At 38.1% G+C, this 72,089-nt stretch overlaps 3 protein-coding genes across 3 annotated transcripts in view; all 3 read left to right on the top strand.

Moving 5' to 3' along the window:
- Ufl1 (UFM1 specific ligase 1) overlaps positions 1-21,405 on the top strand; it is a 31,710-nt gene extending 10,305 nt beyond the window's left edge. Inside the window, exons 7-19 of the mRNA XM_036178404.1 lie at positions 1,811-1,869; positions 3,879-4,025; positions 5,109-5,284; positions 6,674-6,853; positions 8,905-9,025; positions 11,820-11,942; positions 15,156-15,273; positions 16,538-16,701; positions 16,782-16,912; positions 18,397-18,477; positions 18,760-18,845; positions 19,246-19,426; positions 20,105-21,405. Of these exons, the coding sequence (XP_036034297.1) occupies positions 1,811-1,869; positions 3,879-4,025; positions 5,109-5,284; positions 6,674-6,853; positions 8,905-9,025; positions 11,820-11,942; positions 15,156-15,273; positions 16,538-16,701; positions 16,782-16,912; positions 18,397-18,477; positions 18,760-18,845; positions 19,246-19,426; positions 20,105-20,323 (1,786 nt within the window). The 3' untranslated portion in view covers positions 20,324-21,405. The remainder of the gene's footprint in view (positions 1-1,810; positions 1,870-3,878; positions 4,026-5,108; positions 5,285-6,673; positions 6,854-8,904; positions 9,026-11,819; positions 11,943-15,155; positions 15,274-16,537; positions 16,702-16,781; positions 16,913-18,396; positions 18,478-18,759; positions 18,846-19,245; positions 19,427-20,104) is intronic.
- Positions 21,406-25,743: 4,338 nt separating this feature from the next.
- Fhl5 (four and a half LIM domains 5) lies at positions 25,744-66,314 on the top strand. The gene is made up of 6 exons (XM_036178960.1): positions 25,744-25,860; positions 50,652-50,822; positions 51,643-51,817; positions 53,506-53,675; positions 57,650-57,836; positions 63,971-66,314. Exons 2-6 carry the CDS (start codon positions 50,664-50,666, stop codon positions 64,132-64,134), a joined length of 855 nt encoding a protein of 284 aa, XP_036034853.1. The 5' UTR covers positions 25,744-25,860; positions 50,652-50,663; the 3' UTR covers positions 64,135-66,314.
- Positions 66,315-69,629: 3,315 nt separating this feature from the next.
- LOC118577447 (translation machinery-associated protein 7-like) lies at positions 69,630-69,863 on the top strand. The gene has a single exon (XM_036177617.1). The coding sequence runs from the start codon at positions 69,630-69,632 to the stop codon at positions 69,819-69,821; it is 192 nt and encodes a 63-aa protein (XP_036033510.1). The 3' UTR covers positions 69,822-69,863.
- Positions 69,864-72,089: the final 2,226 nt, after the last annotated feature.

Genomic DNA, 72,089 nt, shown 5'->3' with positions numbered 1-72,089 from the left:
GTGTTTCATTCATTTTTAAATAATGTTTCTTTTTTACCAAGCTTTTTCAAGGATTTAAATGAAAAAAGTTATGACATTCTAAATCATCAGTAAGGCATTAAAAAGCTGGAATTAGTTAAGGACTTTGAATATGCATAAAATTAAAATCTAGCTGGAGAACACAGATGATAGCTTCAAGTGAATAGACACAGAATCTTACTTTCAAAACTATAAGTAGTGAAGAGTAAATACAGGACTGGGCAGATGGCTCGGTGGGTAAGGTGTGTGCTCTGAGTGTTTTCATGTGTTCTCAGCATGTTCTTTAAAGCCAAGCATGGAGGCACATCTGGACCCAAGTACTTTAGAGTGGAGACAGGCAGATCCTGGGAGGTTGCTAACCAGCAACCCTAGCTAAATAGGAAGCTCCAAGTTGAGTGAAAAACCCTGTCTCAAAAAATAAAGGGGAGAGATAGTGAAAGATATCCAGAGTTGTCCCTCTGTCCTCCACAAGCTCACACATAGGATCACATACCTGAACACACATACATACATCACACACGAAAACAAAAAAGTATACTCAGGTATATGTTCAGCTACCTAAAAGCATTCCATGGTCTGGGGACATAAGTTAGTGATAGTGGGAGAGTGCCACCTATACATGCACAAAGCCCTGGAATGATTTTAGCACCCCTATCCCACTGCCACAGTCACTACAGTGCCCGTACAAAGACATGAATACTTGACATTCATTAAATTTGTTTATGATGCTTCAACTATTGTAATAGACACTGTAAATATCAACTGAACAGATAAACAAACTAGTATATGTCTGTATTAGAGCAGTGATGTTCATGACTGAACTACTTCATGCATGTTTCATTATTGATGAACATCCAGTAATATAATACTATGTAAAAGAAACAGGAACACAAGACCTCCTACTGATTCAACTATATGGAATGTCTAACAGGTCAAATTTATAGATTCAGGAAAGAGATGACTTTTATCTGCAGAGTGGCAGCAGTGATTGACTGCAAATACTACTGAGTGGTAAAATCATTGTGAAACTGGATTGTTGTGATGGTTACACAAGTTTGTAAATTTATTAAGATCATCGAGTGCACACTTGAAATTGAGTAGATGTTAATTATATATAAATCATACTCTATTAAAATAGTTTAGAAAATGTTACAGAAAATACAGATAAGTAAAAAGAGCATAGTAACATTGATTTCTCTCAAACACTTTTGTCTAGAAATATCGCAGATGCATTTAAGTACACATATTATCTCACTCGAATATTCTCAAGTAAATAGAGTGAAACCACAGTAAGGAAAATTATATTCATCCGCCCTCACATGTCTGTGAGTTCTGTATCATTCATGGATGCAGCCATGTACTGAAAATATTTGGGAAGAAAATTACATATGCACTAAACTGTTCAGATAACACATTGCATTAGAAAATAAGGACATCTACTAGTTGTAAGTTTCCAAGTTAGAGGGAGGTTCCACGGCATTTGCTAATGAGAGGCATGAGCATCCTTGGATTTTAGTATGCTGTACAGCGGAGATAAGAGCAAGTCCAGCATCACAGAAAGGAAAGTTACTGGAATCATAATAGAAATTGATCTGGGTTATGAACAGACTCATTCCTACTACCTGGGTAGCACAGTCCTGATCAGGTATCTAAGAGTTGATATAACTTTGCCATCATTTTTTTCCTTTCAATTAATTGGTGTTTTCTTTTAATAAACTCCAGATTGGATTTTTTAAAATCATATACAATTCTATAGTGAGTTTCAATTTTTTTCTTTTAATTCCCATTAAAGGCCTACAGCAGTGAATTCTTTGATTTCAAAATATGGATTTCAGGAGCAGCTCCTTTACTGTAAGTTTTATTTCAATTTGTATTGTTTGGGTTGTGGGTATAGCTCAGTAAGACAGTGTTTTTTGAGAATACACGAGTACCAGGCTTTCATCTCCAATGATGAGAAAGAGAAAGTTTCACACAGTTCTCTTCAAGGGCATACATTTAATGATCCAAGGACTTCCCTGTGGGTTCTACCTTCTGCAAGCTCCATCATCAGCTCAGTAGTACCTCTTTAGGACCAAGAAGACATTCAGCATCAAGAGTATAGCACTGCTTTATAGACTGTTAATGAAACAAAGTAATTTATTTTCTCCTTTATTTTTTGAAATTATAGTATAGCCATGTCGTTTCTCCTTTTCCTTTCTATGCTCTGAACTTCTCATATATCCCTTCTTGTTCTCTTCCAAATTCATGACTTCTTTTTTCATTGAGCGGTGGCAGCTGCGGTGGTAGTGGTGGTGGTGGTGGTGGTGGTTGTGGTGTGTGTGTGTGTCTTATTGGATAACTAAATGGGGTGCTGTCCCTGGGGAAGACTTTCTCCTGCACTCAGCATTTCTAAGTTGCCTATAGTTGTATGTGTTAAGGTTGAGACCTCTTGGCTTCTTTTCCCCTCCACATTACCTTGTCTATTGTTGTGGGCAGCCATGTTGGTGAGACTTTGACATTCCTAGGAGACACAATTGCTCTATAATCCTATAATCTTTCACAATGGTCCCTAAGCCTTAAGTGCAAGAGTTGTTTTATATATGGATCCATTGTGACTGGGCGCCATAGCTCTGCGTTTTGATTGGTTGTAGTTCCCTGTAATGATCTCAGTGTGTTACAGAAAGAGTTTTCCTTGGTAAAGAGTGAGGACTGCACTGTGGGAATAAGGACAGTTATTTAGAATGTAGTTAGGGATTATGCTGGTTTAGTAAAGTGGTGGTTATTGGTTCTCCTCCAAGACCCATGACTTCTCTAGCCTCAGTCATCATTACTATATGAGGCATGGTTTCCCTCTTGTTGAGCATGCCTAAAGTCCAGTTAGCTTCCAGATTGCCATAGACTTATGAGGATAGTGGTGGTGATAATGAAATATGTATTGAGTGCTTATGATATGCCAGCTGATGGTAGCACTTTACTTGAATACAGCAGCCTTAGGAATTAGGTATTGTTATTGTCCCCATTTCACAGATAAGAAAATACAGGCACTGAGGAAATGACTTTCCCAGTGTTTTATAGTTAGTAGATGGCAGAGGTAAGGTTTGCCCTTGACCACTGGAGCGCCAGCGTCTATCCTCTCAGCCAAGGCATTTTACTTCTGCATTAAGAATGGTTGATACACTGCTTCAGGTTAAACAGAAAGCTAGAAATAATGGAAAGTGATCACACTGCTGATTCTAATGTGTCCTGGTGCTTTGGTTCTTCTAAACATTAGAAATTTGAATGTAAAATGCTAGTGATTAAATATTATCTGTTCTTAAAGTATTTGGTCATCTGCTTTACATCAAATTATAAAAGAAATAATAGGGTGATGATTTTTTTTATGAAGTTTTTAAATTAATGTACAAAGTAATGGGATTGTTATAGCATTTTCATACATATGTGCCATGTTTTCTTCATAGTTGTCTTTTGCCTCCATTTGTATTACTCTCTCTTACTGGTCCCCTCCATCCTCCAAATGGTCCCCTCCCATTTGCTTTAATGTCACATGTGTTCCATGACCCCCTCTTTTCAAACTCTTCCCACTCTCTCATGATATTTACTCCTCTTCCATGGCCTCCATTTCTGATTTCATGGCCAGGATTTTGAGTTCTGTTTAAAGTCACTCAGTGTCTGGTTTGATTTACACTAGTTTCTAGATTTTCCCTGAATTACAGCCTGAGTAGAACAAATATCAGGGATTTTGTTTAAAGTGTAATTCATGCATGGTGTTTAAATTTTAATGTATCTTTAAGAAGCATGACGTTTAGGAAGACTGACTGGAAAGCTCTTGGCCTTTGGAACTGTGTGTTCTGATCTGTGTGTACTATGTGATATGCTTTAAGCTGTGCTTGAGGAACTCGTTGGCACTGGACGATTACGAGGCTCTGTGGTTGGCGGGCGACAGGATAAAGCAGTGTTTGTCCCTGACATCTATTCCAGGACACAGAGCACATGGGTGGATTCCTTTTTCAGGCAGAACGGCTACCTAGGTAACTATTTTTTTTTCTTTTCTTTGAAACTAAAGTTTCTTCCTAACACTGAAATATTCTTAGAAAGTATTATACTCCAGAGTCCACATGCATTTTCCTGGGGTTGATTAGATAGTCATGTTGCTCTTTGACTACAAAAGTTGTCACTTTCAATTCTGTGGGGCTTGGGAATTGAAATTAATTCCATTATTATTGAAATTTAAAAATTCCAAAAGATGGGTATTGATAGTTACTAACCTTCAGTTTGTATGCAAGTGTTATAAAAATTTAGGTTTTTAAACCCCTAAAGCAATTATCGTGTGTTTAATGTAGTATATATGTTGTTTCAAGTTATTTCGTCTTAGAAACGTTCATTGACTGTTGGCTTTGCAATGCTTACATTTTCAGTTTTCTACAACCCAGAAACATGAATATTATTCTCAAGTGTACTTCTGAGGTGCTGCTCTCATTTCTGTAGAGTAGCCTGACTGAGTCAAAGCAGTAGGCACTTCATTTCCTGAGTGCGGCCCTGATCAACCTGAGAGTGGGGCATAGTCCCTAAGATTGTCAAGAACGGTTTGAACACACCAGTACAGGACTTTGCTTAGGCTCACTTGATCTCTGACAATGCAGTAACATCTGTAAATCTGAGTCTGTTATGTGAAATGGTCTACTTTGGAGAATGGCTCTGTCCTGTTGTACAGTGACACATTTTTAAAAATACAATTCATTCCTTGAACTAAAATAAGGAAAATAGATTCCAGTTGTGAGTTTTAATTTGCACTGTTGCCCTTTACTTCACTGCCGTTTCTCCTTGTGTTGCTCTGTAGTCCCGCTTTCCTTCAACCCTTCAGCTGGGGAAGAGGTCACACAACTTGTGTGCAGGGAGAAGTTGAAGCAGGTTTCCTACAGGAACCTTTAGTAATAGACATCGAGGAAAAGAACCATTTAACAAGCAACACTGTGTTTATTGTATTCCTCAGAAAATACTAGAATACATTACATTCACAATCAAAGAATGGGTTTGTGTAGAACTTAACTTTTTATAAGACTTCTGGAAGGTGTGAGGGATTGACAGTTCTGTTCAACTTTGTGTATTTCTAGAATTTGATGCTTTATCCAGACTTGGAATCCCAGATGCTGTGAACTATATAAAGAAAAGATATAAGAATACACAACTCTTGTTTTTGAAGGCAGCTTGTGTTGGTCAAGGACTCGTGGACCAGGTGGAAGCATCAGTAGAGGAAGCCATCAGCTCGGGGACATGGGTTGATATTTCTGTATGTTTTACCTTTTTCTCTTAATTTTTGGTTAAACCAGTGATGGGTGATATTTTACCAAAATATGCTCATTTTAGAAATAGGGTGTGTAAAGCTAATATTGCCTTTAGAAGTAAATTCTAGTAGTCATTGTTACAACAGAAACAAAATTTTAAGTATTTTAAGCTTAGAGTAATGTTATAAGTGTACATGATCAAATCCAGAATTTTATAAATCTCAAAATCAAAGAAAATAATATAGCAGTCATTTCAGTCCTGAGAGTGAAATTGATGAGCTTTTGCACATCTGACTGAGTTTTCTTTCCTGTTGCTATGAAAAATACCCTGATAAAACCAACTTCAGAATGAACAGGCTTGTTTTAGCTCACAGCTCCTACTTGCCCATCTATTATGGGAAGTCAGGGGAGCAGGAATGTGAAGCAGCTAGTCATAGTACATCCACAGTCAAGGACAGAGAACAAACTCATGCATACATGCTTGCTTTTTATCCAATCCAGGGCCCAAACCCAGGGAATGGTGCCACTAACTTTTAGACTGAGTCTTCCCATTACCAATTAACACAATCAAGGGAGTCCTTCCAGGCGTGCCCATGGGCCAATCTGATCTAGAGTGTCCCTCACTGAGACTCTTCCCAGGTAATTCTAGATTTTGTCAGTTAGCAGTTGAAAGTAGCCATTATAATGTCATACCCAAGCTTATACAACTGCCTGACCTCAGACATCCTGGTACATTTGCTTATCCCATTATGGGTAATTCCTGGACGCCAGTCTGTTACTTCTAATCAGAACATAGATGTTTGTATAAGGTAGGAAGACTCCTGCTGTGGTTGCCAAATTTCTTAAGGCATCCTTATTCTTACAGCAGGTCTCAGGTAGTTTCTGTGTAGTAGGCACTGATCTATGTGCTAGAAATATGGTGGACAAACATGTATCTTCTCTTAAGATAGGCAGTTCCTAGGAAGAGATGTGTAAAATAGTAATTAAAAATAATAATTCAGATGATAGAGCTGAAAAGAAACTTTGTACAGGTAAATTTGTCAGGAATTACTGGTGAATTGTTTCTAGGTTTATAAGAGAGAAGCATAGAGAGGTCTGTAGGTTTGGGTAGTGCTTTGCCCAACTTGATACTCCTATAAGGCATGCAAGTGGCGAAATTGGGTTAAAAAAAAATGTTATATGACTCTAGAGCTCCAAGTGCCGATGAGCCTAGAAAAACAGTTTGGAAAGTTGGGATCATAACTGTTTCTGAAAGCCACTGGCTTAAATGAGGTTCCTTAAGGGAAATCACATTTATAAATATAGCTACACACGTATATATATGTTATACATATGAAACAGTTAGCCTGTGTTTTCCTGTATTTCTCTCATTTTCATTTTGCTTATAATTCTAGCCTCTGCTACCCAGTTCTTTGTCAGTTGAAGATGCTGCCATGCTGCTTCAGCAGGTGATGCGACCATTCAGCAAGCAAGCTTCACCTATAGTCTTTAGTGACACAGTTGTGGTCAGTGAAAAATTTATAAATGACTGTACAGAACTGTTCAGTGAACGGATGCACCAAAAAGCGGAAAAGGTATCCAGAGTTTCTTCCACTGCTAATCTTAACAGTGTTTTCTTTCCAGTTAGGATCATCTGATACCTTTTGGGAAATACTGTAAGCAGTCTGACCACAAAGGATTATCATCTTGCACAGCTCTTTTTTTACGTCCTCTAGGATTTATTATTAGTTTTCTTCATCTTCATTAGAACCTGTTAAAAGTTAGAGAACTAATTTTACAAATAAAATCTTACCAATAAAATTACATAGTTTTCAATTTAAGTCACCAAAGAATTTGATCCACTGTTAAAACTTAAAATGCTTAAAAGTGTCACCTGTAAGTCAGACTTACTTTGTGATCAGAGAGACATCAAAGAAAGAAAATCAGTGAACATAGTTTTAGTACAAAGCGTGAGTAGCACCACAAATAATCACTAAATCTGGCAAAACTTCATTGATTTACCTGGTTAGAAGTAACAGAATAACTCATTGAGAAAAGAAATTTTATTACTGTCAAAGTTAATTAGTTTTCAAGCATGATGGTACATTTCTGTAATTCCAGCACTCAGGAGCTAAAGGTAAGGAATACTAGTTTTAGTCTAGTTAGGCCCAAGATCATCCCTGAACTGTATAGTAAAAACCTATCTTAAACAATCAAAAACTGATGAATTTTTAAAAAATATTTGTTTATTTGTATTTATCCATGTATATCTGTGTATATGTATGTGTAACTGTATTTGGGTGCTCTCAGAGGTCAGCAAAGGCTACTGAATCCCCTAAGTTTAAGTTACAGGCAGCTATGAGCCACCATGATAGGCTGGAACCAAACCTGGATCCTCTGCAGGAGTAACTAGTGCTCGTCACCACTGAGCCTTCTCTCCAGCTCCTGAACATTTTCTCTTTGAAGTTTTTGGTATTTGACTGTTGTCTCAAAGTGTTTTTAAGTAGAGTTCTTGCCAGGCCTGTCTTCATAGCTGTCCAGTTCATGCTTGTAGTTAAAATCACCATCTCTGCACAAAGCCTATTCTCAGATAAAGCAAGCCCTGTGTCTTAATATGCTGTTGCTGAATTCATGCAGACCCATTAAGTGTGTAAATCATTTGTGTTTAACTATATTCTTTTAAACCTTAGTAGTGTGACTATGAGATAGTTTTCTGCAATTGTCCTGTTTAGCAGACAAGAATAAAAATATTGATGTGACATCAGTAAACTAGGTTTAAATGTGTACTGGGGAAAAGTAGACCTTCTTATTGCTTATCTTCAAATAAAAAAAATGATACTCTGGTAAGAATGTATGTCAATACAGGGCTGGAAGTGTGTGTGTGTGTGTGTGTGTGTGTGTGTGTGTGTGTGTGTGTGCTAGTTATCACTTATTAAAAATGTTCATCACCTTTCTTTGAACTCTGTTTAACTGGAAAAGTAAAGGATGGATTTGGAGAAAGTAATCTTATTACTGAACTCCTCATTATCCTAAACATTTTTTTCTAGGGAACCAAATAGAAAATGATACTATTTTTACTGTGAAAGTGTTCTTCTGTCACTAGAGATTAAAGAACTGTCTCATAAAAAAGAACTGATTTCTGAAGCTGGAAATAGTTCCAGTTTGTTGTTAATTATTAACATAAAATTTAAGTGGTAGAGCTCTTCGGTAACTAATTCATAGGAAAAATAGATTTATTTGAATTGGTTGCATGCAACTCATAGTCATTGGAGTTATAGCCGTTTCCATGGCTTTCTTGAAATTGCAAGTACACTGGTGGCGCAGTGCTCAAGAGTCTCAGAAAAAGAAAGGGACAAGAGGATTCTCTTCAGCCTGGTAGAGCCAGTGAAAGCTGGGGAAGAGTGTGTCTCCCTCTGCAGTGGATGCGCTGTGGTCACCTTGCTGCTTTCATTAGCCAGGGAAAGAAGAACAGCAGATGAGGCTGAGACACAAAGACAGACAGGCTCAGAGTAGCACTTAAGAGCTGTATCATCTTTAGCAATAAAACCAACAATGAGCATTAGGATGAGTTGATAAGCAACTTCTCTGCTGTTTGAAATGGTGTGTGTGTATATATTGCCTACCAAAAGAACATGTTTTATTGCAGGAAATGAAAAATAATCCTGTGCATTTAATCACTGAAGAAGATCTGAAGCAAGTTTCCATTTTAGAAAGTGTTAATACAAATAAAAAGGATAAAAAAGATGAGCGCAGGAAGAAGGCAACAGGTAATAAATCCGGAATAAGTGAGACTCATTCAAAGTGTTTGTAAGTACATGTTACTAGTACAAAAGGGTTTCACTAGCACATTTCCATACTTGCATGTCAGATAGCCCCCTCCTGAGAAAAACAAATGTGAAGTAAAGAGCAGCTGTCTCAGTTCCTGACTAAAGTACCACAGCCATGGTGTACTAACAGACTGCATGGTGCTGGAACAGGGACAGACACACAGATCTGTGAGTGAGTGGAGCAGGAGTCAGCCCAAGTAGCTTCAGCTGGGGTCCCGATAAAGGGCTAAAAGCATACACTGGAAAAATGATGCTTCTAGCAAGTGCTGCTGGGAAAGTTGAGTTTGTATTTTTTTGTACTTTGTGCAGGCCATTTGAAAGACTTTTTATTTAATGATTCATTTTTTATTTTAACTGCTAATCTGAATCAAATCCTGCTACTAATAAAATTTAAGTTGTTTTTTTAATTTTATGTGTATATGTTTTGCCTGCATGTATGTCTGTGCACCACATGTATACCTGGTGCCAGAGGAGGCCAGAAGAGGGCATCCGGGTGGAACTGGAGCTACAGCCAGTTGTGAAGCTCCCATGTGTGTGCTGGGAATGGAACATGAATTCTCTGTAAGAGAAGACAGTGCTGCTAACCACTGAGCCACTTTTCAGCCACTAGTGAATTCAATTTTAATCATGAAAATTGAAACAACACAGTGTATTCTGATTTTGTATGTATTCATGAAAAGATAACAAAGCCTTTTTCATGGCTACCCATCCCTCCTGTTTCCCCTTCTGTGTTTTCATATTTGCCGAGTTCATATTCACTGCAAGGCCTCTGCACTAACTATGCTCTTAACTCCATTGCTTCTTCTGAACTTCAAGCAGCTGGATTCGTCTTTGACTTAGAGTTCAACTCCAAATGTTACTTCTTTGTGCCTTTCTAAGCCCTCATTATAGTGACCATACTTGTGGCCTCCACAGCTGACTTTGTCACTGTAGTTTGTTAAATAGTTTCAAAACCACCCATGGTTGTATCCTAGTACCTAAAACATGATGTGGCATAATGTCAGGTTTCCTGAGTGAGCAAACCTCCGGTTAAAAAGTATATTTGACCTTTACACTCAGTTGCAGTTGTCTAGTTACTTTCGTCTAGTAACTTGCTGTTGACAAGCACATGTATTTTCCCTGCTTTGACTTGTAGCAACAAATCAGTGCTATGTCAGTGCTAAAAACATTGATAGTCAACTTCTTCCATTAATAAATGTAATGGTGTCTAACATGCATGCTTAAAACATAATTTTTGCTATGAAAATCCACTCCTATTTCACTAGCTAAAATTTCTCCTTTTGTAAAACCTTTCTCTGTGAGACTCTGGAGATCTTTCTGATATTCTCTCCATCTTTCCAGAAAAGCAACAGTAAGTTACTCCAGTGACTGGTAATACTCAGATACATGTATATTATCCCTTTATTTAAGTGATATTTAAAAATACACATGTTGATTGGTGACTTAAATCAGTATAGTTGATCTATTTCTCTCAAAGTACTGTGTTCTCAGTGACTGAAGTTGTGTGGCAGTAATGAATTATGGTGCACCAAATCATGTCCAACTCAAATGTCCTCCCATAGGAAACTCAATACCAAATATTAAAGATAAATTTCACCTTAGGCATGTGGTTTTATTTTTCTTATTGTAAAGTTGAGGAAAATAAAGTAATGAAATCTAAGGGAATTCTGCTTAGATGTTAGAAAAGTATGTTTAGTTTATAGAAATCACTTTATTTTACTCAATAAGTAGTCTTTATGTTGAAAACTATTTAACACATAACCCATAGTAAGATGAGTATTCTGTTTGTAGATGAGATCCTAAATATAGACATCTAATGGCAGATAACTATCTCAGTAATATGTCTTTATTCTCATGCACAGGACATAGGCTTTTCTTGTGATTTGTGTTTATTAAGTCTCCAGTAAGTAAATTAATTGATTGAAAATTACTAATTGATAATTGATTCATTAATAAGCTAATTTATAATGCCATTTTTTGTTACTGATTTAATACACACAGACATTTATCCAGTATCTGTTATTTTTCAACCACTACATCTTAAGAATTCTTAATCTAGGTGAATGGTGGGTAAGTCAGACTCCTCCAAACATGGATAATAATCCGTCCGTTAGCCAAGAAGGCAAAACCAATGGATATGTCATAAGAGGGTAAAGTGATGCTGTGATAACAGATAATAAATGAAAGGATGTTTCTTTGAGGGGACAGGAAAAGGTGAAGGGGGTGCTGGAAAGATGGCTTAGTGGTTGAGAGCACTGGCTGCTCCTCCAGAGTTGCAGCACCCACATGGCAGCCTTCAGCCACCTGTAATTCCAGCTCCAGAGGCTCTCACGCCCTCTCACACCTCCGTGAGCACTGCGTGCATTGTACACAAACATATGTAGACACAGTACTCATACTCATAAAGTAATTTTTTTAAAAAGAGGCAAAAGAAAGGATGAAGGGATGGATTTGACTAAAAAGATACCAGCAAGCTACATAAAAGAGTCAGGATTGAGTAATTACAGTTAAAATAATCTTGAATTTGCTTAAGTTCAAGAGGTTTCTACTTTTAGTGATAGAACTTATTATTGTTATCCTTATCATCTTAACATGGAAACTGACCATAAAAAGAATTTAATTTTTTCTTCAGTTTGCTTTTCATTTTTCTATCATAAAGTCTAATCGAGCAACATAGTATCATCGTTTTCTAAAACTTGTTAATGAAGTAATATGAACTAATATATTTCCACAGAGGGCACTGGAAGTGTGAGAGGAGGAGGAGGGGGCAATGCAAGAGAATACAAAATTAAAAAGGTCAAGAAGAAAGGAAGAAAAGATGATGATAGTGACGAGGAGTCGCAGTCATCTCACACTGGTGTGTACCTTAGTTCACTGTAGATTTGTGTGTACGTGGTGGTGGTCACATTTTTCTTAAGATGCATAGAATTGGGTATGTGTGTTTGTATAGAGAGTATTTGCTTTGCATTTCAGTGACTACAAACTTCACAGTTTAGTAATATAAAGAATAAACTTGTCTCTTAGTTTTCATGCTAGAAGTCACTAAACAGAAGGTGCCTTTTATGGTCTTTGACAGTTAAGTCTCTCATTTTAAGGTTTGTCAATACATAGTCGTTCTTCATGCAAAACAGCACAGCTTATAGTTAACTGTATTGCCGATCTTCTCCCAGTGATAAACCCATGTGACAGTTTACAAAAATGGACAGTTAAAAGATGAAAGAATTGAACAGTAGTAAGACTGGAAATAAAATTACTGTCAAACCATGCATGGGGGCACACAGTTATAATCCTAGCACTTAAGAGGTAGAGGCGGAGCCAGGCATGGTGGTGCGCACCTTTAATCCTAGCACTCAGAAGGCAGCGGCAGGGGATTTATGTGAGTTCGAGGCCAGCCTGGTGTACAAAGTGAGTTCCAGGACAGCCAGGACTCTCTGTTACACAGAGAAACCCTGTTTTGAAAAAACACCAAAAAAAAAAAAAACAAAACAAAAACAAAAACAAAACAAAACCCAAACAAACAAACAAAAAAAAAGAGGTAGAAGTAGAAGCAGAAGAACTAGGAGTTTCAAACCTCCTTGAGTTTTAGTCATTCTGGGCTACATGAGATGCTGCCGCTAAACTAAATCAAAACTGGAATCAAGCTTAATGCTGGGGTGGTGTCTAGAAATGCTGACTAAATGGAGGAACTTAGTATTGGCTCACTTATTGATATAACTGTAACAAAGAGGGTGAAAAATTTTAGATGTAGACTAGGCAAAAAAAGAAAAGAAAAACACAAGAGAACAAGTCTCTGTGACAACCAGGCCTAACAAAATGTTGATCCACATGAAACAAGAAGGAATAGAGTTCAGCACAACTCAGGAGCTAGGGCTGGTTTAGGTTTCTCAAGTCTGACCCCGTATAGTTTGTTTTAGACATAAAAAGTACAGTACAATTTGGAAAAAGTTTTACTGATATGACCCTATCCCCTGTGCATTTCATTGAAACATCTCAAAGTACATGTTACTTCTTCCATGAAGGTAGCTTCTAGAGATAAGTTACATGTGTTACCTTAAAGGCCTGTGAGATAGTAAAGAGATCATCTGAGCTATTAGCCACCTCCAGTCGTGCTTCTGGGAGCTTGGTGTGGGCTGGCTCTCCAGACAGGACAAGGACCATCTAAGCTATTAGCTACCTCTGTTCCCCACCTTCCAGGCAGAAAACAAGTTCTACATCTTTTCTTTTGAAAAGACAACCCTGCATGTTTAACGTTCCTGGTTTCTCTAGTGGTATCCGTGAGCACAAAGACCTTTGTGCACCCAAAACCTCTTCACCTTGAAAGAACTATTGGAAGTAGTTGAGGACATTGAAAGGTGAAGAGTAGATGTTGGAAGCTGATGCAGAGAAAATCACATGCTTGTTTGAAATTTGTCCACACATGGCTGGCTTGTTACTTACATCTGAGAGGGGACGAATTCACTGCCTCTTGCATCTTTGGTTGCTTAGACTTCATGTTTGCCAAGGGTGACTGTTGAAGAGACATCATAGTTTGTTTTTCTACTACAATTATATTTCTTCCCTTTTAGAGATAGGATCATGAAACATAATGCTGCCTCCTCTTTATCCCCAGCAACAACTAAAAAATAAATAAACCTCAAATGAAGATAATATGCTACTGTTTGCAGCCTCACAGTTGCCTAGGCTTTCTTTTACAATAATCTAAGAAAAATTGAACTACCTACGATTGTTAATGTGCAGAAAATAATGTTTATTAAAGGAAAGTGTCCAATAGAAGCCGTTTTTCTGTCTGCCCGTATTCTAAACAGCATTGATACGGTGACATGTGTGTTGTTCCTTTTCACTTTGTGCACTTGTTTATAAATTCCAAAGATAGAGTGGGAGCAAGAATACAGAGGAATTTTTAAAAAGTTATTCTCTAACACCTGTAATCGTAGAGAAATGAGGCATGTGACATTCTTTTGTGTGTAGATTATTGAGGCACTATGACAGTAGTAAAGCCATTCTACCTTAAAAGTAATTTCAATGCTTTGAAAAGGGGTTATGCTGTAATCTCTGAAATGGAGGGTGAAATTAGGTTCTCAACTAAAATACAGAATTAAGTCAGTATGAAAGATTACTGGAAGAAATGTAATTTAACAACCTACAAAAGGCTTATGGGAAGCAACAGGAAAAAACTGTTTACTGTGAATATCAGGGTTGCAAAGCAGATCTTAGAAGGGACTAGAACTTGGGTATCTACTTTGAAGCTATCTATGATTTCAACTGTTTAAATCCTCATTAAGACTGAAATTGATTTTTGAGTCATTTTATTTTATTGCTAAGGTTTCCCTTGTAGAATCAATAAACCGACTTAGCTGGAAATAATCACTTGTAGAAGGGTATAGCTTCATCACTTATAATGAAAATATTGTTCATGTTCTTTGCTACTAATACTCTTTCAAGTAAGTGGTTAGGCGTGACATTGCCACAGTTAACAACATTTCCTTTACACTGGCTGCATACCAATATTGTTAGTCATTAGTATAGAGTTGTCTTTGGAAAGCAAAAACAAATGATAAGGGTTTTTCTGGTTTCCTCCTTTGTATCTTTCCAAAAGGGTAAATTCTAACTAAGTCCTATTGCTTTCTGAAGCTCTCATGTCAATTGTAGGACTGACTAGACTTCAGTAAGCACTCAGGTTCGTGAAGAAGGAAATTCTGCTCACTATCTGTTGTTGAAAGAAGAGAAATGACTCTACTGACAGTCTACTGACAGTCTACTGACAGTCTACTGACAGTCTCCTTGACTATGTAATACTTGCATTCCCCAGTTACATGAGAAGGAAGAGTCCCCTCATCTTGTGACTGTCTTGTAGAAAACAGTCAGTTTTAAAGGAAGTTAAGAAAAATGATCACCTGAAAGAAATTCTACTATATGAACATTTAAATTTAACTTTATTAGATATTTATATTTGAAAGTTTGCAGTTTTGTTGACATAAAAATGCATTTCTGTCTGGTGAAGTGTGTTTTACCTGCCTGCCTTTTGCTGTTGAGTGTGTGTTTATTTTCCCATTGCTGACATATGTTACAGGAAAGAAGAAGCCAGATATCATGTTCATGTTCCAGGATGAAATTGAAGATTATTTAAAGAAACATGTGCAAGATGCCCCTGAGGAGTTTATTTCGGAACTTGCAGAATACTTAATAAAGCAAGTATCTCTTACCATTTTTGATAGAATGTGATTTTTACTAAGATCTCCAAAACCACATTTAACTTGCTTCCTTCATTCCTTCATTCCTTCCTTCCTTCCTTCCTTCCTTCATTCATTTATTTATTTTCTGAGAAAGAATTTCTCTATGTAACTGCCCTAGCTATCCTGGAATTCACTCAGTAGACCTTAAACTTACAGAGGCCCTGCCTTTGCCTCCCAAGTGCTGGGATTAAAGGTGTGTACCACCACCACCACAACCACCTTGGTAGACTTTTTTTTTTTCTCCCAAACCTTTGGATTTAATTTAACTATGGAATTCCAAATTTATTTTCCTTCAGAGGCAGCTCAGTTCAACATTCAGTAAATGCTTTGGACAAAGTGAATGGTAGAAGCTGAGACCCTTTGAAGTGTTCACTGAAGTTGCAGTCTTAGGTTTTGGCTGGGACTAATCACTGACTTGTCCCTTACATAGCATGAAAAATAGCATCTAAAAGGAGAAAGGGATCATTTCGATTTTGATTTGAGTCACTGGAGGGGGAAATTGACCTCACAAAGAGTAAGTTTAGAAACATCTACCTTGTGAATGAGCCAAGCTAATGTTACATGCAAAAATGAAGGAAATTTTACATAACTTAACCACTGTTAACCAGACCTGGTCATCCCTCAAGTTAGACCCAGCACATAAGTCTCATAGTGAAATCCAAGAGCTCAAGTAATCTAACTTTTTTATTTTGAGGTAGAGCTCTTATAGTGAGATTTTTTTTAATATAAGTAAATTTTATGCATAAATATATTATAGAGCCGTAGTCTATAAAAATAGAAAATAGATACTGCTACTTGTGCACCATTTTATAATTAATCTATTGTAGAGCATATAGGTGTTTTGTTTTTTTTTTTTTTTATCCATCTTCTTAAGTAGTACTTTGGGAATTGTGACCTTTTCTGTTGTGATTCCCAAGAATGAAGAACAAACTTACATTCTGCTGTTTTGCAAATTAATTTATAGAGTGTTTATTACTATCATTCTTGTCATCTTTCCTGCAATTACTCTGAGTACTTTAAAATTGTGAAAAATATTTAAAAGTCCATTTAAGTTATTATTCCTGGCCCTGTAAAACAAATTCTTTACTGAACCTTGCTTCAAATTAATTTTATTTATTAGAAAGATGGAGGTATTTTAAAGTATTATTTCACTATAAGCAAAATTTATTATCTACATAAATGGAGTACTTTTGAATTAACTATATTTATGTTGTCACAGACCTCTTAATAAAATGTATCTTGAGGTGGTACGTTCAGTGTTCATGTCTTCAACATCTGCTTCTGGAACTGGCAGAAAACGTACAATCAAGGACTTACAAGAAGAGGTTTCAAACCTATACAATAATATCAGATTATTTGAAAAGGGGATGAAGTATTTTGCAGGTATACTTAATAGTGCCTTTTTTATTGATTCTTTTAATCCTCAAGGAAATTAGTCTTCATAAAGTGTCCTTCTTTTCCAGATGACACACAGACTGCTCTTACCAAACACCTGCTGAAGACAGTGTGTACCGATATCACCAACCTCATATTCAACTTCCTAGCCTCAGATTTAATGATGGCGCTAGAGGACCCTGCAGCCATTACAAGTGAAGTATGTTAGTAATTTGCTTGCTGATTGATATAATTTGAGTCTAAGCACATTTTTTTCTCATTTGAAATAGTTTAAAAGGAAAATAAGAGTTTTTATATGGCAAAAAATACTAAAGAATTTAAGTATAGTACAGTGCTTATATATTTTATAAGGATTGATAATACGACCAAACTATTTATAGTAAAAAGGTTTAATTACTCTATGATTCTATGATAAATAAGACTTTCTCTAATTGTTTCTATCAATCTTTCCCTTTTTCTTGTTGATTTATAACTTCCTTAATAGTTTCTTAAGTTCATAATCATTTTCTTTCAATGACAATATACCACTTAAATATTGAAACAAGCTCAAATTCATTTGTTTAAAATTATGATCTTAAGCTACAGCCCGAGCCCATTATATCTGCTCTTGCCATGTGACATAGAGCCATGGCTCAGTTACCTACAGGTAAAAGAGTTTACTCTATTCCTGTGGTAATAATAACCATTCCGCCACCTCTTTCTCTTCCTTCTTTTCCTTCTGGGACCATCTTATGGTTGGAGATTTGGGCAAAATGAGTGAGAAGGTATTCCTGTAGCTATCTGCATTTATAACTGGCTTTTAAAGTGGTAAAACCACACCCATCTGATGCTGTGCCCTCTATTACTGTGGTTTGTCACCACAGAGGTGGCATGATTTTTCTTGGTGCTGTGACTCCCTTATATAATAAAGGCCACCCTCCAACCCAGACAGAAGTGCAGTTATTTACCTCTATTACTACAGGATTCCTCCTCTTCCACTTTGAGCAACAATCCCCCAACACTGAAATGTTGCATGTCTCCTGTCTCTTTACTTATGTCCACTCTAGAAAGTCCACTACTAACAGTCTTTTGCTGTGGCGTTAAGGATTGATAGGAGACAGAACAAGGAGGCTCTGAGGAACCTGTCTTCCCAGACACAGCACACCAGCCAGATCCTTCAGTCAAGCTTTTCAGCAGCCCCTCCCTGAAATGTGCTAGAAGGAATAATCCATCTAATCCACAATACCACGAAATTCACAGTATCTACATCTGTGAAAGATGAAGAAAACTTCCTTATACCACTTATCACAAAAGCATCTAGCCACAGAACAAGATCCACTGCCCTTCTTACAGGCATCCCTTTCTGTGTGAGAGCCGTGTGGCTCAGTGGCACTCTTTCAGGTGGCACTGGGAAGAAAAACCCCTGGCTGTCTGTTTACCCAAAGTCTCCTGCCACATGGCCAGTCACTCTGTGGTCATCTAATATTACTGGGGGCTGAAAAGATGAGGACTACACAGAAGTCTTTTGGCTAACGTTTGGCTAGCCCTAGGATTCTGTAATTTTCTAATCCCTGGTTTGAGACCTAACATTCAGAACACAAGATATATTACATAGTAGTGAATATATGGGGGTTTTATTTGTCTGTTTGATCTTATATTGAGCATATATCAAAAACACAATGCCAAAAGAATTTTCCCTTACAGATAAGAAGAAAAATCTTAAGTAAATTGACAGAAGAAACCAAAGCAGCCCTCACCAAACTGCACAACTCTCTGAATGAGAAAGTAAGTCAGTGCTGGCTAGTAGCTTTGTCAGAACTTTGTGGATACAGCGCTATGCAGACATTATTCCACTCAGAATCACTGTAAACTGAATCTAAAACTAGTACTCTGTATGCAGGTACCTTTCAGGGGAGGTGAAGGGGAGAGAAAGATGGGAACATAAAACATTTTTAGTCCTAAATCACAATTTCTGTTTGCCAAATACTCTGATAAAAATTTTTGTTTGGGGTGTAAAATCAGTATTAAATGTCTATAAAAGTAAAATGTATAATTAAATGTCTTCAGAGCATAGAAGACTTCCTTTCTTGTCTGGATTCTGCAACAGAAGCTTGTGACATTATGGTGAAAAAGGGAGACAAAAAAAGGGAAAGGTAACGTGGTTCTCTTGTTGCTACTCCTCTACGTGAGCTACTTTGCTGTCTGATTGGTCACCTCCCTAATCCCACGGATGACTCATCCCGGGACGTTGTATTAGGTTTGAGACCTTCTCTACCTGAAGCCTTATTTAAGTCATTATAGCTTGTTTGATCCCAGCAAGCGAAGAAAGTATCCTTTGAGCTTCCTTGTCACGTCGCTTTGTAACTTCTTAGCGTGTTTATCTACCTGTGCCGACTGAAGTTAAAGTACTGTGTGTACAGATTGTCCCTAGTCAAAGAACCCCTTAACGTGCTGTGGAACCGAGTCTTTAAACTAGAGAAGGGAATGCTAAAGAGAAAACATGTGAACGGTGAGCCCTTGTCAATTACGTCTGTCTGTGATTGTGCTTTGCAGACAAATACTCTTCCAGCACCGGCAGGCGCTTGCGGAACAGCTGAAGGTCACTGAAGACCCTGCTCTTGTTTTGCACCTCACATCAGTCCTGTTATTTCAGTTCTCAACCCACAGCATGCTCCACGCACCTGGAAGATGTGTCCCACAGATCATTGCTTTTCTTCAGAACAAAATCCCAGAGGTGTTACATTTTAATATATGGGAAATTTTTCAAGCTTTTAAATTCGGAGTATTTTGAGTGTGAATCATTGCCAGCCCTCAGCCAGGGAGAGAGGCGGGGGAGGGGCAGGGAGAGAAGGAGAATGAATGAATGAGAGAATCGGGACAGTGAGTTAGGGTTTTGTTGTTGTTGTTGTTGTTGTTGTTTTCTTCTTATAATTGAGCATAGTTCAAGAATCTTTTAGCATTCTCTAAGATCCATGGTGAAAAGTTATCTAATTTTAGAAGTTAAGTTTTCAGAAAAGATATAAGAATGTCAGAACTTCTGTTTCCCTAGTTTTCATTTAGCTTTTAAGGACCCCTCCAAATGTCTTGTCCAATTCATCTAAGGAAGCCAACCCTAGCTAAAGGCAATTTGGCTTCTTTGACTCTTACGATTTTTGTGTTTTTGATGATAGAACATTGCTAAATCAGCTTCCTATGATGTATTCTGCACAGGCTTTCCTTTTCCTGATCTGCACCCTATCTGCACTCTGAGAGCACAGACCTTGCTGGCCATACTCAGCTTTTCACTACCCACTAACATGGCCATTGTTTCATGAAGATAAAGCCTTTCAGTTTGTACTGCTCAAACAAATCTACTTTATCTAGTCACAGAAAATAAGATGTGCTTCATACTAGTTCTTTATTCTTTTCACAGGACCAGCATACTCTCCTGGTGAAATATCAAGGTTTGGTCGTAAAGCAGTTAGTCAATCAAACTAAGAAGAGTGGGCAGAAGGAAGATCTGTCATCTGAGGAATTAGACAAGGAACAACATGACGTCAACAACACTACTCGGAAAGAGCTCCAGGAACTGTCTTTATCAGTTAAGGACCTTGTTCTGAAGTCCAGGAAATCATCTGTGACAGAGGAGTAGTGCCCTTAATTTATTTTTATTTTCCCCAAAGTTGAAGATAAGTGATCCCCAAATTAGTCACTCAGCATACACGCTCTCCCCTGTTAATCCTCCCCAATAATTCAAATAAAAAAGTGGTGCTGCATTAGATGCAGATCGTATGGAAAGTTTACTAGTTGAGTTCTCCATGAAACCTTTTCTTTTTACGTAATCCTATGTGTAATTGTTAATGTAATAAAAGTTCTTCAAGGAGTTCTGATTCTAGAACATATTATATGCTTTAATCATATAATATAATAGAGAATGCTTTGCAAATAGGAAGTTTCAAATATATTTTGTATCACTAAGCTCCAGCTCTTGCCTTTGACAGATAGAAGGCCTCCTACATTAATGTTTGCAGAAGTCTGAGAGGTGGTTTGACAAGCGAGGACCCTGGAGAAGCATGAGTGTTTGCTCTCCTAAAGCAAGCCCCAGGAAACAGTGAGGGCAAGCCTGAGGGTCACTGCGAGACAGTACAAGGCACATTGTAAAGCAGGGAGGCTAAAAGAACCGGGGTGTTTCTTTGATTAGATTTAGATTTCTAAGTTTTGTTTGTTTGTTTGATTTACCCTGAGTTGTTTGTTGGGACCTGTATAACAGGTAGATAGGCTGTTCTTTCTAATGAACACAGAATCTGTAAGTGTGATTAAACCATGCAGAACTTTTATTCTAAAAACAGAATTTATAAAACATTTTATTTCTTATTTTTGCTATTATTACTTAAGACTTACTAAAATAGTTCCTTGGAACAATAATTCAAACCAAGTGAGTTCTAAGCAGTGTCCTATTACTTTTCAAAATTTTAATTATTCTGTGTAATAAAATGTTTAAAGAATGCTATTTTATATAATGCCGTAGGTGACATTGTTAATTTTTATATTTTAAAAATGTTTAAATACAAAATAAGTCTACCTCTTTTCCACAGTGACAGAGTATTAATACTGCATGGAAGTAATTAATTACTAACTAAGCATTTGTTAAAGTGTATGGTGGAACTTTATAGAAAACAGTAAGAGGCTGGAGAGGCAGCTCAGTGGGTAAGAGCAGTATCTGCTCTTCCAGAAGACCTGAGTTTGATTCCCAGCAACACATGGCTGCTTTGTAACTCCAATCCCAGGAAATCCAATGCCTGTGGCCTCTGAGCACCAAGCACCCACAGGGTGCATAGTCATACCTGCAGGCAAAACATCCTACACACAAGAAAATGATATAAATGATTTCACATCAATAACTTTCTATTGCATCTTTTCATAAAAGCAGAAGAAGAAAAGGAATAAATTCTCTGTGACTCCAAAATCATTTTATTTTTTATTCAGCTTCCAAATTAATAAATACCTAGAATTTCAAATTTTATTTAATAACATTATTTGTTTCAGAAAACACCAAAATAATCCATGTTTGCCTATAAAAATACAAGAGATGATCAGATAAACTTACTTTAATTTCACTTACAAAAGTAAAGTAGAAAAAAAGTGTAAAGCTTTGTTAATCTTACTTGCATTTATTTTACATTGTCCCAGACGTTCTTATTTTTCCTTAGTAAATAAAAAGTGTTTATTGTTTTATAAATAAAATTATATAGCTGACTTTGTAAAGAGTTCATTTCTGATATATTCTTAATGGACTGGGTTAAGAACATTATTTAAAATAAAGTTGTCTATTCTATTAAATTTTATATGCTATTCTGAAAGTACTTAGCAAATTCAATCTATATAGTGCTTCTCTTTTGATTTACTGATTGTTAAAGGAAGTGATATTTTTATTACTCAAAAATAATTCCTTGCTTCCTGGTGTTTTTCATTGTTTGAAAGTTTGCTGTTCATCTTTGTAAATCATTTCTCAGCCAGATTTCAGCAATTGTATTGCCATGTTCTCATGTCTGTTAACTCTTGCCACTATAATAGAGCTATGAGAAAACATGTCCCACTTGTAATGTTCGGTGTGTTCCATCTGTAGACAAGTATAGTCAACAGAAACCCCCTTCTGACCACCCAGAAGATAAGGTGACTAGGAACAGGTACCTTCAGAATCTTAGTGTGCTTTGAGCAAAAGCCACAGTGCTACAGAGCATGAATGAGAAGTGGCTGGACCTCTGTGTGGGACTGCCTTGGACATTTTGGAAAAATGCTTTCCTCAGATAATGAATGAGATCGAAGTGTAGCAGAGAGCTGGACAGACAAGGAACCGTCTGGCTTTTGTCGAAATGTCATCAACCCCAGGCCCAAATGTTTTCTTTTTGTTGTTTGTTGTTTTTCTATCAAAAACTACTTATGACAAATTGGATGAAAAAAGCATGGGGCAGAAGGTTTGTTCTGTTTTTTGTTTTTTTGTTGTTTTTACTAAAGTCCATGAAAGCTTTACTTCAGTGTTACATAAGCAATAAGATTAAAAACACACATAAAACTCCTCTGGGATATATATTTTCCACATACCTCTTGAATCACTATTATTAATGTGTTGTTATTTTAAATGAGTGACTTTTTAAATATTAAAAAAATTTAAATAATAATTTAAATAGCCTTAAAGGGTCATGCAGATTATTCTACTTGTTTATTTATTTCAATCATTATTCATAGCTACTATACGGATAATATTTTATTGATTTGGAAAGTCTCAGTATATTGAGTAAAAGCCTAGGGGGCTAGAAGAATGTGGATAATCATGCCTTCCTACTATGTGTCCTGTTTTACTACCCTAAAATCCTGCTCCCTCCCTGTCCAGTCATAATTCACAACTACACACTATTCAACAAACATAGGCCAAAAAAAAAAAATGACTTTTTGAGACTTTCTGAAATGTCCAGGTGAAGTAAGAAATTTGTATGCTATAGCAGTTTGCTTTGGTTTTTGGTTTTTAGTTGTTTTTTTTTTGTTGTTGTTGTTGTTTTTGTTTTTGTTTTTTTTTTGTTTTTGTGGGGAGTGGTTTTTTTGAGACAAGGTTTTTCTGTAATAGTCCTGGCTGTCTGGGAACTCACTTTGTAGACCTCAAACTCAGAGATCCACCTGCCTCTGCCTCCTGAGTGCTGCGATTAAAGGTGTGTGCCATCACTGCCCTGCCCGGCTACTCTAGTGGGTTTTATAAGAATGTCCCCCATAGGCTCCAATGTTTGAATACTTGGTTCCTATTAGGTAGAGCTTTCTGAGTAGGTTTGGGATGTGTGGACTTAATAGAGGAAATACACCAATGAGGTTTCAAGAGCTACATGCAATTTTGAGTTTCTTGTTTCCGACTTGGGTTCACAATGTGAGGTCTCAGCTCACAGCTTCCATCACCATGTCTGCCTGCCTGCTGTCACACCTACCTGCCATAATAGTGATGCACTCCTATCTTCCTGGAACTGTAAGACCTTCCCTCTATAAATTGCCTTGACCATGATGTTTTATTAAAACATCGCTCTGTAATAATATGAAGAAAGGACAAGAGGGAACCACACTGAGCAGAAGCAACTGTTTGTGGTTGATAAAGCAATGTATGTAGTTCTGTTGCATCTAGAATGAAGGGGTAATGAATGATGTGCCTGAGAGATGTTACTTACTAAAGTAGAGCTAGCAGAAGCTGCCAGAATAGAGGCTGGTGGAGGGTAAGTGAGGGAACCTACGATCTCAGATGACAGGTGGATGGCAGTGCCCTGCCCTGAGAGGATATAGGAAAGAGAGAAAAAGCTTCATTCAGGACTGAGTTGGCTACAAGTCACAGACGAAGATTCCAGTAGATCACAGGCTACCCTCCAGCAACCTAGTAGTGCCACGGCAGATGACGCCAAAGGTTTGCTGGGTGAAGTGTGTAATTGTGAAGTGGTGCATAAGGAACACCGTGGAGTGCAGAGAAACACTACCTAAGGGTAGAAGGAAGGAGGGAAGCAGAAGAGACTAACTTACTAAAAGGAAGGAAGCGGGTTTCAAGGACAGGCCTGGCCAGAGGAACTTCCAGTAAAATGTGACACGAGAGAGGGAGATTCTAGTCAGCAGACTTTATGATCCTCAAGTTTTTTTTTTTGGGGGGGGGGTTATTATTTATTTATATGTTCATTTATTTATTTATTTATTTATTATTTATTTATGTTGTCCTTTCTGGTGGAGAGTTCAAGCAAAAGACAAATTGCAATAAACTGAGGGGGTCAATGAAGTTGAATCCGTGAGTGTAAACCATCCTCTTGTAGAGTTTGTGTGTAAACAAAGAGGGCAGTGACCTCATAACTGGGTGGGGACATGGGTGCTGTGACATCACCGAGACTGCTCCCCTTCTTGTAGGTGGAAGAAAATTTCTAGGTAGCAAGTACTCAATTCTATCACTAAGGAAAGGAAGATATGCTTTTGCTGATCAGATGTTGCTGCTCATCATATGTTTCATCGCAATGCCCCATACATAAAACCCAAGTGAGTTTGACTTCAGGAAATATTAACATATGTGTTCATGGCTTAAAACAAGGACAGTGTAAGTCTGGTCAGGAGATAAATCAAGTTATGACAGAGCATTTCTTCTCTTCCCCTACCTTCTAACCTGAAGGGATGGTCTCACATGGAAATTCTAAGAACAAATACCATTTGTCATACAGGTCGGTGTGACCCACTGAGAATTCTCATAACTAAGCCTCTCTTCTGATACAGTTGACTTCTCTGGACATTTCATAGTTTGAAGATTTCAAAAGGCCAGATGAGTTTGCACTTAAATGAAGTCACATAGTGTGGATAATGGTAGACCAATTGGTGCCAGCCCCTGGGGACACAGGCCAAAGTCCAGCCATACTGCAATGACATAACATAATGACAAGTGACATAACAATTGGTGCCAGCCCCTGGGGACACCAGCAGAAGTCCATCCACACTGCAAGTGCAGAAAGCAGGTAACTGTCCTGAGTTGTTTCATTCAAGTCTGACACTCCAAGTTCTCAAATTTCCCAAGAACAACGTGGTAGAGGCAACCAGCAACATCTCGGCTGCTCTCCAAAGAACTCCAAAGGTGAGAGTTCTCATCTCCCAGACAACACAACAGAAAAGACCCGCCCTTCACATGTTTCCTACCCATAAGAAGGATTTGGGTAGCCACCAGAAAACAAACCAAAAATGGATTGATTAAGGAAATACAAAACATAATACTGTGGGAGAGTATTTTTTTTTTTACAGTTATGGCCTTAATTGAGCTTAGTCAGTGGAAATTCTCAAGTGTGTGTGTCTGCATAAATGTTCTATATTTTAAACTTTGGGGCTTAGCCAGATGCTTGAGCTACTAACACTGGTCAAATTTCCCTTTAAGGATATTCTGAAGGGAAGTTTTTCCTTGTGGTTTTAACTAGAAATTGACAAGGAGTGGTTTTTGGCTGAGGAGGAGCCTTGTGTGTGTTTGTCACAGAGTTGGAGGAGAGAGCCTATTTTTTCCTACAAAGTTGAAAGGCTGTAGGGAGGGTTAGTGCTGATGACCCATTCTGTTCCTTTTGGAATTGACATGCCTGTGATTGAGAGGTGAATCCACCAACTATCCCGGACTCTGTAAATCAAAGGAAAAATCAGCTTGAAGAAACAGTGAGTTTTCTCTAATGCTTCCTTTGTTTGTTTATATGGCATTTGTGGCTTAAAGTTTTTAACTGAGATTTTTACAAACTTTCCAGGAAATGCTTAAGATAAACTTCTGCTTGGAGGGTGGGTACGTACCACGAAGCCTTGCCTATTAGAGCTGATTCCTCCTGCTTGATATTCTTTTTCTCAAGTTTTACAGATTTCTTATTTTGATGACACTCATGGAGGCAGCGCGGTGGCAGATAACTGGAATTGCCTCCCGGGTTTTTAACTATCTTAATACAAGGACATTTTCCTTTTTCATAAAAGGAGAAGAGGAGGTATTCCAGGTTTTATTCTGCTTAATTTATTTGAGTGAATAATGTTATCATCGGGATATTTCATGACTGAATGAGTCATACAGAACACACCTTAAAGTCTTAGCCTTTAAGTAAAGGGGTTAATCAGAAGCCTCCTATATCCCAGAAAAATCTTACTACTGTCTAGAAGCAGGCATAGAACAATTTCTAATCTGTTTCCAGAGGTTGAAGTAAAATGCCTCTATGTCCCACTCCCATAAATATGATATATGAAATTGAGATGCCATTATTTAGGCAGAATGGACTCATCTGTCTCCCTTTTTTAGGCACACCCTCTTTGGTAACTGTCATCCATTAGAAACCAAATTCAGCATGCTAGCTGGTTTGGAGTATAGAAATGTGGAAACATAAAACATTAATAAAATGTGCAATTCTTGTACCTACAAGGAAAGAACATACTTGAGCTGCTTTGGCCATTATTTCAGGTTTATAATACTGCTATGTGTAAATCCTAGAAAAATTACATGTACATCACAGAAAATATTTCTAAGAATACATGTCAAAATAGATGCCTGAAGTCACAAGCCACATTGCTTAATGAGGAAGGTCAACGCATTGTATCTGTTTTCTACTTCTATAGATTTCCATGTTGACCTCAGCTGAGTGCCAGTTTTCCATCTAAAGCAATGTCATCTCACTGACAAGCTTTCTCTCCTCTTCAGCGTTGCTTGCCCACAGCAGTATTTCATGTAAACACTTTTTAATTTGGATTATGCAAGTATTTTCTACTTATACTTACATTATCTACTTATTATACTGAAAATAAGTGTTTTTATAGAAAATTTTAGGGAAGCTTTGGATTTTTTTGTTTGTTTTTTGATGGTTTTCAATATAGGAACCATGGTCTCTTTAGAAATGATATTCAAAATCTTCAGCTCATAAAAGTTTGACTTAGCTGTCAGTTAAAGCTTGTTATTTCATTACTCTTGTAAACAAGGTCTTCCTGTCTTGGGAAACCACTGGTACCATACAAGGGCCTTTGAAGAGAAGGATGAGTGGTGGATAAAGGATGCTTCCTTCAAAAATACCTCAAATCCTCTCAAAATGATCAGCTTGAAAGTGTACCTGCCTCTAAGTCAGACCACATGGCTCATGTGGCCAGCAGCCCTGTCTCAGAATAACAATAATAAACTGAATGTAGTGGTATGAGGGCACGCAGGGCACCAGCTGGAGTGTGACAGGGATAGCATTAGGATCCTTCCAGAATGGCCTAGTAACGTATGTTATTTCTGTCTGCTGCCTCTTTGGTGCTGGCTACACATCTCTCTTTGATTGTCTGACAACATTTTCAAACCACACAATCCAACTAGGTACTTCCTTCTGCTTCACATTGTACTTCCAACAGGTACACTCTCCTACGATCAAAGATAAGCATGGTCAAGGCTGTGACTCAGTCACAGTCCAGGATAATCTCTCCCCTTCTCTTACCCTCTGGCTTCTTTCACTTGGTTGACATTAGCCCTTTAACTGATTCCCTGCTGCTAGTTAAAGGAATAGATCCCCTCCTCTGCCCACCCCTTGTTGAGGCCTTCTGAGCCCAACCTCCATTCATGACAGCTTTGCATTCTGAGTAAGTTCTGGTGCTTCTAACAGTCTACAGACTTCACTGAAAGGCAAGGAGAACTCTTAGACTGGATGAGCCAGGTCTCAAATAACAGTGTAGCAGCATCTCTGGTTGTCATTAGCACTAGACAAAAAAAAAAAAAAAATTGGATACATTAACCATTTTTTCTGTAGTGTTAAACAGGCTTAATCTAGTTGATGAGTAAATAGGTGAAAATGAACAGATTATAGGCAGGCATACTTTCCTGGTTCTGTAAAAAGAAAGGTAATCATTTGATAATTTTGTCAGAGTGTTAGCACTCTTAAAAATATTAACAGTCCTATGATTGTGACATGTAATTAAGATGAGGTTCCTGTGGGGAAAGGGTTTCTATCATAAATTTTGATTAAATGCCTGCCAGTGTAGAACTAACAATGCTTCTAATGTGCAATTGTTTTTCACATGAAGGTTAACATTTCTTTAGCAGCTATGTGGATATGACTGTCATTTGGGAAAATGTAAATACTGGCACTAAGCTGCCAGGCAGTCTAAATTAAGATTCTGTTTCACAAGTGATTTCTAGTTCTACAATTATACCTACCTGTTTACTCCAGGAACATCTTTATAATTATACTATGACAGAAACTTCTAACCGTTGACCAATGACTTTTCTAAATTGAGCAGCTATACTCTGATTTTATCCAATATTTCTCTTATTGTCAAAGTGATACTTTATATTTGATTTCCAAAGAACTACATATTAAAACTTTTTAAAACTCTATGACCTCAGTTGAGAGGCTTAATAATCTCAGTATGTTTTCTTTTTATTATTTTACTTTTTAAAAATATTTATATAACTGATATTTAATTTATTCAATTTAATTTTCACTTAAAGCAATATACAAATTTCATCATTCTGTTAAATAGCATTACACATGTTGATGATGTCTAATGTTATTTTAAAAGTAGAGAACCCTTTCAAATCCTAGCCAAACTTAAGCTTATTTTAGCAACTGTCCAGCAGGCTATAATTAAAAGCACAAAATATATTTTGAAAATGTTAATCACTGGTCAGCAAATATTTATGTAAAGAGCCACAGATAAACATTTGGGACCTTAAAACTAGTGACCCTAGTGTTGCAGGTACCAGGTAGCCAAAGCAAGAGTACTAGGACATGTGCATAACTGCATTCCACAGCAACTAGCCAGTGTGCTGGGCGTGAGTATGGTTTCATTCCACTGCCTCTAGCCAGTGTGCTGGGTATGAATTGGCTTCACTCTACTGTAATTAGACATATAGGCATGGCCGTTTCCTCCATCACTAGACTGTGTGCAAAGACATGTGTATGAGTACATCCCATTGCAACTATACAATGTGATAAGGCACATGCATGGTGCCTTCCTCTGTAACTAGTGGTAATACAGTAATGGGTGTGGCTGAATTTGAATGCAACTTTATTTAGGCTCTGAGATTTGGCTGGAGTTGCAGACCTGCTCTAGAGCCTCAGTCTAAGAACTCTACTTGCCTGAGTTTGAAAAACTTCTGTGAACATATACATGTAGGCCTGCATATTGAGTCCCAGGCCAGCCAGGGCTGTATAGTGAGACCCTGCCCCCCCCAAAAAAATCATTGTTTGTGTTTGTGGGGGGAGGGGGATTTTTTGTTGTTTTAGGTTACACTTTCTAATAACTGGGATAAAAAGAGAATAGATCATGACTCCTCACCTAATAAAACATAATTCTAAAACTTCTAGACTTCATTCTTCCCCTTTCTCAATACACACACACACACACACACACACACACACACACACACTCAAATAAGGGGGAAACCACCTGTTTTATAGTGTACACGTAGAGTTGAAATTTTCACTGAATCATGTGCTTGTCTTTTTGGACTTATGAAACAATCAAAATTAAACAACTATAATATGTGAATCAGTTTATTAGCAATTTTATTATTGCTAAAGCTGTCTTAAGAGAACACAACTTGTATGAGAGGAGGATCCACCCCTGCTCTGAACTGCACTTTTCTCAGTGGGCAGACACGGGTGGAGCACCTTCCTCACCTGGGCAGGTGCTGAGGGCTCCTTTCAGGAAAGGCACCTGACTCCTCAGCAGAGTAAATGAGAGATGTTACACGTGGGAGCATGTCTTTCCCAGTTACTTGCAGATGAAGTGATTGGGGGGTGGAGAATAGAATGAGTCAATTAAGGGTGGGGAATTTTATGCTCAGTTCTTCCAAATGAGAGAAACTCATGCGAAAGAAGAGAGAGGGATAAAGCTTTTCTCATAGGACCTTTAATTCAAAAACTGCACTCTGGGTCTGTCTTCAGTATTAGTCATGCATGAAAATTGTTGAAATGACGAACAAGTTAAAAATTTTAGTTAATCTGTCATGGATCTGCTTTTCCAATACTGTCTAAAACTAGACAAGAAGAAAATTGTGCCCTGGACTGTAGTTGTGGCCATGCAAAGCTGAGCTCTGAAGGCTCGAACAGTAGAAAGGGCTTTACCCGTGACCATCAGTTGTCAGGGCTTGGTCCAAGAAGGCTGCCGGAAGCACTTCCTGCCGCTCTGCTCCATTGTGACCCCCGCCCGCTCCTCTCCATTCCACAGCCTGGACTGTGGAGGCCCTCGGCTTTGGAAACTCTCACCTTTTCCAAGTCTTTCTGCTATTCAGCTTTTAAGACATAATTCCGAATTTTCCCTGCAGTTTTCTAAAAATTATGACTTCCCCAAGCACCACATTCACACCTCAAAGCATTTTCAAGGGTCTGCTTTCCTTTCTTTTCACAGTCCTTTCATCCACGGATGTACCTCAGGCTCATTGCAGACTGATAACACAGCAGTCACTAGGAACCTGGTTGAAAACGAGCTCTACTGTGCATTTTCTGCGGAACAGACTACTAACTAGAGACCATGAGAGCTATGGGTGGTAACTTAACTGAGAGCCATGGGCACATACAGCCAGAGTCCAGTCTAAAAACATGATGGAGTAAAAATGTGTCTCTGTTCTGGTTTGGTTTGTATTGCTCTGATAAATACCATGACTGATGCTGAGGACCAACTTTGTCTAAATCTTTGAGAATTAGAACAGATAAAAATTAAAGCTGCATTTTAAATATTGCTCCCCACTTACTGTCATCATTATAATCAACAAATTTTAAATGATCAAGAGTTTGTAACAATCAAGTAGTAGTATCACCACTGTACCAGCTATAGTTTTACTTTTAATCATATTCTGGTGGGAAGTAGACTACACACCTCATGTACTCATGTCACAGCCACATTATTGGAGGTTACGAGCCACAAGTTAATGCAAAACCCATTTTTGTGTCTTATTTCCAATAGCCATAGTAATCCAATAATGATCACAATAAACTAAAACAAATATGGACTTGCATTGACTATTATGTGGGACCGTGCTTCTTTTGAAGACAATTGCTTCACTTTTTACAGCTGCCAGCCCGTTGGCTTCAGGTGCAGAACAAACCTCTGCATTTACAGGCAAGAGGCTGATACCTGGCAGAAACTAAGACGTGGTGAGGGATGCAAATGAATAGCAGCCTTTTTTTCTCTTTTTCCTATTTTCAGAAAACACATCTGTAATGAAAGCCACTATTAAAAAAAACAAAAACAAAAAACAAAAACTTTTTTTCTATGTGAAAAAACAACACAAAATAAATTATTTTCACTAAATACTGTGTCAGTGTAAAAACAAAACAAAAATAACAGTGTCTTCCTCTGAACCCAGTTTTTTCTCTTGTTAGATGAGAGAAACAGAACAGAGAACAAACCAAGGACTTCAAAGCCATCTCGGCTGCCAGACTTAGTGGTTCTGTGAAAGTGAGATCACAAGCATGCTTTAAGCGAATGCAAACATAAAATGAACCCTAAGGCTGTGTCGCTCTTTTGCAGGCCATCTAAGGAGTCTCCCATCAGAGCCCCTTCACCGACTCTCCCCCTTTCTCCCGTTTCTCCTTCTCTTCTTCTTTGTTGGGAGAGTTTGATTTTTTTGATATGGTATTACATAGAATATTAATTGGCTATATAACTCATTTGTTTCAGAGCAGTTGTTCTTTCCTGAGGAAATGATATCACACAAGGTGAAGTGAGGTAACAATTTTTTTAAAGTGACCAAAACAGTAACAAATATAAGACAGCCTTTAGCATCTAATTTGAGCTGATCTTAAAGGAAATCTTTTTTCATTCTTAGCTCTTCAGTTAACTAAGCGTGGACCTCAATAGATCACACATGGAGAATTTGTAATGTAAAGCAAGGCTTGTTTAAATAAATTTGGATTAACAATATGAAGCCATCCTATTAAATATTTGCAAATTTTGATTTGGAGGCACATTCAAATTTCCCAGATGCCCCTGGAAAGAAGTCTGAAGGATAAATGCCTTCTTTATAACTTAGTTCCCACGTGTAACATAGTGATGTTAAAATAAACTGAGTTTTCACATTCCATGTTCAAGACCAAGAGACTGTGTACAGATATGTGTTGAGATTTAACTGAAAATTTTGAGACAGGCAATTCCCACCCATGATACCAGTTTCCAAAGCTATGAGAGACTCTACTGCAAAAAGAAGACCTGGTGCTCCATGTTTTGCCAGCACATTGTCCCTTGTGGTTGCAATCATGACTGCCTTTTTAAGTAAAACATTGGTTGACTGGAAACAGTGTAGATTTTGAGCACTATCCAATGTTATAGAACTATTGTGGTAACAGATTACACACACATACTTAAATTTTGTTACTTTTCCTGTCTATTCATTCTATAGTTCCCACATGCTTTCCTCCTCCACAATTTTTACATTATATAATTACTAGTAATTTTTAATATAACTTTATTGATCCATGTTATCTAATTTGTTCTATTGGTATAATATTAAACAATTCTACCTTGTAAGACATATTACAGTTATGTTTTGGTATGTATTTAGTTTTTGTCAATACACATATCATTGTCAAAATATGTGGTAAAAAGCTGATAATGCATTGTTCTGTACAGCATTACAATGAGCTATCACCCCCACGCCATCAACACTGTCAACTGCAATTAAAATTTGCAGGTCAGTTTCGAAGTTTATGACTATAACAAGGAGTTTATGTGACATACGATATGCCCTTCCTGGTGGCCTGTTACTCTTCCCAGAGATGCCTAGGACTAGGACCTCTCCAGGTCTATGAAGAGCTGGAAAGAGCTCTAGTTGTCAAAACTCAGCCCTGTGCTGCTCAGTCTCATGCAGACTGAAGACTGCAGTGGTCACTATTTTTGAAGAAGAATGAAAATGTGTAAAGTAACAGTGAATCTGCAGTTCATACCTTTGCCCAACAGCAAAATCTCTGCCAGACCTGAACAAAGGTAGAGTTTTATATCCAGTGACTTAGCACATCCATCTATAGGAAGAGAAACAAGATATCTGCAGGCTTCTTAGAAATCAAGGACAATATGCCCACCAAACCTACAGGAAGCACGTCAGACATGAAGGAAACACAACAGCATCCCTCATAGAACATTCCAACAACCTATTTTGTGGGCCTTGATAAATCTGATAAAGTAGGGACTTTTCACAAACTGCCATCAGTTTCATCTGAGATATTTTAAATTACCTGGTAGATGGGAGGTGCTGTTGGGCTCCAACCTGAAGACCAGTGTCAAGAAGATGTGCCTTGCTTATCCTGAGCTTAAACTTTGGTTATGAGGGATACAGCCCACACTGAATTATGTAAAATAAAGGCATAAGTTTAACATTTCTAAGAGAATCAAAAATAACTTGAATTAGACAGATCTCAAATCACATAATTTCTGAATTTTCTCTCATAAACCTTTTAATTGAAACTGTTAAAGGCTTTCCTTAGAAGGATCAGAAATTATCTCTTCTTTCATTCTTGTGTTTAATGATAAGATCTCCAGCCAGGAGGATCTACTACCGTCCATGCCAATGCCAGGAAATTTCAAAGGAAATGGTATTTAGCTTGTCTGCTACAAGCTCAGAAAAGAATGTGTGATTGGTTATAAAAGATTATTTATTGCTTTTTGTTGAATAACTGAAAGTTCTTCCTCACATTTATTTTTTAAATCTGGAGTTTTCATTTAGAAGAATTACAGATTTAAAAAAAAAAACTGTTCTGTAGACACTATTAAATAAATAATGTCTATCATTAAAAATCACTGCAAACTAAATATATTCTTCATTTAAATGAACAGCTTCTAATTTTATCCAAATATTGGAGATAGAAACTATTTCTTATATTTAAAGGCATATTTATTTTACAGAAAATCATAAAAGATAATTGTTGTTTGATTATCTATATTATGAGATTTTTAAAAACTTTTTAAAGATTACAGTACTAGGACCAACCAACTACAACATAGAAATTGGAGCCCTGAGCAACGTTCTGACTTCCTGGAACAGGAATTTTTAACTGGCCCTGCTCTGCAGCAAAGGCTAAGATGAATACATTTGTCATCTTGTTTGTGGTGACTTAATGGAATGAGGATTGACGAGTGAATGAAATTATTTTAAAATATTGGAGAGATGAAGTGATCAATAGATTTTCTAGTCCTCAGCTCCTCACCTCTTTATGGCTTCTAACTGAGATCACTGATGGAGAGTTCATGGAAAGGCCATAGCTTCTCTTTCTGATTCTGTTTCCACAGACCATGGCAACTTCTTCTGACCCATGCACCCAAATGTCTGTCTTGGTGAGGGTTTTCTGATGATTAATTCGAGATGCAGACATGGCCCTGGTGACAGGCCTGCTCCAGTCTCAGTCATCTTAGTTTCTACAATGCCAGATGGCATTTCTTGCTGACAAGCTTGTATGTGCCATTGGGTACAAGAGAAGCCATTAAGAACTGTATTGGGTGGGCAGACAGATGACTGTCCAATACCACTCAAATCAGCTACCAGCTGGCAGTAGTTAGGAATGTGATGAAGAAATTTCCAGCTAAGAAAGGACGACCAAAAACAAAATAAAAATTAAAAACCTGGCATGATTAATAGCTTTCTGGAATTTTACAGATTGCTTGCTGACTATCCAAGGAGCATACAGAAAAAGTAGATGACACTTGCTAGTATGGATTAGATTTTTCCTGACAGACTCCATCACTAGGAAACAGGATTGCATTATCTCTGACATGCACAGAGCCTGTGTGATACTATTAGATAAATCAACACTTTAAATCGCTCCTAGTCTTTAACAAGGTCTGATGCTAAGATTCCTAAAATGGCCTCAAAGAGAGTAAGACAACCCAGGAACTGGTTTTGCTTTTCTAAAACATTTTTTTCCAGGAATGACCAAGTAAGAACACAGGGAATGGAAGGATAGGTTGAAACCATACCTTCTGAAATGTCCTTCATTCCTTTGTAATGATGGATTAAAAGAAAGCTGAGATATGGTTAGGACATGGAGATACAGTTACCTTACAGGCCAGATTTTTCTTGTCTTGAGAGTTGCTTTACACCAGTGGATTAGAAATCGGTAGCAGGTTGGGGATTTAGTTCATTGGTAGAACACTTGCCTAGCAAGCACAAGTCCCTGGGTTCGATCCTCAGCTCAAAAAAAAAAAAAAAAAAAATCAAGAGCATGAAGCCTGTGAATTGTTAAAGAGTCCTTTGCTTCTTGAAAGAGTGAAATGTCTGAAAAAATGTTATGTGTGTCCTTACCTTGGTGAGAATGATGTCTTAACGCTGTCAGTTAATGGCTACCATCACAGCATCATTCTAAAAGTAATTTCTCCATGAAACCATACAAAGTGCCTTTTTTTGTCTTTGTTCATCTCCACAGAATTAACAGATGGAAAGGTCTAGTCAGATGCTCTGTTTCATGGGAGAGTACTTCCCTTGCTCTCAAGAGAATTCATGTTTGAACCATCCACACAAAACATTTGGACTTCCAACAATCTGAGCTTGCAAGGATTCTCTAGAGACTAATATCAAACATTCCACCACAATTCTATGTTGCTTGTTTTAGATTATTTTTGATGGATGCCCCGAAGTTATGGCTTTGGTTATTTTAAGATTGTTGAATTTTGTTTTTCTTTCAGTAGCACTTTGAGTGGGGGAGGTGGGGAATAGTGACTCCTTCAGAATGTGAAGCAGTTCTGGCTATATAGGACCTTCATCAAGCAGAGCAACCTGCAGCTGACTTATTGTGACTCTTCTGTTTGACATCTACTTCGGGTGTGATCGCAGGCAGCCAACAGGATTTTCATTCTGTGGTTTAAAAAAAAATAAGGGCCAGAAAGGTAAAATGACTTCTGTAATAGCAAATTAAAAGTTTGTACTAAAGTAAGTGATGTGGGAATCTTTCACCTTCTGATTTCCAAGCGAGCATTCATCTTGTGCTTTGGTTATGAGCAAATAAGGTACTGCATTATATGTTTGCCCATCCTCAGAATGAGAGAAAAACATGAAAGAAAAACCTAAGAGTAGAACCTACTTGCTCGTTCGTCTAACTCTTTTGTGGGCTTTTAGTGTGTGTGTGTGTGTGTGTGTGTGTGTGTGTGTGTGTGTACATGCGCATGTGTGTGTATGTACATGTATACGATGGGTGTGGGTACTGGCAAGCCAAGAGTACATGGGGACATCAGAGGACAACTCTGTGGAGGTCATTCTCTCCTCACTGGTATGTGGGTCCAGGGATCAAACTGAGGTTGTAAAGCTTGCATGGCCTTTCACTGCTGAGGCCCCTGAACAGCTGCAAAGCACATATATGTGAACTGTTCTGAGGAAGAGCACATGTCTGTTTCTCTGCCATGGTGTGGATGAATAATAAACTGGAAAGGTTTACCTTTCTCAGGGATCTCATGTAACGCTCCTCAATCTTAAATTCAGTAGCTCATTGACATTCACAACACTTGTGCTAACTACAGTGGATCTAGGGGCAATACCTTGAACTTGTGCGGCAGTCATGGATTCTCCAAAGTCAGATGTGCAGACCTCATAACAGAGAACTAAAACACAACTATTTGGAAACTTTTCCACTGGAGCTCAACTATGCCCCTAAGTTTAGAGAAAGAATTCTTTTAAATGTCCTACTCCTGCTGTTTTATTAAAATATCTTTATTAGCTGTTGTTCAAAGGACACTTGAGAAGTCTTCTCAGCCACCCTTATAGGGATAGCAGAAGAGCCATCCCTGGCCGACCAGACCCCGAGGACTTTGCCTTCTCCTCTCTAGTCTTCATTGTTGAGCCTGTGGCGTATATGGCACACATACCATGTGTATGAATTAATGCACTATCGTTGGAATAGAATCCTCCTTATACTTGGGTTTTTACAGTACTTGTGCTAGACTCCAGCTTTCCCATTCATTTATTCAGTTGTAACGTTTTGTTCAGACCCTGTTCTGAGATGCACAGGTGATGTGAAATGCTCATCCCTTGAGGAGCTAACAACCCAGGGGGACACACTGGGAAAAAGAAATGAACAAAATGTAACTTTGAACTCAGGTGAGAAACTTATGTCCTGAGAGGTTAAAAGCACTTCACACAGAGTGGGTTTTTTGTTGGACCTTGATTGGAGGAGAAGTGTTAGGATGGACAAATAACAGACTACTATTTATATGTTGGTTTACTTTCTTACCAGAGACACGAGGAGAGAAGTGCATCACAGACAGTCATGTAGGAAAGTTCAAAGACCTCACTGTATTTCCCCTTTTCTATTTTAATAAAAAGGAAAAAAGTTATAACATAAGAAAAACTATATACAAAAGTACAATAACTATATACCATATATACAAACAATAAATACCTAAACAATGTCTAGTCCATTTGTATTTTACAAATTCAGAAAAAAATTCCATTATCTATCTTATTTTGGTAAGTCCAAAATGTACCTGATTCACTTTCTATCCTAACTTATATTACTAACGGAACTGTCTTATAATGTCTTTCAAATTTATACACTTACACCTCTAGTGAGTTTCTTTTCTGAAATTCTTAACTATAACTATAACTAACTGATCTTCAACTCCCTCAGAGAACCAAGAAGGAAATAATACTACCTAATAAAAAATGAAAACAGGAAATGCATGCAAGCAGCTTCCAGAAAAAAAATGTGAGTTGACAGAAACAGCCAGCTGCCTGGACAATCACCTGAGGTTTCTCCACAGTATTGGGGCATCATCTTCAGCCTATAGGCTTAGCGTATCTGACAGACTCATTTGTGAACTAGGATGTATACAAGGTCAACAGTTTGACTTCACATTTGGTGAGAGCAGTCCATGTACCAGAAACACCTGAATTCCATTAGTGTCATGTCATGATTCAGGATTTTAAATTCTGGAAATTGTTGATTTTTTTTTAAATTCAGCTGTCCATTCTTCTTGGCTGTGTGTGTGTGTGGCCTCATCTTGGCACCCCATTCTTCTCTACATCCCTCTATTAAATGCCGGTCTACTATTGAGAGGGGTGAGCTTATTATTCTTCAAGAATAACTGTTTCATCTGCTATTCTACTGAACCTCAGAAGCCATCGGCCCACTGCCTGTTCAGCTGCCTTCAAAGAAAAGGGCACGGTACCTTTTACAGATTGCAAAGGCCACACACTTCAGAGATGGTGCCATATTGTCCTGGCTTCAGAAGATGCCTTTTGTTAAAGCCACAACCACACTTGTTTTTGGCAAGAATTGGTAATACTTTGTTTCATGTCTTGTCTGTCCTGTTTTTTAGCAGTCGATTTGAGGATACTTTGTTGTCCAGTGGCTAACTTTTGCCACAATGAAAGTTAATTCCATATGCAGTTTCTTCAATGCCCATATTTTCTCTGAAGTAGATTGGTATTGCCAGGAGCTGACATATCTCATAGTCATAACAAAAAAGGAAAAAATTTCTAAGTTATTAAAACATTTTAAATGCCATATTCTGTAGATCTCTGAAGGGTTTGAAGATGACCTGTCTATCTAAAATATATCTGTTCAATCTTGAAAACACACCTAATAAGACTAAAAGTTCGATTGTAATGTCTAACTACTAACTTTCATTTCTATATATCCTAATAGTTGGTAATAATAACATTCAAGGATCAGCAAATTGCATTACATTGTTAAATGAATAGTATAAGTACAATATCTTGAGCAAGATTAGAAATATGTGTATGGCATATTCTAACAATCTCAATCTCTCTCTTTCTCTCTCTCTCTCTCTCTCTCTCTCTCTCTATATATATATATATATATATATATATATATATATATATATATATATATACATATATATATAATTTGTATACAATATAAAACAATCTAATCCAATGTGAAGTATTTAAAACTAGTAACTGTCTTTTTCTTTTTTCTCTTCTTTTTTTAAACGAACACCTTAAATCTAATCTCCTTTGCCTAGCCCTTTTCCTAACCCTTAACAACAACTTGTAACCAACCCTCCTAAACAATGAAAACTATTCCAGACCCAAAACCAAAAGACCAAAACACCACCCATCCCACACCACCCCTTTCGGAATGTGGGCGTTGTATTCTTAAAATTGCTTCCTACTGGGTATGGGTGAAGGTCTCTTTATTCTGAAAAGAAAAATTTTGGGTTAATTGTCAAATTCTAGGAAAGGTAACTATATTCTTTGTTATCCATAATGCCAAAGTTCAGCGTTTATCTCAAGTCCTTATTCAAGTAGTCTTTGAAACTGGATCATCTCATCTAGCCATCTCAGAATTGCTCTAAGCACTTTGTAGTCCAAAGCTGATCTGTAGATTATGTTTGTCAGCTTAGTGATATTACTATTGTCCACATGGAATTGTTGTTGTGGGGCCCCATCTTCTTCCTGAAGATTTCAGTTGATGTTAGACCTGGCTGTGATTTCCTGCAGAAAACTGATAAGAGACTCGAACACAAAGACATGTACAGGCAGCTAATTGAAGCCTTTTCTCTAGAATTAATTAGTACTCTATATGACCATTATTATCTTAACAAAGTTTAAAAGGTATATATAAATGATATGTATATATATATATATACATATATATTAATCTTGTAAATTTTAATATAAAATTCATACTTTAAGAAAAGTTTAAAGAATCAGAATAGAATCAAAGAAGTGAGATTAGTAATAGAATAGTCCCTTAATTAATTTGGTTTTTCTCCTGTCCCATGTCAGAAGATGGCTCTTTCTTCTGGTATGATACAAGGAGTTTGCATTTTCCTTTTAACAACATGCTTGAGTTTAAAGAAGGAGCAGTGAAGGGTAAGGTTTTCAGCTATTGCTCTGACCTCTTGGCTTTTAATTCTGCAATTGGCTCTGTTTCTTGTTTAACAAAACAGTTACATCTACAATATAGTGTTTCTGGGGAGGAGGGAGTCATGGGAGGTAACTAGAAAGAGTGAGAGATAATAAGAAACTAGTATACTATAGTCAAGGATTTCTGTGCTGAGTGAGTTTAGACTTTACAGTAAAGGAAATCTGTGAAAATGCAATTTAAATCAGGAAAGAAGATACTGAATCTGAGTCAGATTCTTTGATCATTGTGGAAGATAGTCTTGAGCTTCTTGGGAAAACTACACTTATCAACAGAGAGCAAACACGTGTGTAAATTGCTGGCTTTAATCAGGAGAGTAGGTGTAGAAAGGGTGCAGAGAAGTTGTTACAGCACTTGAAACATTTGCCTCAGTGTGCGAGCACAGTGCGTCCTTGATTATGCAGTATAGATGGTTTCTAACCCCTTTGTAGAGAAGATTGCACATTGTACCCCGATTAGTGACGTCTTAAAACAGAAATGCTTTTGGCTGCTGCTCATGTACACCTGCCTGCCCTCACAGCATGTTTTCAAAATTAAAACTCCAATGAGGAAATGACAAGTAAATGAAGTACATTTTAAATTCAGATTCTTCATCCAGTCGTCTTCTCCAAGTTTAATACACAGGCAAATTTTAAACTTCAAAAATTTCTACTAATGTTTTCCAAGAGCTTTTTAATATTGTCTACACTGTTCTTATTTGAATCATGTTTATCCCTAAATAAATCTAAAACAAGTGAATCCATGAAAGACAAAAGGATTGACGACTAAAAGACTAGCTCCAGATGCCTAGACAGGGAGAGAAACAATATGTTCTCTCCTACCATCTGCTAGTTCCTTCTCCTCTCTCCTCTCTCCCATTCCTCACTTCTCTTCTCTGTGGTCCTCTCTGTTCTCTTAATACTGAGCTACACTAGAACTGTGCAGAGGATTTAATTCCAATACGCGAAATGTTAGTAGAAATGTAGTCCTATAGTTAGAATAGTTCAGCAGCAGCCCCAGAAACTATTTTGAAAAAAAAAAAAAGATGAAAATTAAGCCAAAAATCCCAGCAGAGTCTAAAGAGTGCATGTTTGCATCTGTACGCAAGTAAATTATGAGCAACTTACAGACTATGCATTAGAGAAGAGGTCATCTTAAATATCATTTGCTGTACATTCTCTATATAAGGCATGTAATCACTGTGATATTTTTAAACAGCATCACTACTTCCATGGTGAATATGAAGCTATAATCAAATCAATAGGATTAACTTATAATTGGATTTAGAATGGGGAATATATGATAATTCTATTCTGTCAAACTAGAACACTATGAAATAAAATTCCTTAAAAATATAGCTATATAGTGCTTTTGGTGGAATCCAAAGGGTTAAATTGATTTCAACTCCATCACATAAAGGTAGAAGCCTTCTTGCTTTAGAATCTTCTATCTCTGATTGTAAAAAAGTCAGAAAACACACACACACACACACACACACACACACACACACACACACACACACACACACACACACAATGTATGCCTTGGTTTGTTAAGACTACAGTAGGTAACATTTTGCATATTGGAATTAAATTCTTTGCACAGTTCTAGTGTATCTCAGTATCACGAGAACAGAGAGGACCACAGAGAAGAGAGGGGAGGAATGGGAAAGAGACAAGAGGAGAAGGAACTAGCAGATGGTAGGAGAGAACACATTGTTTCTCTCCCTGTCTAGGCATCTAAAGCTATTCTTTCAGTTGTTGATTCTTTTGCTCAGTCAACAAACTTCTCCCCATCTTCCATGTTAGCACAAAAGAGCCCCCTGAATAACATTAGCATGCAAAGCCCTGCCCCAAATTCATCTGGGTTCTTGCCACAGTTGGTATAAAGAGTAGACTACATGGATAGATAGCTCAGTAATCCTATTCCCCTTGATTCACCATCTGCTGTTTTAAAGAAAGGATACATATACAGAAAGGAGCATGTGTGTAAAATGCCAAAAAATAACAAATCAGCTTCATAAAGGAGAATTGATTGTATATTCAAAATATTTTATCTGACTTTCTTGCCCTCTTTCAATGTCAAAAGTGAAAATTAAACTGAACTTTGAAGTTATATATTTATCAACACCATGCTTTTAAAAATTGTTCTATCACATTGTGTGTACGTGTGTGTGTGTGTGTGTGTGTGTGTGTGTGTGCGCGCGCGCGCGCGCGTGTAGAATTTCCTGATGACTGCATTTGGCTGGTTGGAACTTATGTGAAGGACACAGCTTTTATAGAATCTTTTGTCACTGCCTGTTTCATAGAATGTAAAGCTTGGTGTTGGGAAGGTTGCCTGTGCCTTGTCCCCTTTTATTACCATATGGTGAGATGGCATAGGACCACGTATTTATTACAATATATTTATTTATTTGTCCTTTGTTCTTCGTGGACATTCAGGACTGTGTCTTGATATATGGATAGTCTATTGTTCTGAGTATGCATGTATAATTGTTATTATTTATCTATTGGTATAGTAGAATTTGCTGAACTCTTTCAGTAACAACGGGTTAAACTGAGAAGATTTCCTGGTAGCATCTTGGCTCTCCTCTAATGTGTTTTCTTGGGTCTTTCTTCAGCTGCCCACCTTTTCTCCATTATGAATTTGTTGGACTCCTCTGTGTGCTCTGGATGTCAGCTCTCAGTGGATAAACAACTTGCAAGACCTTCTTTGACTCTGTGGCTTATTTTCACTAATTTGGCTTCTTGACAAACAGAAGTTCTTACGTGTAACTGAACATGGATTCCATGCAGCTAGTACTTTCTCTGTCTTAAGAGCTTTTTCATATTGACATGTTTATGCAGACTGTGTTGTCAAATTTTCTCTTTTCCCTATCTTATAATCCGCCAGAAATGATGTTGTCCCATGAAGAAAGACAGTGAGTATGCATCTAATTTCATGTTTTTCACTTGGAAATTCAATTGACCCAGGGCCATTTGCTAAAAAGACCATTTTGTCCCTCATCACCCCTCTTGGTCAATAGATCTTTCCAACTTGTTGCAATGCAATACTGTCTGTTTGGTCACACTTCCGTATGTGTGGGTTCATTTCTGAGCCCCCTTCTTTCCCAGGGATCTATGTGGTTAAAGCTGTTAGTACCCCACAGTGTGTTGCAGCAGCTCTTCACTAACCTTACATCTGACTCTGGAAGCATTCCCGTCTTGTTCTTGATTGAATGTGATTTGATTGTTCTCGGGCTTTGTATTCCTGTGTGGGTTATAGAACAAGTTCATAAATGCCACCAAAAATAGCCCAACACTGTTTTAGCTCGATCTGTAGAGCAAGTAGAGAGAAAATCAAAACAAACAAACAAACAAAACCTGACAGGTTCAGAACACTGAATTTTAACTCCATGAACATCTCATATCCTTCCACTTGTTTGGATTTTCTTAATATTCCATCAAAACTTTTATAAATTTTTATGTAATGGCCACATGACACAGTAATTGAGCAGTTATGATGTTTCAAAATCACTTTTGATAATTGTACTCTCTGATTATTGCCATTGAATGATAACAGGATAGATATTTCACCTACAGATTTTATCCATTCTGATAACCTGAAGACATAACGGAATACTTGACTTCCCAATCAGGTTACCAATAAAGGATACATTTGTTTCTCTCCAGTCTTGTTTTTGTTATTGTGTGGGATTTTTAGTTTGTTTGCTTGTTTGTTGTCTCTTTTTTCTTTTCTTACTTTGATGCCATGTATGACTTCCTGACAAAGCTGAATAGAAGTAACTGCTGTAGGCATTCTTTGCTAATTTCGGTTCTCTCACAGAGCTCTTTCTCCCAAACTTGAGGGGTCCCTTTTTATTTTCCTTGTTTCTGTCATTCTTCCAGTTTATATATTCACACCTGAAGATTTGGAGCTAAGAACCACAAGTAACAATACGCAGTACTTCTCTTGTAAAGAGAATGAGATTTTGATTAGGGTGGTTTTAAATCAAACTTTTAATCCCAACAAATATTTGTTTGTGACACCAATGTCTTTCTTTCCCATTCTCTCTTTGCCCTTCATTTTATTCTGTCTTTTGAATTTTTCAGGCCTGGAATGACAGAGAAATCCTCATAATTTTTTTGTTATGTGTGTGTTCAAACCAGGTCCTGGGCACTACCACCCAAATTTCATTGTTGTTCTTAGTATTTTAAACCAAAAACCAAAGGAAGATCTCATAAGTCAGTCGTCACTGGTTGTCATGGTCACCAAAGCTGGGAAGGCTTCTGTGAGGAAGAGGCTCCTCCTGAGAGTGTTCCTTTTCCTAGCTTGCTGATTTCTTCCTTTTTTTGACTGGATTTTTCTTTTTTTCCAGTTCTGCAATGCATTTTATTTTGATTTCTATTCTTAGAAGAACATTTTTATGCATGTAATTTTCCAAAGCTTCAGCAATAATCACCTTTGCAATTAAATTTTAATTCCGAATCTGGCATCAACTAGTATTAAAATTGTCCTTAACCTGCACTAATATGTTCCCTTTTAATGCTCTTATTTCCTTTGTCTGTTACAACACAGTGGCCTTTTGCTGACTCTGCTTTGTCCCCTTCACACTCCACAGCTTGTGTTTGTCCACAGCCTTTTACCTTTTCTCCTTTTCTGTACAGCTTTCTCTAAAAGCCTCATCCAGTACCTTAACGTCAGTCAGCTCCCCCTGCATTTCATCCACCACTAGACGGCTCAGCTGTGACAACAGTCAAACTTGCTTTAACGTAACACTCCACTCCAAGTTTGTGGACAGCCAGCCAGATGCCTCTCAAGTCTAGTTCCTCAAAATCAGTGCACATAAATTTGAATTAATCTTGCCTCTCGATTAGTTTTCTTCCACGCCCCATCTTCTTTAACACACGAATCCTACAAGGAACCCAGATGTAAAACCTCAGGCTGATTCTTTCTGACTCCTAAACACATTGTTAGGTCCTATTGCATCCTGATTCCCCCTCTCACAGCTCACGTTGTCCTCTTCTGAGGAAGATGGACATCACCTCCAGCCTGAGCACTTCAATGCTTCCATCCTTTCCTAACTGCCATTCATCTCCCGTGCTTCTCAGAAGCCCAGGACTGGATGCACAAATGTGCTGTTGTATGACTTCTCCCAATCTCTAAAAGCCTGTCTCACACGCTCAGTTCTGTTCTCCATTTTATCAGCCTGCACATTTGGCAGGACACAGTACATAGCCCGTGTGTATGATAAACTGCACCATCTACACTTGTGTAGACAGACTAGCCATTACTACAATAATGGAATTGATCAATGACACATTTCTCGGAACATATTCCTGCCTATAACAAGATAGGGTTGGGCAAATGGTGATTTATGCCACTCGGCATTCCTTTCTTGCTCTTCTTTATGAATGCCTCTTATGTATAAGTGTGCTTCCCAACTGTGTTAGCCCCTAGTAATGCCTTTCCTCATAACTACAAAGACAGAGAGGTCTATGCAGATATCGGGCTCCAGTTTCTGAAAGGTGCAGATTTGAGTTTCCAGCTCCTGCATTTAATCATCCCAGTGATTTTGGCTTCAGAAAATAGTCTCTTCACCTGCCAAAGAGAAAATTTATAATAGGCATCGGGGGATGGGATTATAGTGAAGATGAACAGAATCTATATGCGTTTGTTAAAATAGCATCCTCCTTTCGGGAAACTGGAGTATTATACACCATTGCTAATGTTTCTATTATACCACGGGTGGTGCTGTTCATGTCCATTCTGCCCTATGATTCATGAGTCAGCCCTTTTCCCCCACCAACTGCCGCCTCTAACTCCACCACTACTACTGCCATTCACAGCCAAAAACTAGTTATAGCAACTGGAAAACTGACTGTAGGCACCCTGAATGGGTAGTAATCATTCATAGCCCCCACCCCACTTGCCAGCATCACAGCATTTTATGTGATACTATTGCTAGGCTCACTCCAGGGAGGGGAGACACAAAACCAAGAACATTACCCAAGCCAAACTTGAAGAACCAATTAGTTTACTGAGGTTTTTTACAAGAGTATGAGTGAGAGGATACATACAGCAGCAGAAATGACTCTAAGACAGCTGCATCATCAAAGCCCACCTCTGTGTGAGCCACACCTCAGGAATTCAGGGACCCTGAAATACACTGCACACATTGCAGGCAGCTACAGGTCAGGGTCTCTTCCAAGCAGCTGGGCTCTTCTGGGCCTCTTCTAGGCAGCTTAGGATATCTGAGAGTCTTTACAATTTGGGCATGGAGGGCGCTAGTGAATCTGGTCAGTTTCAGAGACACTATGAGGTGTCCTAGTTATTTACTGCAGGGGTTTTAAGGGGCTTCCTTGTAGAACAGAAACTATCAACTCAAAGGAAACTGTTATGCAATAAGGAAGTAGGAACATTTCTTTCATTGTACATTGACCCTCCAGCTTTGTAGTTAGAAGAGTTCAGGGAGTCTCCTGAACATTCACTCACTGGAAGAAGATTCAGGAAATAATTTTGGCTGACAAATGTTTTCACCTAGAAAGAGAATAGAGCCAAGGTTGGCAAACTATAACACATCCATTACAGGCATGTAGATGCAGCTTCTCCAAGTAGTTCCTGAATGTTTGATTGCTGAAAATAATTGTTCTGTCTCCGTCCTTGAGGAGGTAATTTTCAGAAAACACTGGACAGGAAATCATGTGAGAAATGAAATATACTTATCTTCCATCTCTACCCCTAGAATTTCAATTTGGGTTAAGGATGCACTTCGGACATTTAAAAATTTGTCACGCATAGAGGACTACTCTAACTTCCGTGATGTTTCGTTTCTCTTTGCTGCTTCCAAATTTTATTCAGATGTTTACAAACTGTCCTAACCTTCTTAGTCATTATGTGTATGCTCTCTGCCAATGCGATGTGTTTCATGTGTTTTTATATAGCCTTTATAACTTCTAACTGTTTACTTTGCAAATAAAACATACTTCACATATTTATTGAATTCATGGATAAATGACAGGTGTGTAAATGCCTAGTGAGCCTATTAAGGACCTCAAGGATGGCAGCTAGTCCTCCCTGCCCTCCTCCTTGGCATGCTCTGTCAAGTACACCCATGGTGAATCTCTTGATTCTGCTCAGTAGAATAAGATATAAGTAGATGCTGATCACAGCTTTAGCCATCAGTACATTATCATAAAATGTAACTTTACAGAAAAATATTCTTCATTTGAGAAATAGCACCTAGTAAACAGCATCGCCAGCCAGGAAACTCACATCCTTTTATACACAAATTTAAAATCTAAAAGAACAATACAGAAAATAAAACCTTATTTTCCTTTCTATGCTTCATCATACATCGTTCCACTTTATAGTGGGTAGTGATAAAAATTATGGGCTTAAGTTTTATATTAACTGTGGGGTGAGTTTAGAAGCTTGACACCGATGTCTCATTATGTCCCACACATGAATGGCTGGCCATGCATACCTACAAGTGTTGAACATAGCTTGTAGGGATATGGCAGTAACACTAATAGTTCTTAAGCATCCTAATCAAAAATTCAGGTTGCTCTAGCATTTAAAATCTCCAAAAACAAACTCTCCTGTTGTTTTTGACAAATAATACTGGGAAAGAGTACTCCCCCTCCTCCACCCTGCAACTTTACCCAGTGGACAAAGATTACAAATGGGCTGCTTAGCTTGTTTATGGACACAATTCTCCCACTAGTTAAAAACATGTTGATTCCATAGATAAAGAAGGCAAGAAAATACAAATGGTGCTCAGAAAAAAAGAAGTGGTAAAATTTCACAGAGCTGAAAATGACTCATCTAACCTCTCCACCTCACCCCACTTAGTCAGAGGTCCAAAAACTTTAAAATTTCAAGGTCTTCCTGATTGCCTTATGTAACCTAGTAAGAATCCTTTCTCAAAATTCAACATTCTATTTGAGATCCTGTAGCACCCACTTACATGTCTTTTCTCCTTCCATATAAACTATGAATGATTACTTTTTCCTTCCTTCCTTCCTTTCTGTTTCTTTCTCTCTCTCTCTCTCTCTCTCTCTCTCTCTCTCTCTCTCTCTTCTTTCTTTCTTTCTTTCTTTCTCTTTCCTTCCTTCCTTCTTTCCTTCCTTCCTTCCTTCCGTTCTTTCTTTCTTTCTTTCTTTCTTTCTTTCTTTCTTTCTTTCTTTCTGTCTCCTTCCTTCCTTTCTTCTTTCTTTCTTTCTTTCTTTTTCTTTCTGTTCCCCTTCTTTCCTTCCTTCCTTCTTTCCTTCCTTCCTTCCTTCCTTCCTTCCTCCCTCCCTCCCTCCCTCCCTCCCTCCCTCCCTCCCTCTCTCTCTCTCTTTCTTTCTTTCTTTCTTTCTTTCTTTCTTTCTTTCTTTCTTTCAGTTCTCCCTCCCTCCCTCTCTTCTCTCATTCTCTTCCTCCCTTGATTTGCAGATTTCCAGCTGCTTAACTCCCATAAAAACTTCCTAGGAAAGTCCTGCCCCACTAGTCTCTCTATTGGCTCTCTAAGAATTGTGTATGCTACTAATAAATGTAATTATTTCTATAACATTTTTAAATAAAATATTTATGCATATTTCTACATTCATGGTTAAGTGACAGACATCCTGAAATGAGGACTGAATTTTGTAATGTGTTTTTGCAAGAAGAAAATACACGTTCAGTTTGTTCATTACTTCAGATTATAGTCTCAGTTCTCGCGGTAAGTTTGAGACTGAGTAAAGGTGGGGAAGTCAGCTACCACTGAGTTCATATTCAGTATAATCTTATAGATGCAAAAATCATAAGAGTCTAAGATATTGGACCAATTCTGTTTTTATCCTACCTAATTCTCTGATGATGTTTTTATAAAAGAGAGTGAAATAAGAGCTGCCCTTATCTTTTTAAAAAATAAGGAAATAGGGTTCAGCTGGCTTAAGATGTTTCCATGTTGTGTAGTGAGGGAGGGAGGATCATGCATTCCTGTCATTATATTTATATTTCTGACCCAGCCAACAAATGAAATACAGAAATTATAATGTTGTGCATGAGTTATTGTTTTAAATAAAACATTGGAGTAGTGCATTTTTGAAATTTTTAAAATTTGTCTTCATTTTTCTAACATACTAAAGTCTCATAAAATGAAAGTCACCTGAGCATTCCCAATCCAGGAAGGATCCCACTCTTTATGGTGGCACTGTAACTAAGAATATATTCCATACGAAGGGAAAGAACTTAGAAGTATCCTATTTACTGTGGAGATTAGATACTCGGTCACTGTAAATGTAATTTAAAATATTTTTAGCATTTCAAGGGAATCAGATTCATCTTCCTGCTGTTTATGCTTGAATTCATCAGGAATGGACATTTCTGTGAAATTAATCAAATAGGGAATTCAATGTTCCTTGCAGATAATTTTGGCCATATCCCATGGGGAACTTTCTAGTCTGGGTTTGTATCTTTCCTGGGAAAGACCCCTGTGTTCCAGATGGTCATTCTTTCCCTGCTTAGTTGTGAAGAGTGATGAGCAAAGCCAATACACAAAGAATTGAAGATAGTGTGGATTTGCCAAGAAACTCTGCTGTAGACTTCATTGCTAAAATAAGAAAATAAAACATATTTGAGAACAGCATTTAACATGGTGTAGATATAAATTAGCATTAAAATATTTTAAAGCACAATATTAATTACTTGATCTACAATTTTTTTAAGTAAAAGAAACCTAAATTGGAAAATAAGAATATAGTCCAACAAATCCAGAGATGGCAAATTCAATTTTTCCCAATGAAAATTAGTGCTATTGTTTTTGGCTGTAATGAAATTGTCATGCTCACAGTTTTTCTAGACTGAAAAAAAATAATCCAAAATCTTGTATTTCTGTCAGTTTTCATTGTGCTGGAGGCTCTTCTGCTGACTCATGCCATATACATGCTGGTTTTGCCCTGAAGCTTAAAGAATCCTGTGGTTTTCTCTGAATCCCCATACCTGGGACACTGCTCAACCAAAGTCATGAAAACCTAGCATGTAGACTGAATCCTACTTGCAGAAGAGTTTTGTGTTTTCAGCTTGGTCTGGACATTTAAATGCACAGTTCCAGGTAGCCTAAAAGTAGCAGGAAGAAGTTTTTAGAGTTGTCATTAGAACAGCAGCTGAGGGTGTCCTGATAGAGAAGTGTATGTATAAGAAGGCCTTGGTGTCAATATGTAGGACCTTTATTAGGAATTCAACAAAGAGTTTGAGATTAAAAATGCAGTAAAAATAGCAATGTACTAATTGTTCAAGTTTGAATAAAAAAGAATTGTTATTTTTATCAAACTCCACTTCCAGAACTCTCTAGATAGTTATGTAATGTCAGTTTTAAACACCCTGTCTCACGTCATATTATTATGTCTGCTATGGCACATCTTGCATGTATTGCATTCTCATTGATATCCATATTGACACGTGGTGAATAAGATATTTTTATTTCACCATTTGGTTGCTTTTACTTTTGAGAGGAAAAGAATACAAAATAAATGCCAAGATAGAAGAGTAGCCTTTCCTAAATCACCATGACTATGAGCAACTTCCTAAATTTGTGATATTTTACCAAGTAATAAATAAATTCAATGTGCTTGGCTCACATTTACAAAGGACTTGCTATTTGTAATGAAGCTTTGTTTTTGTACATGAGAATCATTTTCTTATTCACAGGATCAAACAGAAATGACAAGTACTCAATTTGATTGTCAATACTGCACGGTATCCCTTCTTGGGAAGAAGTATGTGCTCAAGGATGATCATCTATACTGCGTCTCCTGCTATGATCAGATCTTTTCTAACTATTGTGAGCAGTGCAAAGAACCAATTGAATCAGACTCTAAGGTAGGCATCACTTCGTTTCACAGTTACCGCTTGTGGACAGTGGATGACTGCTTCAGCATGCCCCTTTTCTCTCCACATTGACTTTTTACTTTCTAACATGTTAACATATCAAGTCATGATGTGTAGTTCTGTGAGATGCATGTTTTAATCTCATGTTATTCTTAAGACAACTTTTTTCTTTTAGTATATGTATATGTGGTAGTTTTTAGGATGAGTAAACAAATTAAAGGTGTTAAATTATTTCCCCAGAGTTTTTCTAACTAAATATTGAGTTACATCTGGAATAGCTAATACCTATAAAAATACATAAAAAAAAGTTTGAGGCATAAAGAATTCAAGGCCTATGTTTTTCAACTTAACAATCTGCCTGTCTCCCTTAGCCCCCAAGACAGCTCCTTCGCACATCACACTTCCTCCTGCTCTGGACTTGCTATTTGTTTTCTTTCTTGCCTTTGCTTTAGCTAACTTGTTATTTGTTTGCTTGAAATAAAAAGGAATAATAAGATACTGTAACCTAAAAATCAAAATTATTCCATGTAAAACCTCTCCTGTAGGTTATAAAAGGAAGATAAAGAAACTTTACAAATTCCAGTGAGGTTATTTTTCAGTGTCCTTTCATGGCCAATCCAACAAGCCCCAGGCTTTTGCTCTTAATTGTTACCCCAGAGAGTCTTTCTGCAGATAACAGTATCAACAACTTTCCCTCAAGCTAGCAGTATAGCCTACTAGTACTAGGGTTCCAAGAGTGTCCCATGTTGTCTTAGAAAATGGCTGGTTTCGTGTCAGGCACATTTAATTAACTTTATTTGCTGTCTCAAAGGATCTTTGTTACAAAAATCGTCATTGGCATGAAGGATGCTTCAAGTGCACCAAGTGTCATGAGTCTTTGGTGGAAAAGCCTTTTGCTGCCAAGGATGAGCGCCTGCTGTGCACAGACTGCTATTCTAATGAGTGTTCCTCCAAGTGCTTCCACTGCAAGAGAACCATCATGCCAGGTGAGACCCAGAGCTGTTGGCTCTGCCCAAGGAAAACCCTCCACTCTTCCGGAAGCACCGGGGTTCACAGCACTGGTTTGAGAAAGGCAATTCTCTTCCTTGCTGTCTCTGGTTCCCAATCATCTATTCTTCTTGATCAAAGTACATTGCAGTGCTCTGTAATTTTGTAATTTTATTACAGTTCTCACTATTTTATCTTCATAAAGCCTTATTTATAGAAACATGTTGAGCCAGAGATAGAACTAAAGGATAAAACTTGCACCAGAAGCACAGCTGAGAATGCCCTGTCTTGGGCATAACCAATGGCATTGAAAGGGATAATTCCTCATCAGACATTGAAGGTGGTCCTCATTTTTTAATCAATTCATTTATTCATTCATTGTGTCTATTTTTTTCTGTTGTGGGGAGTGTCACTTCTCTCCTTCCACCAAGTGGGATCCAGGGATCAAACTAAAGTCATTAGGCATTGCAGCAAACCCCTTTACCAGTTTTGCCTTTTCACTGGGCCAAAAGGCATCATTTCATAGCTCTGTACAAACTGGTTTGAGGGACATTGTTTTCTCTTAGGGAAGAAAAGAGTCCATGTAAATAACTCCACTTTAAAAAAAAATAAATAATTTAAGGGGTTTGGGATTTAGCTCAGTGATAGAGCACTTGCCTAGCAAGCACAAGGCCCTGGGTTTAGTCCTCAGCTCAAAAGAAAAATAAAAATAAAAAACGAATTAAAATACACTTACATCATTTCCTCCCTCCTACTCCTCCCAAGTTTCTCCCTCTCTCAAATTTGCAGTGTCTTCTTCACTAACCTTTGTTGTTACAGACACAAAAGCACATAAGCACATAAATTCAACCTGCTGAGTCCTTTCAGTGTTTCCTGGCAGTGTGTGTGTTCTAGGACTGAGCATTTGGTATTAGATAACTAATCAGCAGCTCATCCCTAGGAAATACTAATATCATCTCTCAGCAGCTGTTAGTTGCAGCTCTTCACCTAGAGATAGGGCCCCATGAAATTTCCCACATCTGTGTTAGAACATCAACTGGTGTTGGAGTTGTCCAGGTCTGGTCCAGGCCATGCTGTTGAGATTTCATGGTATAGCAGCTTCCTTCTCACACGAAAAGACAAAATCTCATGGCAGATTTCCTGTTCCTTTAGCTCAAAGCACCTCTCTTTTCCATGTTCCCTGTGTTTTGCTCTTTTCCTATCCCTATGGACAACAGCATAAGAACATGAATCAATCAACCCCTCGTCACAGCACTCTGGTCATTATTACTACTGTCATTATCATTATGAAGTCAAATAAATTCAGAAGCCATTCCCATGTATCATAGGAGTAGTGCCCTGGGCATTTATAATTATTCCTCTAATGATGGCTATGACTCAATCTATCTGAACCATGAACCATTCCAAATCTCTATATGCAGGACTTCCCTGTAGCTTTTGCAGAAATTGCAGGAGTTTTCTGTGTGTGATTCACTGTTATCATAGCAGAACTGTAGCAATTTTCCTTTTCTCTAAGGAATAGGTCTGGAACGATGAAATGTTTTTCTAAAAGTTTACCCTGTTTATTTATACAGTAATACAGTTTATTATGCTCATACTTAAACTATTTTAAATAATTGAGGTATGTTTTCTTAAAGAAAACACAAGTGTGCCTGGCTTGCTCTAACAGTCTTACTTTGGGATCCAGGTTCTCGGAAAATGGAATTTAAGGGCAACTACTGGCATGAGACTTGCTTTGTGTGTGAGCACTGCCGACAGCCAATAGGAACCAAACCTCTGATCTCAAAAGAGAGCGGCAATTATTGTGTGCCGTGTTTCGAGAAGGAGTTTGCTCAATACTGCAACTTCTGTAAGAAGGTAACTATCTAAAGAGGGTAGAGCTAGGGAACCTTCCAGAACTCTGGGTTGTTGTTTGGGTTTTTGGCTGCCTTATATATTTGGGATGAAGTGACCCCATCATGCTATATCTAATGCATGATGTAATCTTTAAATTTCAACACATCACAAACTAAAATTCTCATAGTGAAGATGTCTTCCTGTATTAGTAGCCATACAATTCCACCTAGATCATGGATCTAATATTCAATAGCACAGGTGATTTGACCTTCCAGTTGCATTCACTGCCTTACAGAAACTTTGTTCTGGGACAGGCACATTGCTCTTTGCTTCCTAGAAGACAATTTTGATTCACTTGCTATTAGCTATTTCAGGGAAATAAGGATTTGCCTCTGAGAGTGACTGGAGGGAACAGATATTAGGAAAACTGCCTATTATTTTCTAGTAACTAAAAATCTCTTCTTGTCTTGAGGCTTTGTGTTATCAAGGAGATTGGTAGGCTTAAGTAAGTGACATTGAAAGAGAAATCCAGTTCGCATGAAGACACACAAAGCCAAGAGCTGTGATTTCCTTCATTTCCCACTTCAGCACAAACACAAGCACATCTTACTCATTTTCCCATTCAAAGCATACTTTTCTGAAGGGAAAAGCCATTTTTTAGAAATAAACACACTCTCTCTGCTTTTATGTGAAAAGCAACTCATGTCCATCATCTTGATGAAGGCTGTCTGTATGCATAAAATATATACTGATGATCCCAAAGAAATCCTTGATACATGAAGCATCATGAGTTTAAAATGGTACTGTGAATTATAGGGGAATGCTGAATCATGACAATGCATTGGTGTTGGCTCTTGAATAGTGTGATCCATTAACTGTCATGACAGCTCCCCCAAAACACTGTGTATTTGTATTTGGACTGCTGGAAAGCTCATCACAGTTTCTCCAGGTGCATATGTAAGCATGTATGTATACATACATGGTAGAGTAATTTTCTGCTTCTATTGGTAATAGCACTGTTCCCTATACAATAAAGTAACAAATATGCTTTTCAGAGTTATAATTATTATGTTGCATCCTAATGGTAGCTGATAGCTACAGGGAATAGTCACAAGATGGGAAATCATCTACTACCTGAAAGTCTCTACCAGAAAATACTGGCTTCAAAAATAATAATATGAGCAACAATAAAACCCTGTGCCATGACCACATGACCTAAGAAGCCTCATGGCTTCCAGAGTCAATGGCATTTATAGCACATGCTAAAAACAAAATGAGTAGGTTTATCTTGTCCTGAGAGGCTTCAATCTTAGGTCTCAGCTTAGGCTAAGCCATTAATGAAACTTGTGGAATAAGTCAGTACTTTACTGGTCACAATAGAGTCTTCTTTTCAATGTTGTTATAAAGACTCAAGATACCTGGAACAAAGTGCGGGGTTTTCCAGGCCATGGGGGACTGTGGCTATATGGAGGACAGGAACTGAAGTCATTAGAAGTTTATGAAGTGCTCTGATTGGATTGTAGAGATGATGACTCAGATTATTTTCTATTTAATTATTAAACTACACACTCTTTAAGAAGAGCTGGATATAAATAATTGTGATCAAAGCTAAAGAAAGAAATTCTGTTCAATTCAAACAAGAAACAAAACTTGGCTTAAATAAAGTCAAACTGCTTGACAACCAGGCCTTTAAGTTTTCTCTCACCAATTTCATTTTGTTACACTAGAATTTTCTACTAAGCAACTGGTGGCTCCAACTGCAAATGCTTCAAATTCAAATTCTTCAGGGTAAAAATGGAATTAAATGTGTCCTTCAGTTCTTCAACTGCTTTCTATTGTGTTAAACATCCTTACTGTCAGTTGGAAAGATGATACTGTGGGGGATATACTGTGTAAGCAGAGGAAGAAGAGTTCAGAGCCCCAGCACAACATAAAGGCTGGGCCAGGCAGCACAAATCTGCAACCAGCACCAGTCCAGATCAAATGGAGAGTCATTTGATCTCACATTCAGTGAGAGACCCATTCTCAAAAACTAAGATGGAGAGTCATAGACAAGGACATTTAATGTCAGCCTCTAGCCTCTGCACAGATACACATACACATACATGCACATTCACAGACATGCACACAGACAGACATATGCACACACAGAAACAGACATATGCACACACAGAGAAATACAAAGACACACTCATACACATGCATATACACATAGACACATGCACACACATACATGCACAGACACACACACAGACACACAGACACAGACACACACACACAGACACACACACACACACACACACACACACACACACACACACACACACTGTTAATGTCTCCACTTTGCCAGAGAAGAAACTTGTTCAAAGTCAACAGTCAACCCAGACTTAGATAATAGACTTCATTTTTGCTGTCTACTTCTTCAAAAGGAATATAATCACGGGCAAACTTTTTTTCAAATATTCCAGAGCTCTAGGATATATTATTTTGCTGGGAATCCATTTTTCAAGTTTCAGATCTTTTAAGCACTGCCTACAAATCATTTGACCAAACAAATCAAAGGAAGCATGATTTCGCCTGTGCCTGCTGTAAGGCATTGGAAGTCAGTGGGAGGCATTTTAAATTGCTTTACTTCTCACATACCACCGTGCTCCTCATTTACTTACTCAGAACAGTATAGTATGCTTTTTCCTTCTAGAAAAAAAAAATGACCCTAACAAACATCTTTAGTGTCTGAGAAACTTGATATACAATTAAAGTGTGTTTAGAATATTTTTTCAAAGACATGTATGATAGACAAACAATATGTGTGTGTTAGCAAACAAAGACAGCTTAAAGTAGGCTTGTATTTTTAACATCTAGTAAGATTGATACAGATCTGATGCATCTTCAACATCACATTTCCTTGGTCTTTGAAAGAGATAGACACAAATATATTCAGTTTCCTCAGCAGCTCTGTGAGGTCAACATCTATGGATTTGAAAGAACAGAAGATCATAAAATAGCTACACAGGAAGACTTAACCAGTATCTATCAACCTGATTCTCAAAAAAACAACAAAAACAAACCCAGCACTATGCAAGCTTTATAATGGACTAATAAGCATCTGAGGCTCAACATACATTACAAATTTATGACTTCATGCCCAGCTCTTAGGTTCATAGCAGTAATCTAAGCTCTGTACACTATTTAAGACCTGAAGTTGAAAACTCATGCATTATCTGAAAGTACTTTCTTGTTCAAAGTACAGTAGTAGCATGGCTTTCCAACACAGCTGAGCATACAGATGATAGAGTATGTGCAAGTTTAGTGCCATCTCTCAGTGGCTGTAGCAAGTAGCACTGTCACCCACCACTCAAGGACTGTTCATCTACAGAATGACTAAGCCTATGCCATGTAGAGATGTTGAGACTATCCAGAAAGGGTCCTCCCTAACCCAGTACTGAGGATGGGGGTAACAAGTAAGTCATTGCTCACATTGATGGTGCTCATCAGCTCCACCCAGGATCTCCACAAGTGAGATTTCTCAGTCATGCTGTGAGCTTTCAAGAAAAAGGATTCTGGTTTCTGTTTTGTTTTATCATGTTTTCCAGTATTCTTCAGGGCCAGATATTGATATAAATATATGGGGTAGAGCTATGTGAGCCCTAACTAAAGCTCTTTGGTGATAAAAATAAGATTTACAAAAAGATGAAGTAAATCAAGCACCTGCTTCCTTTATGATCTTCCCAGGTCCAAATGCTTTCTGCCTCTTTTCTGATACAGTCTTTAAAAAAATCAGACTTATCTTCATTTTTGAGGTTCTGTATAATCCCTCTAACATTTGGCTTCTCATATTGTTTACTAAAAACTTACAGAGGTTTGCAAGGAAACGAGCATCCTACCACAAGGTGGTACAGAGCTCAGAGCACCAAATATGGGCACAGAGAAGCATCATGAGTTGTCTGAATTGCAAGGGTACCCACACTCATTGCCTTCTGATGATGCTTTGGCAGGTGATAACTTCTGGTGGGATAACCTTCCGTGACCAGTTATGGCACAAAGAATGCTTTCTGTGCAGCGGCTGCAGGAAAGAGCTTTGCGAGGAGGCATTTATGTCCAGGGATGATTTCCCATTCTGCTTGGATTGCTACAACCATCTTTATGCTAAAAAGTGTGCAGCCTGCACCAAACCCATCACTGGTAAGTGCTTCAGCTTCCCATAGTTCTACCACCATGCAATTAAAACTAGGGGAAATGCTACCTAGTTGATTTAGGAAATGTAAGTAAAAATGTAATTTTTTCTACTACATTTCCTTTTGAAATAAACACAAGTAGATACTCACTTACAAATTTAAATTTTATGTAGACCCCCTCAAGGAAATGAGAGGATATAATTTGGGTGTTCATACACTGTAAAAAGTAAATACTAAACCTAATGGTATGGTTTCTAAGGACAGTTATAGTCCAAGGAAGGAAAACAGGTAAGCCAGAAGGTCAGAGAAGGCCCTAGTGGGAGGCTCAATTTGAGACTCAGGAATTGAGAAGGCAGAGGGATATTACTGAATTAGAATTCTACTGAATTCCAACAAAGGCCAAACACTTAAAACACAAAAGCTTTTACTTAAACTATTCTATAAATTAGCCAAAGCTGCAATTAGAATAACATAGAACAGGAATTAATTTAATTTCTTCTTAAGATGCTTTATTACTACTTCCTCTGTACTCACTGGCAACAACTTGATTATGAACAAAAACAATATAGTATTGTACTAAAGCAATAGAGTACATGTGACACTGTTTGAAAAGTAACATAGATGACAAATCGATCCATGCTAAGTAGCTTCTCACAGGGTTGGAGGAGTGCATTGTGTTTTTCTCAGAACCATCTCTAAAATGTTAATCCTGTGGTAAAGAGGCAGAACCAGCATGAGACTTGGGAAACCCAGAAGCTATTCTTCCAGACAATTTATTGTCATTAATAATGTGACAAAACAGTATTTCCACTTTCTGTTTTCAGTATCCTTAGGTCATGTTTCATTTTTTAGCTCACATTGGATAGCACCAAATTGAAGATTATTCCCTTTCCTTCTCTGACCTCAAATATCTCTCTCTGTCTCCGTCTCTGTCTTTCTTGTTCTCTCTCTCTCTCTCTCTCATAAGCGTGTGTGTGTGTGTGTGTGTGTGTGTGTGTGTGTGTGTGTGTGTGTGTTGAATCTACATGCATTCTCAAATGAAGGAAAGTATTTCCTCTGCTAAACTAAACTTGAAGGCTTTCCACCTAGTGGCAAAGAGAGGATATGGTCTTCTAGTAAAGCACTGTTTACATACATGTTTTTCACCAGATTCACACTGGTCCATAGATTGTGTTTAGCTAGCAGATAGTTTTTACTTGGCCAATGTTTAATTCACAGGGTTAGGGAAGAGACTAATATAAAAGCCATTGTTGCAACTAAAAGCAAATTGAGAGCTTGCCACGAATGGTCTCGCTGTCTTCACATTCCCAGTTCACTCTCCTAAGCAGGAAGATGGCTGCGCTATTACAGGGGGCAGGTCTTCCTGTCATTCAGCTATGTCACCTCCTTGGCACTTAACAAGGTTTCATGTTAACAATTCCAGACGACTGGGTTTCTCATCATGTGTTCCTAACCACTCTGCTCTCCGGTCTTCTGTTCATCTGACAGCCCCTGCAAAGTGAGGCAGCTATCAGCTCCATCACTTTTAGTTAGAACATGGGACTTCCTCTAAAAATCACCAGGGCTCCAGAATCTGCTCCTGCCCATCACGGTCTGCTCAATTTCACTTGAATTGGACTAGAAAAAGAGACCCTCTGATGAGGAATTTCAGAGGTTAAATAATTCAAAATATTTTTTCAGCTCTTTGGGAATTCACAGAGACTACACAAGCCCTGAACTTGATGAGGTTCAATTCTGATCCATCACAGACCCATGCACCTAAATGGTGTTTCTGGTAAATGTTCCATCAGCTAATTGCACTAAACTTCATGCAGTATAGACAGAAACCAACAGTTTTGCACAGAAACATAAGACAGAAGACTAGACCCCAAATTAAATGTGATAGTATTTAAGTGAATAGAGTCAATCTAAAGGAATTTCTAAGGATTGTCTTAAGACTGAAATACCTGCAAAAACAGCCAGCTCATTCTAATATTTCTTAAATGTATGTAAAGCCCTAAAGTAAGGTTTCTCTAAAATGAGCTTCTCTGGATTAACACACAACAGGGAATCCTGGAAATGCTGTGTTTATCCTCAGAAGTTGTGAACTCGTGCAAACACTTAGCCATCTTGGGAGCTATGCACTCTCACAGATAAGTTCATGCTCAGGAAACTTACTGTACATTGTAGTGACTGCAGTGAATGATAAAGCATTATATAATTGAAAATCTGTAAAAGACTGAATTTTAAAAGATGTATTTGAAGTAATTCATGTTACTTGGAGTGATTTAGACATGCCATACTCTTTGCATGTATCATGACATCACGTTACATAATGCAAATATATACAATTAAAAATCAATATTAATTTTAAGAGAAGTTATTTCTGTTATAATGCTTTTAGTATAGTATCCTATGTTAACTAAATCTACCTACAAGTGGTTGTATGTAATTTACTAATACTATTTCATTGAATTGACTTCATTTTAACTAATTACAGACATAACAATGATTTTCTTTTTTCAGTTTTATTTTTAATTAAAATATAATTACATCACTTCTCTTCACTTTCCTCCCTTCATCCCTTCCCATTTCCTCTTCTCAAACTCCTCCCATTTTCCTCCTCACTCTCAATTTGATAGTTCCTTTTCCTTAGATTATTATTGTGCTACACACACACACACACACATAACAAGTACAGCCTACAGAGTATGTTTTTGTTGTTTGTGTGCATATGTTTTCAGAGATGACTACTTTGTACTAGATAACCAATTAGGGTGGGAATCCCTGGGAGAGGCTAGTGCCCCTTTCTCAGCAGTCATTAGTTACCTGTGGTTCTTTGTCTAGGCCTTGGAACCAGTGAGATTTACCCCCCTCTGCATGTATTGATAGTGTCTGTATGCAAGTCTTGTTAATGCAGCCACTTCTGGGAGACACAACCCTTTTCAAAGACGTGCCCTGAAATTTAAGTGCAGGAGTTAGGTTGTACATGTAACTGTTGAGGCTGGGCTCCACAGCTCCCGTTGATCTCTACATTTTGTCCAGTTGTGGTTTTCTGCATTGGTCTCCATTTGCTATAAAGAGAAGCTTCTTTAATGGGAGATGGGAGCTACACTTATTTGTGAGTATAGGATGAAATTTAAAATGTATAACTACAATTATCTTTCCTCTTTTAAGATTTCACTACCTCTTGAACTACCTGAGCTTGATAAAGCAGCTTGATGTAGTAGTGAAAGTGCTCTGAACTTGGTATTAACAGACCTTGGTTCTGTCTGTGTTGCTAGCCACTGTGTGACTATGGGTAAACGACCTCCACCTGGAGGCCCACACTTGCCATATCTTTTTATTTAGAGGAAATGGAGTTTCAAACGCTAAAGTTTCTACAGAAAGAAGCATTAATGTTCCCAGTTCTTCCATTCACAAAGATAAAGTTAATTTAGTGAGGTTAATAGCATGGGCTGTGAAGCCTGACTGCAGAGTTTAAGTCACATCTTAGCAGCTGGTGACCTTAGAAGAGTGGCTGAATATCACTGTTCCTCAGTGTTTGTCTACAAATTGAGGATGATGCTAATATCTACTCTAGGAAGCTTAGATGAGGGCTGTATACACACACTGGGGCTGAGTCTGGACAGTGAAAAACTCCAGATATCAACAAATACTACCTTTTATTTTATTGGCTTATCAGGTACCAATGAAGCCAGATGAAATATACATCAAAGATCAGTTTGCTTACTACTTTTTTCTTTTTGAGACAAAGTCTCAGTATATAGTCCTAGCTAGCCTGGAACTCAATATGTAAACTAGGCTGGCCTTGGACTCACATAGACCTACCTGTTTCCGCACCCTCCCAGTACCTGAGATTAAAGATGTGCACTACCACATCCAGCAGCAGATCAGTTTCCTAAAGAACTTTGTTATTTCAAAAGACCCCAGTGACCTAAAAGAAGTAAACACAACCAAATTTGGAACAATTTACAAAACCTCAAGGGTTGGGGCAGACCTTCTAACCTACTGTTTGGTGCCTCCGTTTTTCTTCTTTGTAAAATTCTATAGTTACTTTTATATTTGCCACTTGAATATGGCTTGCTAATAAAATTGAGAATAACTCATAAGTGTCAAAATCCTACACATTCAATAGTTAGTTTTATTGACAGAAATTATTTGTGTATATACAGAACCTTATTCTTACAGTTATCTTTTTAAAACTTAAAAAAAAAATTGGCATATGTCTAAGTTAAGGTTTCTATTTCTGTAACAAAACACCATGACCAAAAAGCAAGTTAGAGAGAAAAGGGTTTATTAGGCTTATGCTTCCATATCACTGTTCATCACTGAAGGAAGCCAGAACAGGAACTCAAACAGGGCAGGAATCTGGAGGCAGGAGCTGATGAAGAGGCCATGGAGGGGTGCTGCTTACTGGTTTGCTCTTCATGCCTTGCTCAGCCTGCTTTCTTACAGAACTCAGGACCACCTGACCAGGCATGGCTCCACCTATAATGGGCTAGACCCTCTTTCGCAAGTCACTAATTAAGAAAATGCCATACAGGTTTGCCTACAGCTGGTTTTTATGAAGGTATTTTATCAATTGAGGCTCCTTCTCCCTGAAGACTCTAGCATGTGTCAAGTTAACATAAAACTAGACAGTACTAGTTTACTTTCATTATAAGATAATGTTGTCATTATCACAGATACATAAACTATAGGTTTAATAAAGAAAAAAGTAGGATCTTAGTTTGTTTATGAGCTAAACTCTGTATAAAGACAGAGCAATGGCTCAGAGGTTAAGAGCACTGCTTGCTGCTCAGTCATGAGCACCAGAGTTCAGGTCCTAGCATCCATATTTCATAACTCATACCCACCTGTAAATTCAGCTCCAGTGGTTCTGACACCCTTGTCTGGCATACTCAGGCACCTGTACACACATGTACACAAACACATAGATGCATATATAAGCATTTTAAGATGAAAAAGATGTTAAATAAAAGTCACTTCTCATTTTCAGAGAATTTATCTGAAGCAGATTCATAATCACACTTTGGGATTATTTATCTCATAGGAGAATTGGGCAATGCATGTGAATCAGCACAGGAAATACTTGAATCATTCCGTGGGCAACAAGCAAGTCACCAGTAACCCATAACATAAACATTACGTGGGGACAGCTTGTCAAATGAAATGAGTAGAGCCAACCTGTCACATTCCAATCACTTCCTAACTTCTGGAACTATTGTTTTTCCTACAACTATCCAACACAATTTTGTTGAGCTGCATCTGGAAATTATATTAGACAGACAGGGGTGAGCATTTTGGTGAGTGCTTAAAAAATAATTTAGCTCAAGTCAAGCTAAAGTTATGGGGGCTGAAGACTTTCTTGCTATTTATCTCTGAATAAGGTGACCAGAAAGCTAGAGTGAAGAGATTCCTCCATTTACATCAGAACTCTGAGCTGAAGCTGCCGTACAGCAAGCTACTAAAAATTGTTACTGCAGATAGCTCTGTGGTAATCTGGAAGAAATTCTCGACTTGTGTCTTTGGAGAATTGTGCCTCCAACCTCCCCAGATAGGATTTACTCCAAGTAAAGAGAAGCATGAGAAAATGAGGAAGAAAGGAAAATTGAAGTCACTAAAACTTCAAGCCCCAGGCTCAGAAGCACACATTCCGTTCGTTATGTTTTCAATTTGCAGCTAAGAAAACCTGCTCACATGGAGAGCAGAGCAAACTGCTTTCATGTTTGGATACTGTGGGCTTCCGCCTCCCCTTTGTACTGCAGTTTCTTAACTACCTTGCGTAGTTTTCATCTGCCTCCTCCCTCCCCAAAACAATTAAAAAAGCAATACATATCTTCCGCCTCCCCTTTGTACTGCAGTTTCTTAACTACCTTGCGTAGTTTTCATCTGCCTCCTCCCTCCCCAAAACAATTAAAAAAGCAATACATATCTAGCTTCACTTTATTTCCTTAGATTTCAGCAGACTTGAGCTAAGAATCTTATACGGCTAAAACTCGCAGCTGCACAAGAGGCCAGCAGGCCACACCCTTCTGGGTTACTTGTGTCTACCTTATCACGCTCACCACTCTATTCAGTAGTTGTAGAATTTTGGCTGACTTCTCAACCTGTCCATGGAAAAGAATGGATTACTCTTTTCCTCTTATTCCTTTCCAGGTCTCAGAGGTGCGAAGTTTATCTGCTTTCAAGACCGCCAGTGGCACAGTGAATGCTTCAACTGTGGGAAGTGCTCCGTCTCCCTGGTGGGTGAAGGATTCTTGACTCAGAACACGGAAATCTTCTGCCGCAAGTGTGGTTCCGGTACAGACATTGACATGTAGAAAGAGACAGCCTTTTCCAACCGGAAACCCGCTTTGCCTTTGCCCTCACTAAATTGGGAACTCAGTGGCAATAATATTTTTTTTTATTTGTCTTTTAGAAAGCAGTTTGGGGGGGGGCACGGAACAGGAAAAGTTGAGTATACTTTGTAACTGAACTCTATAATAAGAAACACACAAAACCACAGTCTAATAGAAATGAATTACTAAGCCTCAGTGCTCTATCTCCTTGCAAAATACTGCACTCTGCTGTTGGAAACACGGGATAATATTTCTTTATTACAGAGTATACGGCTTGTATTTAGTAATTGTGAATGTTAGTACTGAAGGGCATTTTTCAAAACTGCAGAAGGAAAACGAGATCCAACTGAGAAGTATACAAGAGACAAATGTTTGCATTTTAAGCTAGCTGGTTGTATATAACATGATAGAAGTTCTGAATATGAATAGTGGAAGAGCAAGAGTTCTGAAAAAATAATTACTAATCATCACACTTAACAACCTTATCATTTGAGAAGCATTCTTTGTTCACAAGCACTGAAGAAGAGTTGAAAAACAAAGCTGTGGATTTTCTTCATACACAGGGCTTCCACCACCAGCTGCCGCCTCCTTAGTCAATGGACTCGGACAGCTATGGTACCTTTATACTTAATTATAAAGGGCATCATCCCTGCCTGGGGAGAGCCAAGTATGAATTTTGATTAGATTTAGATTACAGATTCAAATACATTTTAGATTGATTGTATTTCCAAATCCCACAATGGTTTCTCTAAATGCTCACAAATTTCATCTATTCTTTTAAGTGAATCTAACCAGAATAATTGTTGTCTCCAAAGGCAAACCTTTAAAGAAAATAAATCATTAAATTTCCACCCATGGTAATAAATGTTATGGAAGCAGTTCAGTGTTAGAACACGAGTTTCATCCAGATATCAAAGACATAATAGAATGCATAATTATTTCTAAGCCTCACACATTTTGCCTTTGAAAATTACATAGATAACTAATGCACAAACATAAAAGTGCACTTTAAAGAAACCTAGTAAAAGTAATAACTTAAAAATAATACTTCACTCCTGATAATTCATGACCATAAAACAAACATAATACCACAAAATGGGACCTAGAGGAGCCCTCCTCAGATCTTCTATTACTGAACCACCCCCTGTCCTGAAGCCAGCCAACCCCAGGGCTCCAGTCTGCTGAAGTGGCCAGGACTTCCACACCCTAAGTAGCCAGTCCAGAAATCAACATGTATTCTGTCAGAGAGGAAGCTTTAGTGGGAATTTGTCCACCATACAAACAACCTTGGCTTCCAGCACCAATTGACTGTGGCCCTCCCTAGTGGGGGACGAATGGAAGGCAGTCTGTGACCTCAGTGCTTGGTCATGAGGTCATGGTTCCAGAGGTTCATCTGTAGGGAGAAAGGTCAGGAGAACTCTCCTGGATGTAAACCCACTCCCCTGGATGTAGTAATATGCTGACTTTCAGACTAGTGCAGATGCTTGAAATGCTAAGGTTTGGAATGAGATAAAATAAAAGGCTGCACCAGATGACAGTGGTTAAAAATGCATCATAGGAGATTCAATTACAATTGCTTTCAAAACAATTTAAGTAGTGTGAAATGAAAGAGATGTTAAGAGATATTAATAATTTTGAGAAATTAATAGGTTAGGCCACATACACATTTTGAAAATCACAATTTTGCCTTTGAATTAACAGTGATCAAGATATTTTCTCATAGTAGCATTGTGGTGTGCAGGCCAGTTAGTACTTGCTTGCATTAAATGGAATTGCACAGGTAAAATTAAAGATGCTGGTTATTCTGTGACTTAGAAAATAATTCATTTACAACTGTAAAAATCTAAATTTTTCATAATTTATATAGATAAACAAGATATGCCATTGTCTCTGTTAACCAATTACAGATAAACATGTAGCACATGATATTTCCTGGTTAAACAATTTAAAAGATCAGGTGTTTGCTATGGTATGTGGAGATGAGTAGGGTAAGGATTGCATTTTTTTTAAAATGCTGGTAGAGATGAAACCCAGGACTCTACACATGCTGTGCAAGGACTCTACCACTGGGATATGTTCTTATCACTTTACATTTAATCTTAACAATTAAATGCATGAAATCACTTGCTAGATAAACATTTTATTATCCTTTCTTAAGTACAGTTTATAAATACATAGAAACTGTTCTCTATTTTTGTATTGCTTAGTCACCAAAAATACATTAATGTGTGCTTCCCAGAGTTTAAGGTCATGCTTCTGGGAACTTTGATGTGGCGGGGGAGGGGGGGGCAGATCTGGATTCAAAAATTGGAGGTCTCACTGCAAAGACCCTTCCCTGGTGTTTAAGGAGAGTTCCACTGTAGATACAGCATTCATATGCAAAACAACTGAGACAGACTTCTTCCCAATGACACACAAAGACAACTGTGGAAAGCATGGATGATTTATTTGATTTATAGATGGAAAAATTCCCTTAACTGGCTTATTAAAAAATGGAACGGGCTGCCTCAGTAAGCAATTGACATTCATGATTCAGGGTGACATCTGCATGGGCAGGGAAGTAGTTAGAAGCAAGTCTTTCACCAGATGGCTTGGAAGCTGCGGAGATGCTGTGTTAGCGAGCAAGGAGAAACGGTATTGGTACAAGCAAAAGTCAGAGGGAGAGGAAAAATTAACTGTCAGGACAAAAGGTACAGGTGTATAATATAGGCCATGGAAGCGTTCTTAGCTAGGACAGACAGCAAAAGGAAGGGACAGTGTTCAAGGACAGTTCCACCAACGTGTATACTGTGTAGAGTAGGACCAGAGTGGACTGGAGCGATTGGGGCCAGTGACTGGCGACTCCCAATGCTCCTCACGCGCATGTGTGGTTGGTGCCTGCAGACGTGAGGGAATAAGCAGAAGTTCAACACCGGCACTGTGTTTCCTGACGTGGGTGAGTGTACACGTCAACAAATCAAGATGCTCAACATGGTGATATTTGGAATGGAAGTTGATAAAAACATTATTTTTCCATCAAGAAATGGGTAGAATGCCCAAGGGCTCACGTTTTAATTAACAAAGCCATTAAAGACTTTGACTGAGATAAATTAGCACCAGTGGATAACTGAGATATGATCCTATCACACGGTTCACAGCTCAGTCATTATGACTTTAGGAACACCGCATTGTACAGTGCAGTAAAAGAGGTCAGTCATGGTGAAAAATGTGTGCCTCTGAGCAAAAGTGACCTTCATTAAAAACCACTGCAGAATACCAACATGAGAAATCGGCCTTTTCACATTTTTGATGTTGGTAATACCACTTTTTAATGTAAGTGTAAAAGTATTTTTTAAAGTACTTGACATGCTGACATAGTTCATGTGTTAAATTTAAAAATGAATTTTACAATATGAGATGGTTATATTTAACTGGGCATATAAATTATTCTTTAATGCTTTTATGGATATTTCATACCTATAGCTGCCACAATACAGCTTTTTGTTTTACAAATGGTGGTTTTTAGAAGTTTCTTATATTGAACAAATGTACACTACACATAGTAGATATTCTTAAAATGGATTTTGGATTTTTTTTACATTAGCTGTGCTGTGAACACAACAGATATAGAGTAACTTTTTTAGAATTTCTACTTTTATTTCATGATTCTTGTCTTATCATTTTTACAATATACCAATGACTATATTTGGTTATCATCTCTAGGCACAAACAGAAAAATACCTTAAGTACTGATCCAGATGGAACGTCTCTACTGCTAACTGAACTGTGCTGCCTGGCTCTTTTTTACAGTGTCAGATTTAGAAGACTACCAAATTAAAATGATTTTTTATTTCTAATTACTTCCTCAGAAGCCAGGAGATGAGCTCACTTTAGATTTCCCTGCCATAGCTCAGACTCTTTTGCTAATGTTTTTCTAAGTCAGAGGGATTGTTAAAACTCTTGATAGTTTTAAGCACTTACCTATTTTATTGAAATCAAAGCTTTTATAACATACACCTTTTCCAAATCTATACTGTTTTACAAACTATAATTACTTTAGAAAATAAATTTGTTTAATATTTGAACCAATAAATATTTGGAAAAATAGCACTAAATATGTACTCCTAGTTTTTCTTTAAATATAATTTTGAAAAGTCATGTTGATTGCGACCCCTGAGGGGACAGGGAGATAAGTGGGATTGGAAAGTATTATGTGAAATCCACAAAGAACCAATAAAAATAAAAAAAGAAAAGAAAAAGAAAGAAAGAAGAAAGAAAAGAAAGAGAAAGAAGAAAGAAAGAAGAAAAGAAGAAAGGAAAGAAAGTGTTATTAATATGGATATATGAAAGTTAAAACTTAAGCCTTGGGTTTCCAAGTATTGTTTCTTCAACTAGAGTCATTCTATCATTGGATATTATGGGAGCTAGCAACATTGCCTTCATCCTGAACTCCCCCCACCCCCCGGGAACATTGAACCTTTAGATTTCATTAAAGTATCAGGAACATGTGATATAACATCACCATCAAGAAATGCCTGGGGGCTGAAGAGATGGCCCAACCATTAGAAGCACATACTACTCTTGGAGCAGACCAGAATTGGATGCCTCACACCAAAGCCCAGTTGCTCATAAGCACCTGTAACTCCAGCTCCAGAGGCATCCAGTGCCTCTAAGCTCTGGAAGCACCTATACTTACTGCACACACACACACATTCTCTCTCTCTCTCTCTCTCTCTCTCTCTCTCTCTCTCTCTCTCACACACACACACACACACACACACACACACACACACACACACACACACACACATCTTTTTAAAAAGTAAAATAAGTAAATAATAAAAAAAAAAACGAGTATAGTGGGAGTTCCTGGAATCTGTACTCCTCAGAGCCTGAGGAGAAAGGTTTAGGATTGAATACTGGAGCCCAGAGCATTGAGGCCTGGCTGAGAACACAGTAAGACCCAGTTCAAATCAGGAAAGCACTGTTTCAAAACTCCGGGTTCTTCACTGACCCCCATAAGGCTTAAAAAAGTATACTACATGGGCAGATGTAAACTCAAAGCTCAGAAATTACAAAATCTGAATTTTATATAAATTATATATTACCAGCACAACTGGAAGATGCCATGGGAGAAGACAGTAAGAATCTTCATTTGAACCGTACAAATTTCTTCTCAGTTGAAGGAATTGTGAGAACTCACAGTATGTTAATATCTTATTTATTATATTAAAAACAAAGTTACATAGATAATACAAAAATGCAGGAGATGTCTTCCTGTATGCTGTAAATGTGTGTTGCTCTGACTTGGTTGATAAATAAAATGCTGATTGGCCAGTAGCCAGGCAGGAAGTATAGGCGGGACAAAGAGAGGAGAATTCTGGGAACAGAGGCTGAGTGAGGAGACCACCACCATGAGAAGCAAGATGTGAAGGCAGAACTAGGAAAAGGTACCAAGCCATGTGGCTAAACATAAATAAGAATTATGGGTAGGCACCATGTTGGGCTGCGAAGGTGGTAAAAAGCCCCTGAAACAGCTCAAGAAGCAGGCCAAGGAGGTGGATGAGAAAGATGAGGCTTTCAAGCAGAAACAAAAAGAGGAGCAGAAGAAACTCGAGGAGCTAAAAGCCCAGGCCGAGGGCAAGGGACCCCTGGCCACAGGTAGAATTAAGAAATCTGGCAAAAAGTAAGCTGTTCCTCATATTGGAGATGATGGTGACCCTCTTCCATTCCTATTTAAACATCTGGATTCCCTGCCATGACATCTTTGGCACCTACAGCTAGAATGAAGTGGTACCCTAGAGCCTGTTAAACATCTAGATTCCCTACTATAACATCTGTGCCACCTATAGTTAGAATGAAGTGTTATCCTGGAGCCTGTTGTACATTGTAATAAACTTTTGTAAATAATAATAATAATAATAATAATAATAATAATAATAAAAAATACAACGGTTCATTGTCTCTAGTGTTCAGCATTTCCTACCTCAGCTGTGAATTTAAAGTAAACCCAGTCCGAAATCCTACCAGAGCTGTTTGATCTTTGTTGTACTCTGAATTCTGTATCACTTTGAAATAATTCAACCAACTCACTAAAAGGCCAAAAAAAAAAAAAAAGAATTATGGGTTAATTTAAGTGTAAGAGCTAGTCAGTAATAAGCTTGAGCTAATGGCCATACAGTTTGTAAATAACATAGGCCTCTATGTGTTTACTTGGGTCTGAGCGGCTGCAAGACTGGTGGGTGAGAAAGATTTGTCCTGACCAGCGGCAGGCTGGGACACAGGAAAACTCAGCTACACAAAAATGTATAAAAGTTTCTCTAACCCATATATTTGAGAATACATAGAAATAAACACCCCCACTCATATACATGTGTCTTCTTAAATGACCCCAACATGCATGCAGAAATGGAAAAAAATCTTTATTAGAACAATTCTTGCTTTTGTTGATTGACTAGACTTAAGGTCAGGTATACTCCAGAATAATGGAGGTAGAGGGGTTATTTCTAACATTGAAAATCATTAAGGGTAAACAAAAACAAAAAAACAAAAAACAAGCTCAAAAGGATCAGGCTCCAAGTTTAAGCATATTAAAGAAAAGCCAGTTGTGAGTATCTGGAGTGACAGGACTGGAAACCTCCGTGGATGGGAAAATAAGCAGCACAATTTGATAGAATTATAGCCCACATGAGAGGAAATGAGTATTTAGGAAAAATATTTTCCCAGCAATGGACATGAACTTATGGAGAAGATCTCTATAAAAGTTGTTTGGCTTTTCCAAGACTGCAGGCAGACCCTGCAGTCTCCACACCCTGCCCCCACACCCATTTGCCCAAGACATCAGCCACTTCCTGAGACTCAGAGACCAGCCCCCAGCTCCCATCTGCCCTGGAACTCTCCTCTAGACCAGAGGTGAGTGCCTGGGGTTATAGTCAGAGAGGCAACCTTCCCTGGGTCCCACCCCTGGGAACCATCCTGGGAGGACCTGCGCAAATGGGCCCCAGTTTCTGGCCAATCGGCAGGCCCTGCGGGAAGGCTAACCTATGCCATACCCATTTGCCCTAGACCCCAGCCACTTCCTGAGACTCAGAGACCAGCCCCTAGCTCCCATCTGTCATGGAACTCCCATCTAGACCAGAGAGACCCTCCAATGGACACTACAACCTCAACGCCTTGCCCCCACACCCATCTGCTGGAGACCCCAGCCACTTCCAGAGACTTAGAGACCAGTGTCCAACATTCCATCCTGCCCTGGAACTCCCATCTGGACCAGAGAGCCCCCAGCTACCATCTGCCCCCAAAATTCCCATCTGGACAAGAGCTTCCATCCTGTCCCGGAACTCCCATCTGGACAAGAGGAGCTACCATCTGGACAAGATAAAGAGACCACAGGGACTTCCTGAGACTCAGAGTCCAGCCCCGCAGCTCCTATCAGGCCAGCACGCTCATCTGGACCAGAGCTCCCATCCGGCCCAGAGCTTCCATCTGGACCACAGAGAGGCTCCCTAAATCTGTCAGCTCTGCCTGGACCAAGTACACTGATAAGACCCAGAATAAACCCAAGAGGAGATGGGCAGACGTCAAGGCAGAAGTACATACAACAAAATAAAGAGCAATACAGCATCACCAGAACCTAGCCCTTCTCCAACAGCTAGACCTGAACATCATGGAATGGAAGAAGAAGAAGAAAACAACCTTATAAGTAACATCATGAAGAGGCTAGAGCCTTATATAAAGAAATCAAAAATAAAGTAGAGGAACAGACAAACAAAAAATGGGAAGAGCGCAATAAAAAACTAGAGGAAAGGACAATTAAAGCAAAAGAAAACAATAAATCCCTGAAAGAAAATCATGAAAAGCAAGGGAAACACTCCAAGACCTGAAGAGGGAAATAGAAAAACTGAAGAAGACACTAGCAGAAGGAATGCAGGAAATAGAAAATCTGAGTAAACAAACAG

Source organism: Onychomys torridus, chromosome 2, assembly GCF_903995425.1.
Source record: "Onychomys torridus chromosome 2, mOncTor1.1, whole genome shotgun sequence".
Taxonomy (NCBI): Eukaryota; Metazoa; Chordata; class Mammalia; order Rodentia; family Cricetidae; genus Onychomys; species Onychomys torridus.
The sequence above is the reverse complement of the archived record's forward strand: the minus strand, read 5'-3'. Positions and strand labels throughout refer to the sequence as shown.

Bases quoted from the DNA above. Each gene is read 5' to 3' on its own strand.
- LOC118577447 (XM_036177617.1), top strand. From the start codon at position 69,630: ATGTTGGGCTGCGAAGGTGGTAAAAAGCCCCTGAAACAGCTCAAGAAG.
- Fhl5 (XM_036178960.1), top strand. From the start codon at position 50,664: ATGACAAGTACTCAATTTGATTGTCAATACTGCACGGTATCCCTTCTT. The intron at 51,818-53,505 runs GTGAGACCCAGA...TTTGGGATCCAG, and splicing joins CAAGAGAACCATCATGCCAG to GTTCTCGGAAAATGGAATTT. The intron at 57,837-63,970 runs GTAAGTGCTTCA...ATTCCTTTCCAG, and splicing joins CTGCACCAAACCCATCACTG to GTCTCAGAGGTGCGAAGTTT.